Source organism: Chenopodium album, chromosome 19 (assembly GCF_948465745.1).
Source record: "Chenopodium album chromosome 19, dcCheAlbu1.1, whole genome shotgun sequence".
NCBI classification, from domain to species: domain Eukaryota; kingdom Viridiplantae; phylum Streptophyta; class Magnoliopsida; order Caryophyllales; family Amaranthaceae; genus Chenopodium; species Chenopodium album.
In genome coordinates this window covers 38,236,372-38,307,335 of record NC_137852.1, presented here as the reverse complement: position 1 = coordinate 38,307,335, position 70,964 = coordinate 38,236,372, and the positions used below count along the sequence as shown (strand labels likewise).

Below are 70,964 nucleotides of genomic sequence, written 5' to 3'. Positions count from 1 at the left end.
TTGAGGGAGCACCGGTACAAAGAATGAAATCAGGGAGATCTCAAACGAGGTAGAGGGAGACCGAAAATGACTTGGTTGGAAGGAGTTAGGAAAGGTATGAAGCAATGGGATTTGCAAGAGAATGAGGTTCTCGATCTTACGGGATGGAGGAGGAAAACCTTTGTGGATTACCACATGGAATGGTCAATTTTGTTTCATGTAGCCGACCCCAATTATGGGACTAAGGCTTTGATTGATTGAATCGTTGCTCAAGGCGAAAATCTTTCTATTTGGCGACTGGGAGTGGGGAAACGACATATAAATTGGTTAACTAGGATATAGTTCCACTACTTGAGGGGAAAACATATTTAAGAGTTCTGAAGTGGAATGCATGATAGCTACTCTCTTGAGTGTTCTAGCTATTTATTTATTACTGCATGATAGCGGCACTGAATCTACTGCATGATAGAGTTTCATGATGGGTCATTTATTTATTTATTGTCACCTGAGTCATGCACATTAACGTCTAATTGGCTTCATCTATCTAGGTAGTCTTCATGGAGATTTCTAGCACATGATATGACTTATTCACTTTACTTTTTTTAACTTCGCATAGTAATCTGCCAAAAAAGTACTGCCAAGTTTTTGTTGTTTTTTGTTTTGGTTTTACGACGACAGAAATAGGTCCTCATTGGTTACTTATGATGTTTTAATAGGTAATCTTTGTTGAACCAGCTGAAGCTCGTGCTGCTTTTAATTGCCTCCGTTACAAGCGTTACAAGTAAGTGCTTGTTTTTTTTTCCCCCCCTTTTATGCTTCATGTGCCTATCTCTAAAAGGGGGAGATGTTAGGTTATCTCGATCATATATTGCAATTAATGTCACCGCTTGTGGGGGGCCTGTGTAGATAGTAAAAATTGGGGCCTAAAAAATTACTATCTGGGTAACATTTTAGTTGCAACAATTGGACTTTGCAGTTTGCACTATTCATCCATATTGCTTTGATTGCCTATTATGATTTACTTATCTATTAACTATTACTAAAACAAAACATGCTAACATCATTAAGGGACACATGTCAACTTCTCATGAAATTTTTTCCCGCCAAAACTATTTTTGACATCATTATTTTTTTTCCTCTTAAGTTCTAAGACTAAATAAATGCAAGTACAAAATTTCTTTCAAAATTTATTAATTAGATAATGATTACATGTTTTTCAAATAATGAATAGTAACAACTATTCTAAACAAATAATAGATATTTAATCAGTGCAACGCACGGGACTAAACTAGTAAGGAATAATATAGTCAATATGGGTCTCTTTTGATTCATCTTGATGTGTAGTTTATTACGTAGTAATTTATGCCATGCTATTGACAAAACTATTATAAATACACTATATCGGATACATTAAATGCAGAATATGATTATTTCAATTTTTAAAATTCATGACTATGTTATGCTGTATAATTATAAATTGTTAGGATAGGTTGAATATAAACATGAAACTATATTGAAAGTATACTGTCAAAGGGAAATGAACTACGCTCAGGTATACTCAATTAAAATTAATTATACTCCCTCCGTTCCACATTTTTCTTTACATTTCACCTTTTTCACGTGTGCCAATCTCAATCTTCAAATGCTTATATTTATAATTTTGTTTTTGTGGAAATTATAAAACTTGCGTATAAATCGTAAACAATGGTCAAAGTGTGATTTATGAATGATTTTAATAGTCGAAGTGTAAAGAAAAATGTGGAAAGGAGGGAGTACTTGAAATGAAGATGGACGTTGGACGCGCTTGAGTATCTTCTCTTGTTTCTTTTGTGGAGCAGGCATGCCACACCAGTACCTTTTCAATTTCACTGCGCCCATAAACTTGTTACTTCTAATCTTTTGATTAATTCCTATTGTTTTTTAGGGATGAGAATGCCTTGTTTTGGGCCTTTAAATTGAAAATTAGTTTTGAAATATTAAAGTAAAAGTAAAAAAAATTGAAAAAATTTGCCTTGCATAAGAGCTTTGCTCGCCTTAGCATTAGAGAATTTTGATGGCTGATTGTAGGATTGGGTCCTTGTGCTGAATATTTTGGAGGGAAGATTAATTAGTGTTGGATGGAAAGCAATTATGCTAATACTATCATACTGTGAAACTTAATTGCATGATTTACATCCCCTTAGTATTACAACTAAATTCATGGGAACTCCACATGTCTAGGAGATAAAAGTTGAAAGTTGTTTGGTTGATATCATGACTTGAGCCATAGGAAATAAGTGGAAGTCCAACTTCCCACAAATTGGGGGAAGTTGCTTATTTAGAGCCACCCCCTTAGGAAGTGGAAATTTTCATAATATGGGGAGATTTTGCTTCTACTTTTGTAGATTATGAATACATATGCTTTGTATCATGTTGAATTTGCCTTGTTTCACCACGTTGAATTTGTTTGAGCTTGGTGCCATATCTTCTGACTCTTGATTGAGCAACAATTTGTTGTTTGACTCTTGTTTCTTCTGCCTAGAAAATGCTTCACTACGGAGGGTGATTGCGCAGCTGGACATACTTTTCATATCATCAACAGAGCCACCCCAATCACTAACTGTAATTCTGTAAACCCCAGATTTGACCTTTGAATATCCGGGTGGCCTGGATTTCATGTAACTTGTTTATTTGTGCTTTTGAGATACCTTGAAATTCTCGGAGCATCAGCTTTGTGAAGTGTGGTTGGCCAGCACTTTGCATGAACCTGAGAAGTGGGGTTCGCCTTTTTAGCTTCATCTTGGAAAGTTTCTTGTTCACAGCAAATGGTGCTGACAAAGCCTTGCTTGTTCTTGAATCTTTTAGACTGCATATATCTTTAGTGGAACAGAGATATTTTCTTTTCACTTCCAAGCTCAAGAATGAACTAATCAAGCCTAGGTTCCTAATTTCAATATATGTACTTTTTTTCTTTTGCAGCTTCTTTCTGTGTACCCAATTACTGTGTGCTATTGTCTTGCTTCTTGAATATTTTGGAGATAATTGCGGATTTTAAGTTTCTGCTTTTGTAGCTGGAAAGTAACATTTTTGTTCCTAATTAAGCATATGATACATTATCCACTGATACTTTGGGTTCAAGTATAGTTGTCTTGTGCATGAGACTCCTTTCCTAATCATTGTTTCCCACAGGCTTTACTGTGCTATTTTGTGGTCACTTTCTTCAACAGTGTTTCTGATATTTGATCATGCTTTTCCCTCAGGGATTCTTTATTATATTTGGAATGGGCTCCCAGCAATGCCCTTTGTCAAGATCTGGTGCCTGGTGCTGATTCAAAGAAGGATGTGGCCATTAAAATTCCAGAAGCTAAGGAAATCTTACTTGAGCAGCAACTTGAGGACATGAATCAAGTTGAAATTGATTCAGACGGGGCTGAGGTTTGATGCACTATATCTTTATGTTGTGCTTATGGAGAGAATCTTCTCTAATTACGTGGCTGAATATTTTAAATTTGTAATCCTGGTCTGTTTATATCTCAAGGACCAGATCGTATTTCTTCTTTACTTTCTACACTTGCTTGTGATTTATCAAATATATTTAACTTCTATGCTGCTGAAAGAAAAAATGCGCCTCTCTTTTTGTGCACCCAATAATTTCATGTGCATGGGAGGGTTCACCTAGTTTGATGTTTGTGTCAGGAGTACCATGCTCTGGCATGTTTATATACCAGATTGTGTTTCGATGATGCGGATTTTGTTGCTAAAAGGTCAAACTTAAAATAATCAGCTGGAATTTCTATTGAAGCAAAACTGACAAATGTCAAAAGATAAGATCTGAGTTCACCTTGAATTCTCAGATACAATGAACCCTCCAATCAACTAACACTTTGTTGCTAAGAATTAATAATTCTGCAACTAAAGGTCAAAAGGAAAATTTATGGTTGTGCTGCCAAATTAGCTGCATGACTTACTGCTACTATTGTGTTGATGGGATGAAATTTTCTTCTACTATTCTATTACTATCATGCATTCTTGTTTGTGACTTGGTTTTTAATCTTAATTGTTGGATTTCAGTTACGGACCCTCTTTGTGAAGAAGCTTAATTTTGGGACAACAGATGAGAAGCTGTGGAAATATTTTAGTGAAAATGTGATTGAAGGAAAGATTTTGAGCGCCAAGGTAAGTATTCAAGAGTTTAGATTCTCTCCCACATTTAAATTTGTGTTAATGGTGGCCTTTTTATAAGCTTCTGGTTGTTTTCAGGTTGTGAAGCACTTAAAAGATGGAAAGTCTGTCTCAAGTGGTTATGGGTTTGTGGAGTTCGATTCTATAAAGACGGCATGTAATGTTCTTAGGGTGTACAAGTAAGCTATTAGTATTTTGTTTCAGCTTTATATCTATTAGAAGGCGTTGTTTATTTTTGTAGCCTAATTATGTTATAATGCATCGTGTAGGGGACTATTTTGGATGGGCATGCGTTGGAGTTGCAACTTTCTCACCCTAAGAAAGATACTGGTGCTCTTCAGAAAATTCAGAAGGGTCAAAGTTCCACGAAATTAATAGTTAAAAACTTGCCGTTTGAGGCAACAGGGAAAGAAGTAAGACAATTGTTCAGTCCTTTTGGTCGGGTAAGTGCCACACTTATGTACACATGAGAAACATCTGGGAAAATTTATTAATCTTTTGCACAATTACCATTTCATTATCAAGGTAAATGTTATATCCATGTTCATGAGTGACTCCCAAACTCTCTGAAATATGCTTTTCCAAAAACTCGCAATACAATACATGCCTTCGAGGACGAGATGAGTTATCTCAAAAACTCGCAATACCGAATGTTGGGCTTTGAAGTATTATCATGTTTATAAGATGAATGTGCCATTGATGTGTAGGCTACGTTGGATGTGTGGGCATACAAGAAAGTATAACATAAGGAATGAGGCTATTAGGAAGAAAATGTGAGAAAATCTTCTAAGATGGTTTGGTCATATAAGACAGAGTGAGCAACACACCGGTAAGAAGGCTTGAAGAGTGGGAAAGGGATGGACATAGCGGTTGAGGTAGAGGACTCAGACTTTGAAGAGGGTGTTTGTTGCGATATGAGGGTATTGTAGCTTGAGGAGAATTTGACATTAAACAAGGAAGAATGGAGGGAGAGGATCTATGCAGATGACTTTTGTGATTTCTTTGATTGATCCAAATATTTTTGAGACTAAGGCTTTGTTGTTGTTGTTAATAGTGAGAGGAGCAATGATAGCTGCTTTTAATTGTTATGTTCTTTATTTTACCCCTTGAATCCTATAACAATATAACTTGCTCTGCACAAAAATCATGTATGTTGTCTGTGGCGAGGGACAAGGAGGGTTACTCTTATAGTTGGATTCAGGTTGGCTCGATTGGGTGGAGGGGGGTTAAGTGATGAGAATTAATCTCAGGTTTTCCTAGGATCAGGAGAGAAGCTTTAACCAATAGAATTGGTGTCTATGTTAATACGTAGTAGTGAAACCCAGGTTTTCCTAGGATCGAGAGAGAATCTTTTAACCAATAGAATTGGTGTCTATGTTAATACATAGTACTAAGTTTCACTTTATATTACTGATTATTACTATAGTCTACAGTTTAATTGTATTTACGCCAAAAAAAACAGTGTGATTGTATTTCCTTGAACACTCAAAAAGTTAGTATCATTTACACATGTTAAATATGATACAGGTGAAAGGTTTGAGGCTTCCGAATGATGTTGGGGGGAGAAAACACAAAGGGTTTGCATTTGTGGAGTATAACACAAAGCAAGAGGCCCAAAATGCATTGAAAGCGCTGTCAAGGATCCATCTTTATGGGCGACCAATGGTATGAATTGTGTTATTGTGGTCATTATAATGCTATATTATTCTTATGTTGCCTATGCCTTAGTTATATATCTGTGTTCACTTCACCCAATTTTTTTTTTTTTTTAAATTTTTATATTTTAAAGTTATACATCTGTAGTTATTGACTTACATTTGTTTTTTTGACGGAAGTTCTCTTTCAAATGATTTGTGATGTTTTCTTTAACTTTCAGGTTATAGAAAGAGCGAAGGAAGACAAAGCATTGGGGTAACTACGAGCAAGAATAGCAGCTCAATACGCTGATGATCGGGGCACAGTCCAGAACCCAAATCAGATTTATTAAGAAAAGAGAGATTATGTAGTTCCTTCAGTTTTAGTCCTCTGGTGATATTTAAATCCCATGCCCATGTTTTATCTTGCATGATCGGGTAATTTATTACCAAAGTGCTGGACTTGGGATTGTATTCTATCATCTTTGTGGTTCAGTTTGTTTGGTGGGGAACTTATACTAAATGTGAGGTTTGTGGTAAGAGCTAAAATAATATTTAAGCTCAAAAATTGAATGAAATTGAGTTGCTATTGAATGTAATATATTTATTTAAGGGGTGCTGAAATTTTCAACTAAGGGTCTGTTCACATTTACTTAATTTCAGTTGTTCAATTCAGCTCTAATCAATTCAGTTCAGTTTAGTTTAGCTCCAATCAGTTCAGTTCAGTTCAGCTCTTAATTTTCCTCTCTCATAAATTATTTATTTCAGCTCAATTCAGTTCAGTTTAGCTGTAATCAGTTCAGTTCAGCTCAGTTCAGTAAATGTGAACATGCCCTAACTTACTAGTTTAGCTTCTTTAAGCTACATTATTATTTTCAACTTATGTTCTTAAACATAGCTTAAATTTTGTTCTATTAAGTTTAGTTTTATTAAGCTCACTTTAACATACTTCATCCCATAAAAAATTAAAATAAATAAAAATGATAGACTTTTGAGTTGGTTCAGTTAGGAGAGCAAGGCCAAAATCTTACACAACATTTTGCTTGTATATTTAAGCTAGGATATATGAGAAATTACATTTGGATGAAGCTAACTTGTAGTAGTGGGTTATGACTTATGAGTTAGTATTGAAGGCTTTTGATTAATAAACTTATAAATAGAGAGCGAGGGATAACTCAGTTGGTTAAAAAGCTTTCCTCCTCTATAAGATACTTAGATCAATTTTTATCGCCTATCCTTCTGTCTCCCTCACAAAAAAAAAACAAAAAAAAAAAATAAAGAGTAAAAATTATAATCTTATAAATAAATGAGCTCCTCATCATCAGGCTGTTTAAAGTGGTGAATGGTTTATTTATCATTGGTTATTTGGTTCTTCAAAGAGAGAGTAGTAATTTAGCATATATGGATTCAAGACTTCAACTATTTGTAGATTTTCTTTAACTATTGTGTTTATTAATTTATTCAAAATAAATTTTTGTATAACTATCTAGAGTTGTAGTGTTTGGTAAATTAGCTGTTGGGTGCTAGCTGTTGTTAAACAATATCAACACTAATGAACTAATATAGCACTTTAATATTAATTAAAAAAATAAATTATTGGCAATAATAATTGTAAATTAATTATTAATTATTTACAATAAGTTTACAATAATTTTATAATAATTAGTTATAATTCAAATTAATAATTGGTTATTAATTAAAAATAATTGTATATAAGTTGTGAATTGATAATTATCAATAGTAATATACTATAAACTACTAATATTACTCCATTTTAATACTAATTATTAAAAACTAATTATTGAATAATAATAATTATTATTAATTATTAATTATTAAATACTAATTATTAATTATTAAATACAAATTATTAATTTTTAATTAAGTATTATTAATTATTAATTGTTAATTATTAATTGGTAATTGTTAATTGTTAATTGTTAATTGTTAATTGTTAATTGTTAATTGTTAATTGTTAATTGTTAATTGTAAATTACCAATTATTAATTGTAAATTACCAATTGTTAATTGTTAATTATTAATTATTAATTATTAATTATTAATTATTAATTATTAATTGTTAATTGTTAATTATTAATTATTAATTATTAATTATTAATTATTAATTATTAATTATTAATTATTAATTATTAATTATTAATTAATTATTATTAATTATTAATTATTAATTATTAATTATTAATTATTAATTATTAATTATTAATTATTAATTATTAATTATTAATTATTAATTATTAATTATTAATTATTAATTATTAATTATTAATTATTAATTATTAATTATTAATTATTAATTATTAATTATTAATTATTAATTATTAATTATTAATTATTAATTATTAATTATTAATTATTAATTATTAATTATTAATTATTAATTATTAATTATTAATTATTAATTATTAATTATTAATTATTAATTATTAATTATTAATTATTAATTATTAATTATTAATTATCAATTATGAATTATTAATTATTAATTATGAATTATTAATTATTAATTACTAATTATCGTATATTATGACTAATCTATTAACTATTATTAAAACAAAAAGTGATGATGTCATCAATCCCTTAAAGTGTCTTACGTGTAAAGCTCTCATTAAAATTTTTTCCCCCAAATTTACTTATGATGTCATCAATTTATTTAATTATATTTTTTTTCTCCTTCCTTTTACTTGCTAAATTTTAGGATTAAGTAGGTTTAAAACTAATATTTAACTATGAAACTTGACTTTGGCATCAATGTTGTTGTACACTCTATACTACTTTTGAATCTTTCCAATATACAACAATATTAGATATTGCTAGCTATTTAAATACACTTTTTAAGCTTCCACTCTAAATGTATAAGCTCAATAGATAACGAACTATTAAAAATATTTTGTCTAACTATCATTTAAAAAAAACAATAATTATTATAATGCAACATTAAATAATAACCATTCAAAAACAAAAGGACTATATACCTGTTTTTTAATATTAAAATGATATCAACAACAAATAAATAAAAGAAAGATGGAAAAATTATTTATCACAACCGTGCAACACGCGGGTACTATACTAGTTATTATTAATCAAAAGTTAATTATGTCAACAAGCCAAAAGCCATTAGCCAAAAGCTACTCCAACTAGCTTTTGGCTTAAAAGCTAGCTTTTCAGCCAGTTAAAAAAGCCACTAACCAAACATGTTTTTTGGCTGTTTAACCAACTAAACATTAGAATGTCAATTAAACATGATATTTCATGTTATGTCAAGTACTTCATTTTTGTCCATGACTAGTTGAGCCATCGCGCGCGTGGTGGCGCGCGATAGCCCAATAAACACGGAATGTGTGTGGTTAATGATATTGCTAAATTTATGTGTATAGTAGTAGATTTATTAAGTTAGTACATGTAGTGGCTAGTATAATGGTATTTGATTTTGTATCCGATACTAATTATTAGATTAAATTAGAATGGAGATTGTTAGGTATATTCAATTTGTTATGTGTTGTTCGCGCGATATGTACCTTTTGATAAATACGAGTTTAGTAATTTGGTTATATCTGTTTGACTAAAGATTATAAAATAGGAGGAAGTACTAATGTAGGTGCAAATACATATCAAACCTTAAAATATTGAAAAGTATTGTAAAGCACATGGGGGTGAGAGAAAGGAGGAGAGAGATGGGCACGTGGGACCAGTTTTTAAATGTACCACTGAAAGTTTATATAATATCATTGAATGTGTAGTGATACTATTTCTACACGTAGTTAGTCTCACTGAATGAATATACAGTACCATTGAATGAATATATAGTACCACTGAATGTTCAATGATACTATTTGATCATCTAGTGATACTATTAATCACCTAGTGGTACACTTAAATCCAGCACATGGGGGTGAGAAAAAGGAGGAGAGAGATGGGTAAATTACATGCGAAATGTCTCTTATGCCTATTGATATGTATGTTCAGGTACCTATCAAACCTCCCTTTGGAAGGCCTCATACACTTTAGAGCTCGGCCTTTTCAGAAACAATAAAACTCGCTATTTTATGAGCGCGCCACGGTGGCGGCACGTATGGCAAGGGGTCGTGGACTGGGTGACGGGTCATGGACACGGGCCAAAAGAAAATGGCCCAACTGAACCCAACTTGGGGCTCAAGGTTGGGTGACACATGGTTAGTTCACAATGCATGTGAAATGCCTTGGGGACCAAGTGAGAAAGTGGTCCTCACCTAACCATGGGACACTTGTTACTTGTTCCTTGTTTTATTTAACTAAGGATTGAATTCATCAATCTTACCACGTGGGATCTTTTTGTGAGAAGTCTCACATTGAAAGATGAGTGGAATTCACAAGGCATCCTTCCTTATAAATAGCCAAAGCATGGCTTGAGAATTCTTTGCTTGAGTAGGAGTTCAATGGGGCATTGCATTTGCAAAAACCCTTGAACTCATATAATACTCTGGTTTTGGTCGGGCCTCGCTAACAACAAGACAACAGACCTAAAAATCGAAAATCGTTTTTTGCGGGTGGGTTTCCGTTGGAGGCTCTCGTGTTTTCGGGTCTAAGCTTTCAAGTAAGAGCCCATTCAGTCGGGCGAAGCACGCATCAAAGGTATATTTCCTATTTTGCCCTTTGTGATTATTTTATGCTTTAGTGATATTAATTATTGCGAGCGTGATCCTTGGCTCGGGTTTATTTCTGCGGTGAGTCGGACTCACCAAACCCCAACATAATTAACATATAAAAATAGTAAAAAAAAAAAAACACTCCTCCACAATCTCACCAACAGCTCCCCTCCCCCACTTCCACCCCTGGCGGTTGGCGCCGCCTAGCCGGCCGAATCCCTGTCGTCGTGAAGGAATTGTGTCTTCGATAAGTGCAATTACTAGATATATCAAGGATCACTATTATGGAGATAATAAGTTCATTCTATTGGGGCGTCATCCTCTGTTTCTAGACTATGAAAGATGATCTTTGGGCTAGTCAAATAGCCCAAAGCCCTTTAGAATGGATCCTATATTGGTCACACACAAGGGTAATGGGTTAAGCAAGTTAGAGGCCCATTAATGGGCCTCATGAGCAATTAATTAGTCATAAGCATGGTTGGGCTAAGTGTAGTTTGAGTGGGATTAGGAATTGGGCTTGGATTTGGACTTGGACTATTATTTAGAGATATGATCTATAAATAATAGTCATGCCTAGGGTTGATGATGAAGACACAATTAACATACAGTGAATTGTGAATCTAAGCAACCAACATCCAAAAAAGCCCTCACCCACTCTCTCTCACACGCACGCCCCTCTCTTTCCCCTCTCACCCACGGCCGGCCACCCCTAGTGGCCACGTGGTGTTGCGCGGTGGTTCTTGGCTAGTTGATCGTTCGTTCATCTCCGTAGAAGGTCGATAGAAGGGTTCTTTCGCGACTAACTAGCATTAGTGGAGGTCTTAATCCGTGCCCGTGGACCAAGTAGAGGAATCACGTTTGAGGTTCTTTATCTCCCCATTGTTCTTGCTCGATCATCGTGGAATCACGCTTCAAAGGTATAATTCTTACTTCTTTATGTGTTATGCATGAGATCCTTGGTTTGGTGCTATATGAATATGATTCATGTTATTTCCGCATTTAGTACCTATAATCTCCTACAGTGGTATCAGTTAGCCTCTTGCATTTACATATATTGAGTAATAATTCTTTGATAATCCACAATTTTAATTCAATTAGGAGGGAGAATATTTAATCATGGGTCAATTGTTATTTTAAATGTGATTTAACAATATAGAATCATTAAAGGTGTTTAATTTGCTCCATACTAGCCATATTTTGATCCGTTTTTGCCCCATAAAAATCGAAAAATTCGAACCCCATAAACCCTAATTTCGAAAATTTCGAAATCTTAAGCCCTAATTTGTGAAATTTTATGTTTAATTTTGATTTATTTCGATGGTAATATGTTTAAGGAATTTAATCTATTTGATTACATGTTAAAATTATGAATTTTTCATGATCAAATTATTTGATTTAAGTGTTAAATTAAATTGGGGATTAATTTCATCAAGAACCCTAATTTCAAAATTGAATATGATTTAGTTTTGGAATTAATTGGACCACATAAAGTTTAATTTATTTTTACAAAATCTGTTTTGTTTTAATTAATTAAAATCAAAAATAAAAAAAAGGGAAAAAGGGTGAATTACAGCAGCAACCACCGCGGCTGGGTGGCGCTGCCACGGCGGTGCTGCTGCTGGTGGTCCAGGAGGGAGGGGCGGGGCTGGGATCAGTAGCAAAGGGGCAGCGCAGCAGTGCACCACCCCGTTGCGTGTGCTGCTGCTGTTGTCCTTGCGTCACTGCAGGGGCAGCGCACACCGCAAGGTGTGCGGCCATCGTGGCTGGCTTCGGCTGGCCACACCACGGTGGCTGACGCGGTTTTCAAAAAAAAAAATTATTTTATTTTATTTTAGATAAAATCAGATTTCAAATTTTAAAAGGATAAGTTTAAATTTTGAAAAGATAATTAACAAAATTAAAGTTATTATTTTTGTTAAGTTTGGATAATTATGGAGCAAAAGATTCTATTTGGATAATAATTGATTAAATAATGTGATTATCTCATAATTATTTATGGATAATAATTGATTTAAAATATGTGATTGGTTAGTAATTAGGATAGAATTCCTAAATTAGTTAGGATAATCATGGAAAATAAATATGATTTATCTTCCATTATACAAATAAGATTTGATTCTATCTCATACCTAAATTAAAATATATGATATTTTATGGTTGGTCATGAATAATATATGATATTATCTAATTACAGTAATTAATTAATCAAAATATGAGATATTTATAGCCATGTTTCCTTTATTATGATCATTTGATGTTATAGTTTAGGAAAGCATGATGAGTGATTTATTATATGGCACTTTATAATATATGATATTGTTTATTGCTATATATAGACTAGTATGGCCCATAGATTCTAAATACGATCTGCGCATCGTGATGTATTTTTGTAATCTAAATACGGTCTGCGTACCGTTGAGTATTTTTGTAATTTATTTTATTTTATTTAAGTAGTAGATATAGTAGAATAAAATTACAGGTTGCAGTTGATCCAAAAGCCAATGAAGTGAAGGCCCAATGGAGCAAGATGGATGAGATCCATGAAGGTTCAAGTGGGAGCATTTTGCTTTATTAGTTTTCTTAGGATTAAGGGGCCATACTATGTCATGTTTTATTGCATTAGTAGATTATGCATGTTTAGGTTTATTTATGTTGATTGATGATGCGCTAGAGTTCACTATATAATCACAACATAATAAATCTAGATCCCAGTAATATTGATGCAGCTTTTCCAATTAAAAACCCGACGAAAACCTTGAGCGTCTGTGATGGGTCGGCCTTAGCAGAGCGTCATAATATATCTTGGGGAAGTGGGGGTAGATCACGTTCTACACTTTTAATTGGTTATATTCAACAAGGTTACCTAAAGATCAGTTTAGAACCTTGAAGCTAGGGTAATAATTAAACATGTGATGGTTAATTATTCAACCAAGAATTACAAGAGTTGTAATCAGTAAAGAGTTTACTCACCTTGAAAATGTAATGGTTGATGGCAGGGCCAAAGTCTGTTTAATTATTGCACAAATAAAGGATCTTGGAATCATTTTGTTCAATAGGGATCATTTAATATTGAATAAGTGCTTTAAAGCTACCAATAAATTCTAAAATTACTAGTGGTACTTTAAATCTATTAAACATAATTATTGAATTTTGCCTCGTTTTGTTTTTGTTTGTAGATGAATAACTTATATGACAACACAGATTTACCAATGAAACTCAATTTAAGGCTTAATCTCAGAAACTACAGGCAATGGGAGGGCGAATTGAGAAATGTTCTCACAAGCTACAAGCTTGAAGCTCGTCTGTATGTACCCATTGAGAACAAGTGTGCTCCTGGTCAGGATCCTGAAATGCATGCAAAATTAGTTTTGGATGCACAAAAGGTCAAGTACCTAATACTGGAATCTATTCCAAACTGTTGGTATAATAGGTTCAGATGGTATGAGGTGACCAACTTGTATCAATGTCTTCGTGATATCTGTAGAGGTGGCATGGGGGCATTGGGTAGTGGAGGTGTCAACGATCCACATGTAAGAGAGATCGTTAACTCGATCCCTCAGATTTACTATTCCTGGGCTGACAGTTTAAGGTATGAGACTTACAGAATTCATGGTAAGATAATGGCAAAGAAACTCTTACCTGGTCAGTCAGTGAGGAACCATGTCAATGAATTGGTTGATATGATCAATCAAATGGATGTCCTCGGGAAACCGATCGATGATGATTCTGCGCGTGACATTATCTTGTTCTCGCTCCATGCTGGTTTTGACATTGTAAGACTCTCTCATAATGATGAGGGATCATCAGCAAATTTGATCAACATCTTACTTAACCATGCTGAGGAGTACCTGATAAGGAGAGATTGCCAGTGCTTCTTTTGTGGTGGATGGCAAGCCCATACACCAGGGTGTCCTCATTACACACCAGTGAAAACAGAAGGTAAGGAGTTACTTGATGTTTTTGTTGTAGAGATTAATCTTACTTCATCTTCCACTTGGGTTTTTGATACCGGTTGTGGTGCTCATATTGTCAATGACGTGCAGGGCTTGAAAGGAAGTAGGAAGCTAGTTCCAAGAGAAGTAACACTTCGAGTAGGAAATGGAGCAAAAGTTGCTGCACTTGCTATTGGGAGTTATCATTTGAAACTTCCTTCTGGACTTATTTTAATACTTAATAACTGTTATTTCGTACCTAGCATTACTAAAAACATTATTTCAGTTCCAGTTTTAGATACTGAAGGTTTTTCATTTGAAATAAGAGACAAACGTTGTTTTATTTCGAAAGAAAATATGTTATATGCTAATGCTAAGTTAATCAATGGCTTGTATGTTTTAGAATATGCAACTCATGTCTACAACATAGATCACAAAAAGCAGAAAACAGATGATTCAAACCCAACTTACCTATGACATTGTAGGCTTGGACATATTAACCAAAAGCGCATCCAGAAATTACATAAGGATGGACTCCTTTCTTCTTTTGATTATGAATCATTTGAAAACTGTGAGTCATGCTTGCTTGGAAAAATGACTAAGTCACCCTTTACGGGTGTAGGTGAAAGAGCTAGTGACCTTTTAGGACTCATACATACAGATGTATGTGGACCAATGAGTTCAAAAGCTAGGGGTGGGTTTAGCTACTTCATTACTTTTACTGATGATTTAAGTAGATATGGTTACATTTACTTAATGAAGAACAAGTCGGAAGCCTTTGAAAAGTTCAAAGAATTCCATAATGAAGTACAAAACCAACTTGGGAAAACAATTAAGGCATTGCGATCTGATCGTGGTGGCGAATACTTGACCCAAGAATTTGATGAACATCTGATTAATTGTGGAATACTTTCACAATTAACCCCTCCAGGGACACCTCAGTTAAATAGTGTGTCAGAAAGGAGAAATAGGACCTTACTAGATATGGTTCGGTCCATGATGAGCTTTACTGATCTTCACATATCATTTTGGGGATATGCATTGGATGCAGCTGCGAATATACTAAACAGAAGCCCGTCCAAAGCAGTTGAGAAGACACCATATGAGTTATGGACTGGAAGAGTTCCAAAATTGTCTTATCTCAAGATTTGGGGATGTGAGGTCTATGTAAAACGTTTGCAAAGCGACAAATTACACCCAAAATCAGACAAGTGTTTCTTTGTGGGTTATCCTAAAGAAACAGAGGGGTATTACTTCTACAATCGCGAAGATAACAAAGTGTTTGTTGCTCGCGATGGTGTCTTTCTAGAAAGGGAATTTCTATCTAGAAAGCCAAGTGGGAGTAAAGTGGTTCTCGAAGAAATTCGAGACGAGCAACAAATGGATGTGAATAACACCACGTCAGAGGCGAGGGCGCATGAAACGATTAATCATGCGTCGGAGCAAGCTAATTCCACCAGCGAGACTCCTATCGTCCCACTTGAATCTAATTCATGCGAAAATCTTCAAGGAGTTGGAGAGAAAATTTCTACTGTTGCCCCTACCCCACGTAGGTCTACCAGAATCAGAAACAAACAGTTTGTCGAGGTTCTATTAATTGAGGATTCTGAAATCTTCTTATTGGAGAATGAGGAACCCACAACCTACAAGCAAGCTTTGGTGAGCCCCAACTCAGATAAATGGCTTGAAGCCATGAAATCCGAAATGGAGTTGATGTCTGAAAATAAAGTGTGGACCCTAGTAGACTTGCCTAATGGGGTAAAACCCATTGGTTGCAAATGGGTCTACAAGATTAAAACAGACAAGGATGGAAATTCCCTACATCCATAAAGCAAGACTGGTTGCAAAAGGGTACAGACAGATTCATGGTATTGACTATGATGAAACTTTTTCCCCAGTAGCAATGCTTAAGTCCATTCGGATTCTTCTAGCGATTGCCGCATTTTTCGATTACGAAATTTGGCAGATGGATGTCAAAACCGCCTTCTTGAATGGGTTCTTGACGGAGGAAGTGTACATGACACAACCTGAGGGTTTTGAAGATCCAGAAAATCCTAGAAAGGTATGCAAGCTTGAGAAATCCATTTATGGATTGAAGCAGGCATCCAGGAGTTGGAATCTTCGTTTTGATGAAGCGATCAAAAGGTTTGATTTTGTCAAAAGCGAAGAGGAACCTTGTGTATACAAGAAGTCTAGTGGGAGCAGCGTAGTTTTCTTAGTCTTGTATGTGGATGACATACTTCTCATGGGAAATAACATACCAATGCTTGAGTCAGTCAAGGAATGGTTGAAGAGTTGTTTTTCCATGAAAGACTTAGGTGAAGCTGAGTACATTTTGGGAATCAAGATCCATAGAGACAAGTCTCGAAGGATGATTGGACTAAGTCAAGAGACTTATATTGATAAGGTTCTTGACAGGTTTGAGATGACAAACTCCAAGAGAGGTTTTCTCCTCATGTCCCATGGCATTACGCTCAGTAAATCTCAATGCCCGGTTATGCCAGATGAGATGAGACGTATGGCTATCATTCCTTATGCTTCTGCAATAGGATCGATTATGTATGCCATGATTTGTACAAGGCCGGATGTTGCATATGCTCTAAGCATGTGCAGCAGGTTTCAAGCAAATCCAGGTGAAGCACACTGGACAGCTGCCAAAAACATCCTTAAGTACTTGAGAAGGACGAAAGGAATGTTTCTAGTGTATGGTGGCGAAGATGAGTTGGTTGTCAAAGGTTATACGGATGCGAGTTTCCAAACAGACAGGGATGAGTTCAGATCTCAATCTGGATACATTTTCTGTCTGAATGGAGGAGCAGTGAGCTGGAAGAGTTCGAAGCAAAGCACTGTCGCAGACTCTACGACAGAATCAGAGTATTTGGCTACTGTTGAAGCAGCTAAGGAAGCTGTTTGGATAAAGAAGTTCCTGACTGAGCTGGATATCGTACCAAGTGCTCAAAAGGGAATCGAGATATACTGTGACAATAATGGAGCTATTGCTCAATCGAAGGAAGCTAGGTCACACTTCAAATCCAAACATGTTGAGAGGAAGTTTCACCTCATTCGAGAGATCGTTGACAGAGGAGATGTCAAGATGAGCAAAATTCACACGGATGAGAACATCGCTGATCCGCTTACTAAACCCCTTCCAATGCCTAAGCATGAGAAGCATACTAGTGCAACTGGATTGAAGCGAATGGTGTAATTAGAAGTTGTTATTTGTTTTGAGAAAATAAATTACATATGTAATACATTCATTTGCAGAATTATGTTTAATCAGAAATTATCATTTCTCATATTTAATTATGGTTTAATTATTAAATAAAATGTCCAAAATAATTATGAATTGATGGGCTTACTAGGTTAATGACCTTTTGAATGAAACCCCACAGGTGAACAAAATTCATATATTATTAAGTTCCTAGTTCGGAATCATTAAAGTGGACATAAATGATTTCTTAAACTGGACTAGCATGTTAAGATTGATTGGATAGCGCAGTTTCATGGGCTATAGGAACGTAGTGATGCTCGGTCAATCACATGGATATGCATGAATGATGCATGATCGAACTATAGACCAACTTTGAAGTTCAAGTATAGAGCTTCCGGATATATTAGTGGATTCCTTTGACATGAGTGGAACATTGATCTCATTCAATTGATGATATAACTGTGGTACATTCAAACGTCTTCCCGTAACTGGAGATTATAAAGGGTGTTTCCTGGTTATTTCAGAAGTTGAGTGGGAGCTATGGTTGCCACAAGATTGGATAGAGTCTTCCTAATTATTTAGGAATGTGTCATGTTTTGGCCTCTTGAAGAGGGAGAATTCAGAAAATGCATGGCCGTGCTCAAATGTGTTACATAGTAACCATTTGTTTTGTAATTCTAACTCAGATTTCAAGAAATGATTTGTAGATTAATATTGATTACATAAGATGCAATCATATTATCAAATCGACACAAAATGACTTAAGGAATTTGAATATTGCGTACTTGTCTCAGACAAGTGGGAGATTGAAGGAATTGTGTCTTCGATAAGTGCAATTACTAGTTATATCAAGGATCACTATTATGGAGATAATAAGTTCATTCTATTGGGGCGTCATCCTCTGTTGCTAGACTATGAAAGATGATCTTTGGGCTAGTCAAATAGCCCAAAGCCCTTTAGAATGGATCCTATATTGGTCACACACAAGGGTAATGGGTTAAGCAAGTTAGAGGCCCATTAATGGGCCTCATGAGCAATTAATTAGTCATAAGCATGGTTGGGCTAAGTGTAGTTTGAGTGGGATTAGGAATTGGGCTTGGATTTGGACTTGGACTATTATTTAGAGATATGATCTATAAATAATAGTCATGCCTAGGGTTGATGATGAAGACACAATTAACATACAGTGAATTGTGAATCTAAGCAACCAACATCCAAAAAAAGCCCTCACCCACTCTCTCTCACACGCACGCCCCTCTCTTTCCCCTCTCACCCACGGCCGGCCACCCCTAGTGGCCACGTGGTGTTGCGCGGTGGTTCTTGGCTAGTTGATCGTTCGTTCATCTCCGTAAAAGGTCGATAGAAGGGTTCTTTCGCGACTAACTAGCATTAGTGGAGGTCTTAATTCGTGCCTGTGGACCAAGTAGAGGAATCACGTTTGAGGTTCTTTATCTCCCTATTGTTCTTGGTCGATCATCGTGGAATCACGCTTCAAAGGTATAATTCTTACTTCTTTATGTGTTATGCATGAGATCCTTGGTTTGGTTCTATATGAATATGATTCATGTTATTTCCGCATTTAGTACCTATAATCTCCTACACGTCGCTCTCCCCCTCTCCCTCCTCCTCCCCCTCCCCCAAACCACCATCACCGAATCCCCTTCCCCTAAACCACAATTAACGAAATCCCCCTCACTACCTAAGAAAACCTACGAAATCCCGCTCCCCACCTCCAATTGCATGTTAGGGAGGGAGGTTTCACGGGTTTTTGTGGTGGGTGGGAGTCGGGGAAGGGAGTAGGACAGGTGGGGATGCCGGAAATAGAGTTGTCGTCGAGGGGGGACAGATTGGGGTGCTGTCAGGGCGGAGGGTCGGACGGGGGAAAGGGTAGCTAGTGGGGAGGGTTTTTTTTTTTAATAATAATAATAAAATTTAAATATTTTAGAAAATAAAATAATTAAATAAATAAAAAAAATCAATTTAAATTATTAATCCAATAAAACAATGACACGTGTCCCATATAGCTATTAATCAAGTCACTATCTGGTCATAACTTGTTTATAGCGAATACCCTTATAGTTTATATCATTGAGGAAAAAGTAAAAGTTTGACTTGTTTTTAATGAACTATTCAAAATTTGTATTATTTTTTGACAATTTTTCCTAAATTAAATGGTTGTAAATTAGACATGTTTAATCAAGTCAATGTAATGTAAATAAATAAATTTTAACTAAATATAACACAAAATAAAATCATATGTTAACATGATCATATGTCAAATACTTAGGAGGTAAGGCATGGCATGGCATGGCATGGCATGGCATATCAACTTGCAACTTCTCTCTTGTCGACTAAAATTTGTTTCATTTCAAGATCTTTTTTTTTTTATCATTTCAAGAAACCGAGTAAATATACATTGACTAAATTACCCTTTTGACAATAAACACTTCTTTCCTCCGTTCCTTCCAACCCACAAATAAAAGGACCTCACCCCACCTAAAAAATAGGGGGGAAAATTAATTCATATAAAAATCAACCTTCCATTATTTTCAATTCTACCCTCACATCCCCTTCAACAACACCAAGTAAACAACCAAAAAAACACAATGGAATTCTTCAAGAAAGCCAAAGTGGTTCGTCTCCGTAGCCCACACAACAAGTACTTGACGGCCTCCGAAGACGAGGAGGCCGTCAAGCAAACCCGTAGCGGCTCATCAAAGAACGCGCGTTGGACGGTAGAGCCAATCGAAGGAAAACCAAATGTAATACGTCTAAAAAATTGTTATAGTTGGAAATACTTATCCGCATCCGAGGAGCCGTTCCTCCTCGGATGGACTGGTAAGCGTGTCCTACAATCATCCCCTAGGCTCCGACTCGACTCAACCGTCGAGTGGGAGCCTATTAAGGAAGGTTCCGTTGTGAAGCTAAAAACTCGCAACGGAAACTTCCTTAGAGGTAACGGAGGGGTACCTCCATGGAATAATTCCGTTACACATGATGTTCCTTCTAGAAGTGCTACACAAGATTGGGTTTTTTGGACCGTTGATGTTGTTGAGGTTGACTATAAATCAATGGATGAGGGTGAAGATAAAAAGGGTGTAGTTGAAGATTTAGTAGGGTGCAATGTAGAGGATCATGGCTCTTTGTCAAGGAATTCTTCTTATGCTTCAACAACTATGATAATGGAGGAAAAGGTTAATAATGATGATTGTTATGAGGTTGGATCTCCTATGGCAAGTTCTACACCTAAGTCTGCTAGATCTGTTCGTTCTAATTCTGAGGTAAGTGGGTCCAATTAATTTGTCATTTTATTATAATAACTTTCATTTTCAATGGAAAATCATGTGTGCATTACCTCTAATTAGTAAAGTTAATTACATACAATATTACAGAAAATGTTGACTTTGCATATAATTTGAGTGTGACACAATTAAAGGGAATTAATTTAGCTCTATGACATTGTATTTAGATAATCAATTTGGACTTCCAAACAATACTGAAATTACTAAGCATAATCTTTACTATGGAATAAGGAGATTAACAAGGGATTATTATAACTGGTAAAGCACAAAGTCTAGTATGTGGCTGGCACGGTATGACACTATGACCATCCATCTTGAGGGTACTTTGTTAGTGTTATAGAGGTTACTCGTTCAGTTTTATAAGGGTTACCGTGCCAGTGTTATAGAGGTTACTTAGGGGTTACTTAGTTGGTATTACTGGGGTTACCGGGTCAGTGTTATAGGGATTACTTTATTCTTTTATAAGTGGTCACACGGTGTGGCCAGCCGCACACAAGACGCACTGTTAGGTAAGAAGATTGAAAATTTAGTCTTTCTGGCAAGAAGAAACTAGTACGTTTGGTCTGAAAGGTAGTTCAGAATAATGTGGAAGAAAATGCCAAGGGAGGGAGCAAAATTAGGTGTAGATAACCAAAGCATAAGATATAGTGGACTAATTAAGCTCTAGTTATTATGGTCTTTAATCATACTCATATTACTCACACCTAATTATTATTTCTCGTCTTTAAATTTTTTCCTATTTTAACTTATGTTACAAGACTATCACCATTTAAACAAGAAAATTATTTAACGATCAAGGAATTAGATTACAAAGTACTTCGTATTAATTAAATTAGAACTTGTCAAACTTAAAATAAGGAATAGATCAAAACATAAAATAAAAGCAACTAATTGTATGTGGGGCTCACTTGCTTATTATTGTCCCTAATTGTTTTCAATTGAAAATATCTCATGATGAATTATTCTTAATGGGATATTTTAATGAATTGACAATTGGGTGACTTGGTCAAATTATGTTTTCATTAAGTGCATGTAACTAACAGTGGTTGGTGAGTGGGACTAGAGGTGTCAAACCCGAACCGACCCGAAAAAAATTATCCGTTTAGAATTGTAACCGATCCGATTTGATCCGAGAAATTCAAGACCCAAACTCGAACTGTAACCGAACTGAACTCAACCCGAATCCGAACTTGACCCGATCTGAACTTAACCCGGTACCGATTTGATCCGACCTGAACTCAACCCGAATCCGATTTGACCCGACCTGAACTCAACCCGAACCGATTTGACCCGACCTGAGCTCAACCCGATCCGAAATTGACCCGACAAATAACCGATCAGATCCGATCTTTTTTGACCCGAACTGATATTAACCCGACCCGATCTTAACTCGATTTGATTTTTACCCGATCCGAATTTAACCCGACCATAATTGATTATTGACCTTTTTATTCAAGTTCTTATAAAATATATTTACTAATTATTAATAAGTTAACTTTTTTTACTACAAAAAAAATAGTCTGAAGTTTTAAGTTTACTACAAACCCATCACGTGAGACAACCTGACCAAAAAGTAGGTGGGGTTCATATAAAGAGCTCTCTCTTCCTAGCTCTCTCCCTTTTTCTCTCTCTACCATGTGTTTTTAGAACATTTTAATCATTGTTATGTATTTACAAATACATAACATTCTTTCATTACTACTTCCTCTACAACTATGCATTGTCCTAGAATTATAGGCATTATACATCGTACGGTTATATACACACTACATACATATGCAATAATTTATGCTCAAATAAAAAGAATGTACATAGTAACAATTAACTATCAATATGTATAATGTCAAGTTTTTAATATAAAAATTGAATTAGTAATATAGTAATTCTAACAACTCTAACAAATATCTTATACAAATTGAACTAGTGATAAACTAAACTAATAGTACAGTACTCATACCCTCGTAAGATTGTACAATTGATGAAGAGTTGTAACCTTGTAATAACCTTAAAAAATTGATATTCTTTTTTGTATATATCACCATATGTAACTATTACTCGTTAATATATCACTAGCTCGGTCTCACTTATATAGGTATGATAAGTTATCGATAATTATTCAATCTCAATTTTCCTTTAAGATAAAAATTATACATAACTTGATCAAATGAGAAAACTAAAACTTCGTGCTTCGTAATTAATAATCATATTGAACCAATAATAAGGTAAAAACTCAATAATATCTGTAGATTAAAAATAACCTTATTTGGATATGAATTTGGTCAGCTCGACCAAAATCCAGCCAAACACAAAAAGGAAATGAATTGAAACAGACCATTTAATGAATCAACGGATCAACCTTATCTTAATCAAACCGAACTTGACCGAACCGAAATCATCCAAACCGTAATCAACCCGACCCAAATTCATCCGACCCGAAGTTATCCGGTTAAACCCGTTTTAAACCCGATCCAAATTTATCCGAACTGAAAGTGAACCGATCTGGAGTTGACCCGACCCATATCCGACCCGGACTCGATAGACCATGACCCGAATTTGACCCGACCCGAATTTGACCCGATCCGAGTTAAAAGAATAATTTTGATCCGAACATATCCGACCCGAACAGATCCGACCCGAACAGACCCGACCCAAACTCCATCCGGTTATCCGAATTGACACCTCTAAGTGGGACGCTACTAATTAAAGTACGAAAAGAACATGATGTAAACCAAATTTGGATAATAATGTGACATAATAGTTGCTACTAGTTTCAGATTTAACTTGTTTATGTCATTATTTTGGATGTTAGAAGAGTTTTTATCTTTCAAGGTAGCAAATAACAAATGACCGTTAAATAAACACGAGAGCTTGATCTAGTGGTAGATGCTCTACCTTGCGCCCTTAACAACACATGTTTTAATTCTTCCGGTAGAGGTTCTTGCGGGTGGAGATTTACCTTATCCTTTACTGCTAAGTGTTAGTCGATAAATTTGGGTTGAGTTGATGATGAAGGGCTCGATTTTTGTAGGGTCCGTAATTACTATCCCTTAAACAATAACAAGATCTGAACGTGTCATTAAAAACGCTAAATCTAATTAATTGATGAAACTGGCTCAAGCCACTAAGCATTTTTTACTCCCCTGCAAGGCTGCATCAATATTGTACCACTGATTCACTATCATAACTCATAAACCACCTTATTATTTTTGCCTTTCCTGCTAATGTAAATATGTAATAACCTAAAGTTTTGAAAATTGATTATTGAGATTAATTTTTTCATATGCTAGCAGGTTTCTGCAACTCCTAGTCCAAGGGCAAGTCCTACAGCATCAGATACACATACACCCACCCGAGTATCGCCCCATGTCCAAAACATACGCAATGAGTCCAAGGTACTTATAACACTTTTCTTGTTACTAGTCTTACTAAGCATTACTACTACTCTGTCTCAATTCAAATCACACAACGAACAACTTATCCTGTCATTTCTTATGTTGGTGTTGTGTACAGCATTCCGGTTCTTTTAACAAGCTCAAATCCATGTTAGATGGCCTACAAGACTTACTTGATGGCACGGAAGAAGAAGAAGATGATACAAAAACAGATGCCGATTCAGAGAATTCAATAGAATATGCCTCTAATCACCACCCTCATCAACTAGAAGTTAAGATGGCAAAACAAACTCTTAAAGAGTTGAACAACATGGATTTTGAAACTGTGTTATCTTCAGGGAGAGACAAGAAAATGGATAAGTCCATCAGTATCCTTATTGCTGATGCTAAAGTGTCATACCGCGATCAAACCATCCTTAAGGACCTCACCAACCTCAGAGATAAGCTCAAGTCTATGAGAAATGACCGTGAATTAGCCTGCCAAGAATTGAATGAGTACACAAAGTTCTGCAGTATGAGATTAGAGGTCAAGGCCGAACTTAAGAAAGATGCTGCTAAGGCTCACGAGTTGGAGACCATAGAAGATGGGTTTAGCAAAATGCTCGCGACAGCAAGAGCCAAGAGGGAAAGCATACTGAAGCAACTCGAGGAAGTTGACAGTCGAATCAAGGCTGCAGAAAAAACTCAGGCTGATAACGCGGTTGATATTGAAGAACTCATTTCAAGAATAGGGGAAAAGAGTCAAAGTCTTAGGGAGATGGAAAAGAATGAGAAATCATGGCAAGCGAAGAAAGTTGAGGCCGAAAATAAGTTGGAGAGTATAGAGGAAGAATGGGAAAAAATGAAGAGTTTGCTCCAAGATGTTTGATTGTGCCTTTCATTTAGTGCCAAATTATGTGAATGATTAAAGTGATATCATTATAAATGCAATTTTGTCAAACCATGTATTATAAATTTTTGTACTAAGATATAATAATAGTCAGTAACATACATTTTCCTACCTCATCAATTTGTCTATTTTATAAAAGAGATCATGATTGCGAAGAATACAGCCATAATATCAGGGGCATGATCCTAGGAGGATATTATGCCATCAGTATCTTTATCTTCATGAAATACAGCATTACTTACATAATTAGCAACATCCAACAGTTATAATATTGTATTAAGGCTTATAAAATTCATATTCCGTACAATTAAGAGAAGTCGTAATCATGCTTGTTCCAAAAAATTAATTTATACATTGTTGCTAGGACAACCTAGACATGCTTGAAAATTTTAGTACAACAAAGTTACCATTCGTTGTCTATTGTAAGTCTGTAATTCTACCTTTGGTGCATAGGTAACCACAATAGTCGATGATGTCTATAGAATTTGATCTCAGGTCTTGGGTCCTACCTATCAGACTTTAACCAGCTAAGCTGCTCGGCATCCAATGACCAAATTGGAAAGTTTCACCTAATCACCTTTTGACAAAGTTCGGTTTTCCACAAAAACATGTGCAATCTGATGCAGCACAGAAATAATCTAGAATAATTAATTATTGCAGAAAGAGTCCTCAATTTTGACAATATGATCAACCAAATTAAGCACCACGGTCGTTTTCATGATTAGAACTTTCCCATAATTTTCCTCCCTTTTCCTTCTAAACTAAGTCTAAAAGCCATGATCAACACAAAAGACCTTTTCCTTAACCCCTTACACACCTCTCCGAAAAAATGGAGTTCTTCCAAAGAGCAAAGGTCTTCCGGCTAAAAGCCAGCAACCAGAGCAAGTACCTGATAGCCGATCAAGATGAAGATACAGTCAAGCAAACCCGCGACAGCTCCTCAACATACACACGCTGGTCATTCGAGCTTGTTGAGGGAAAGACTAATGTCATCCGCATCAGGAGCTGTAACAGCTGGAAATACTTAGCCGCGTCTGAAGAACCTTTCCTGCTAGGAATGACAGGAAAGCGAGTTGCACAGAGACCTTGGCTTGGTTCCACAGTCGAATGGGAGCCAATCAAAGAAGGGCCTTACATCAAACTTAGAAGTCATACAGGAACTTTCTTAAGGTCAAACAAAGGACTTCCCCCTTGGAGGAACACCATTACACATGATCTGCCTGGTCATTGGACAGCCTCTGAGAGCATGATCCTGTGGATTGTTGATATTATCGAAATCGATCATAAGTCAACTAATGGTGAGTCAAAATCCTTTAAGGATGTTAAGGTAAATGCTATTCCTTCTCGGTTAAGTAATGCAGTGGATCATAAATCCTTTTCAAGCTGCTCTACTTTGTCAGTTGAGGATGAGGTCCCTTCTACAAATTCGGCCTCCTCATTAGAGGTATGTTTAAAGGCCAAAACTCTGATTTTTCCTTCAATGTTTTGTTCTGCTATTTTACCTTTCATTTCTTTGAAATTATAATAGCTTCATTATTAGATCAGAAACATCTAATCTAGCTAAAATGCTACCAGCTTATATGAAATTTGATCTAGTTAAGCAAAAAAGGCCTAAAAATTATATAATCTGAACTTTATTTTACCACATTAATGTCTGCATTTGAGGGCTGGACTTCATGTTTTCTGATTTGGATCAATGCTTATACAAATTTAGAGTACTAATATGTTTTTTGGCCTTTTTTGGGTTTTGGGGTTCGGGTTTATGTTATGTTTTTCTAAACCCAGCATTCGGTCTCCTTCAGCAACTTAAGGTCTATGTTAGATGGCCTAGACGATAAAGTTTATGCTGTAACAGAACGAACAACATCAGATACAGGACGCGCTCTCAGATCAGAAGTTCATATGGCTAAGCAATCTCTCAAAGAATTGATGGACATGGATTATCATGGAATCTTGTCTTTAGGATTATACAAAGAGCTAGAGAAGGCGGTAAGTATGCTTGCTGCTGAAATAAGAACATCGCGTCAAAAAACTCTACAAGAACAACTTGAGGCCATGAAAAATGACCATGACTTGGCCACTCAGGATTTAGTTGAGTATGCTACATTTGACAGTAAAATATTGGAGATCAAAGCTGAGGTTGATAAGGATGTGGCCAAGGCTTGTGTGTTAGAGGCCACTCTTGACAAATGGTTTAGCGACGAGTATGTGAATGCAAGGGCTAACAAAGAGGAGTTGTTGATGGAATTAGAAGAAACAGAAAGCAGCATCAAGGCTGTGGAAGTGCTCAGATCACGAATAGCGAAGAAAAATGAGAGACTAGAGGAGATGGAGGCAAAGGAGGAATCATGGCAAGCAAGGAAACTTGAAGCTGAAAGAAAATTAGAAAGAGTTGAGAAAGAATGGGTTAAGATTAAGAGCTTGTTTAAAGATGTTAACTTAATTTAGAGGATTCATTTGGCACTTTCTTGCTTTAATGATTAAATTAATTACAATTTGAAAATATTGTAATACAACTTTATCTAGATTTCAGCATTAAGAGGCTCTAAGCTTACTTATTAAAATCTGATTAATGTTTTATACTGTATATGACTTTTGAAACTCATAACTCAGAGAAGTTGTGGTATTGTGTCAACTTGAATTAAACTTTCACATCTATAATTATATCAAAGTGATTAAACATAATGCCATATTCACATATTCAAATTATTGCAACTACCATATAACATTTCATTAAGCCGTTAACGGTTTATGATCACTACTTGCAACTTGTTAGCTATAGCTATGTGATTAAGGACATCCCAATCGTAAACAAAAACCTGTAATTGAACCTATATTTAGCATAGTAACCGTAACAGGATATGGGATCACACCTCGTCTACATCATCACTTATTTTACCTCCAACAACCCGAAAGAAAAAACATATGTTACAATATCACCCACTTGTAGCTGCTAATAGATTAACAAAACTCAATGTTTGTTTCTTTCCTGTAATTTTTTTCCCTCAGTAACAGGTACCTTATGATGGCCGTTGACAAAGACCATAAAGTCAAATTGACCAGATCATTTCCAATGCTTTACTTCCCTTCTCTTCTAATCAAAGCCCAAACTTAAGCCACCCCATCCTTACAGAAAATGGAATTCTTCCAGAGAGCAAAAGTGTTCCGGCTAAAGCGCAGTGGCCAAAGCAAGTACCTGATAGCTCACAAAGACGAGGAAACCATCAAGCAAAGTCGTGATAAATCCTCCAACAATGCTCGTTGGACCTACGAGCCTGTTGTGGGGAAGCCTAAACTCATCCGTCTCAGAAGCTGTTGCAGCTGGAGGTACTTAGCCGCCACTGAAGATCCATTTCTGTTAGGAATGACAGGGAAAAAGGTTGTACAGACGATCACTCAGGGTCCGGCTATAGAGTGGGAACCTATCAAAGAAGGCTCTTACATTAAACTTAAAAGTCATACAGGAAGTTTCTTAAGGGCTAACCGAGGTCCTCCCCCTTGGAGGAATTCGGTCACCCATGATGAGCCTGGTCATTGGACAGGCACTGAGAACATGACACTTTGGATTGTTGATATAGTCGAGATTGATTATCAATCATCAAGGATAGAAAACGGTGATTGTTCAACAACAGAAGAGGTTAAGGGGATTGATACTGCTTCAATTTCCAGCAATGTAGCGCGTCAGGAAGTCTCAAGTCCTGCTTATTTTTCACCTATGAATAGCTTTGATCAAGATGGAACTGCTGTTACAGATGTGAGTTCCTCTTCAGAGGTATTTCTCCTTTTTATTCCTTCAATTTTCTGCTCATCATTTCAGGTAAGCTCTTGTAGCGCGTTAGGACTTAGCTTATATTATTAGTTACACAACTAGTACAGCTTGCATTTTGTTCAGACTTCAGAGCTTGTAATACTCCGTGTTAGGTGATATTGAAGCCGATTAAATAATGACCAAACTTGATTATTTTAAAAAGTTAACTCTTAACAAAAAGCTAAATTTCATTGATGATGAACTTAATGTTAATTTTTAGAGGGATCATAAATGAAAATGATTTCTTCATCAGCTCCTTTTTAGTATTGTTGTTACTTGAATGTGGATCTTAAGTTTCCGGGATGGTTCAATTGGAGACTACTAACAGGTCTTACACTGCTATGTTTTTGGGTTTATGTTCGTCTCAGGATTCTGCCAAAGTCAGCTCAACAAATGGTGCAAAATCAAGCATTGTGTCCGAGTATTCTGCCCAATCTGCCTCTGAAGGTGTTCAGGCACTGGAAGTTAAGAGGGCTAAGAAAACCTTTCAGCAACTGAAGAATGCAGAATTTTGTACCATCTTGTCTTTGGGACAGGACAAGAAGCTTGAAAAGGCGGTTGATGTGCTCATTGCTGATGCAAAATCCATAGGCCGAGGTAAAATCCCTAGTAAAATTGTCAACATTCAAGAGCAACTCAAGTCCATGAAGAATGACCATGAATCGGCCTCTCAAGTATTGGTCGAGCATTCAACATTTTCTACAAAAAGATTAGAGATCAGAGATGAGCTAAAAAAGGATGCAGCTAAGGCTCGCGAGCTACAGGATTTGGAGGTCAATGTCAACAACACAATTGTATTTGCAATAGGCAAAAGAGAAGCATTGTTAAAGCAACTTGAGGAGACTGAAAATGCCATCAAAAAAGTTGAGAAAGCACGGTCTGACAGTATGGTAGAAGTCGAAGAGCTAATATCAAGAATAGAGCAGAAGAGCGAGGGGCTTAAGGAAATGGAAAGCAATGAGAAAATATGGCGAGTGAGGAAAATTGAGGCTGAGAGATTGCTGGAAAGAGTTGAGAAAGATTGGACAAAAGTTAAAAATTCGTTTCCTGATGTCTGATAACATGTAACTTGTGCATCAGTCAGCCTAGCTATATTCATAGATAATTATGCAGCTGTTTGAAAACATTACATTTGATTATACCATACATTTTGACATCAATCTACATTCACATTTTCTACATGAAAATTAAAAAAAAAAAAAAAAAAAAAAAGTATTACCGTTTTTTTAATCTTCCATAATCCATAGTTAAAATACGTGCTAAGTACAGTTTAGTACGACACAAACAATCCTTATCAAATTCTAATCTGCAAATCTGAAGCCAGAGAATAACTCCAATTGATCCTAATGTAACTTTATATATTTATAGAAATTAATTGTTTAATCCTGTCAGCTTACAATTATTATGTTTAATTATTACAACTGTCTCATTAAACTGTACAGCTAATTAAACGCGTACATTAGATAAAATGTTTAATCTTGCTTATTAAGAATAAGATCCACTAAACCAAGAAAAAGTCTATAAAAAGGGAAGAAAAAGTCTTAAGGTTTTGAAAGAAAAGTACCTTTTTTATTCAACAAAAACGTGTGTGGTACTCCATAATCTGAACACATTATATATTCACGCGTTAATAATTGTTGTAATGTTTGCTGACAAATTGTTAAATTTGACAAAGTCAGTCTGACCAAATCTTTCTGATGTTTCCTTCCCCCCTTCTCCAAATCATAGCTCAAAGTAATGAACAATAGAACACATCTTTCATGAAAAATGGATCTGTTACAGAGGGCAAAGGTGTTCCGGCTAAAATGCAGCCACCACAGCAAGTACTTGGTAGCCGATGAAGACGAGGAACGAGTCAGGCAAAGCCGTGATAAGTCCTCGAGCAGAGCCCGTTGGGTTTATGAGATTGTTGAAGGGAAGGAAAATGTGATCCGCATCAGAAGTGGCTGGAGTTACAGGTACATAACCGCGTCTGACGATCCATTTCTGCTGGGAATGACAGGAAAAAAGGTGTTACAGACAATCACCCAGGGTCCCAATATAGAGTGGGAGCCTATTAAAGAAGGGCCTTATATCAGACTTAAAAGTCATAAAGGGAGTTATCTAAGGGCTAATCCAAGGGTACCTCCTTGGAGGAATTCTGTAACTCATGATGAACCCGGAAATTGGGCTGTCACTGATAACATGATCCTGTGGATTGTCGATATTGTTGAGATCGATTATCAGTTTTCGGGAGTGGCTGATGATTGTTCTTCTGAATTTATGGAGGACAGTAGGCAAAGCAATGTTTCTTCCATGTCGAGTGATATGGGAGATCATAAATCTATGGTGAGTTTTTCTTCTTCTGTGTCAATGAAATATACAGTTTTTATAAACGGTAGGAAAACATCATTATTTCTGTAAATTTCTCAATTCCAAATATTATCTAACTAGTTTTTACTCTATAATCTGATAGAGTATCCCAAATGTGATATCATTATTGAAATGAGGGGTGGTTCAATTGGGCTAATTTTCTCTGCTAATTTTGTAATCATGTTTTGAATGAAACTGATCATGTTCGATTTCCTGAACACAGTATTCTGGCTTGGAAGATGAACTTGATGACACCAAAGGTGCAGGACGCATTCATCAAGTGGAAGTTGAATTGGCTAAGAAAACCATCAAAGAGCTAAAAGATCTGGATTTCCATACCATCCTGACTTCACAAAGAGGCGAAAAGCTGGAAAAGGTTGTGAAGTTGCTTATTGCTGATGCAAAATCTCAAGGCAGATTCCCTGGTGAATTAATCAATTTACAAGGGCAACTTAAGGTGATGCAGAATGAACATGCTTCAGCCTCCCAGGATTTGATCCAATACACTAGTTTCTCTACTAGAAAGGCGGAGATTATGGCTGAACTTAAGAGGGATGCTGCTCAAGCTCGTGAGCTAGAGACACTTCAAGGCGAGTTACAAACTGCAAGAAATGCAAAAGAGGAGTTGGTGAAGCAACTTGAAGAAGTTGAAAGTATCATTATGGACTTGGAGAAAGCCCAAGCTGACAATTCAGCTGATGCAGAAGAGCTGATATCGAGAATGGGACAGAAAAGCCAGAAACTCGAGGAGATGAAAAACAAGGAAGGAGCTTGGCAAAAGAGGAGAACTGAGGCCAACAGAATGCTGGAAAGAGTAGAGGAAGATTGGGTTAAGATTAAAACAATGTTTCTTGCTGACTGATCACGGTTCAATTTGGCCTATGCGTCTGTGCAGAAGGCAGTAGGAACCAATATTTTCTTGCTTCTGATGTTATTACACCATTCTTTGTTCCTACTTCTACATCATACTTTCATTTGTACATAATGATAGCAAAGACAGTAGTACTTTCCATCATTGTTCATTCTATTCTATTTTCCTATGCAAGTTTGTCCTTAAAACCCTTTGTAATACCAATACAATCATGATCGCATTGAAGCATACAAATCAGACAATAGTTCATTTCAGTTCAGCTCCTAATTTTCTTCTCTTATGAAATATTCATTTCAGTTCAGTTCAGTTCAGTTCAGCTCCTAATTTTCTTCTCTTATGAAATATTCATTTCAGTTCAGTTCAGTTCAGTTCAGCTCCTAATTTTCTTCTCTTATGAAAAATTCATTTCAGTTCAGTTCAATTCAATTCAGCTGAGTTCAGTCAATGAGAACAGGCCCTAAAACCGAATTAAAATGGCTAACTCATAACTCGGTAAAAAGACTGTAGAGGACAAATAGACAACACAATATCGTAAGCAACTGGGCAAATTCTGAAATTAGTAAATTGCTAATGCTATTAACCAGTACCAATACCATGCATGACTTGTCTAAATGATGTGGTTGACCTAATAAATTAGGAATTCACAATCCTTAATTTTAACAAAATTAATTGACACAGTCTTGAAATTGTAGTGCTAGAAGACTAATCCACCTATAGTTTGCTTAATCAAAAGTATAAAGCTTCTCAACAAGCCAACTTTATCCCAAGTGATATTTTTTTTTTTTTTTTTTGGACAAATTGATAGTAAGAATCATTCCATTTTTTTTTTCTAGTAACTGCTCCACCACTTATGGTAAGAAATCATAATATAAAAGAAGCTCATCAGCATTCAGCTTCAACTAGTTATGGAGTTTTTCATCAAAACAAAATTTATTAGGCTCAGAAGACATCACAATAGGTGCTTAATAGCAGGGTCAGATGGTGAATTTAATGACTTCCAAAAACGCCAGATAAATCGATAATGTACCGACAAAGTCACTACTGAGAGATGTTCACACCAGTGAGTAGGGCTGCAAACGATCCGAGTCGAGTTTCAATCTGTTCGAGCTAAGCTTGATAAAAATTCTCCGTGTTCGAACAATTTCGAGCTTGAACAAGCTTTTAAAAATTTTGTTCAAGCTTGGCTCGTTAAGAATTTGGCTTGTTTGGACTTTGTTCACGAATACACTCGTTTGCATTTCGAGTATAAATTCGAGCTTAAACAGGTTTAAGTCGTTGCTTGATTAAATAAACGAGCCTAAATTTATCATAAAAATTAATTTTTTTCAAGTTTTAATTAACGCATCCATTTAATTTTATATAAGATGTTTTCATCCATCTATAGAAAAAGATAATAGTTTTATTTAATCAAATTTATATGAGTCAAAGAATGATATATAAATTGACCGAGTTTTATTTAGACGTGAAAAAACTTATATATGAACTTAAACGAATTGTTCAAGAACACTATCAAGTTTAATATGATGTTCGAGCTTTGTTCTTCTATTTGACGAGCTTAAGACTTTTGTTCAAGCTTGTTTGTTAGCATAACAAACGAGTTTTCATCGAGCTTTGACCAAGCTTGTTCGCGAGTAGTTCACGAACGTATCAGCTCATTTACACCCCTACCAGTGAGACAAGTCTATCCTCCAGCTACTAAAAATATTGTTAATGTCAAACTCATTAAAGCACCTAAACCCAAACATAGTTGAGGATCCACTGCGTGACCATGTTATTGTCCAGTATTTGAGGATATATAACATAAACGTCGCTAAACCTGTGCTTCCTTAGGATCGGCTTGACAGTGATGGCAACTTTGTGTGAAAGTTTCACCATACACTCAGGTGTACCATGAGCATGGTACATCCGGTGACCCGGTAATAATACAAAGGTATTAAAGAGGCAGAAAGAACATTGCATACAAATTAAAGTACATGAGCCAAAAAAAAAAAAAATCAAAACCAATCCCACCTTGATTTAAGGGATTGATTTGTTATTTACATTCTTTGATTTATCAAATTGATTCAATCAACATGAAACAAATTATATTAACATGAAACAAATTATATTAAAATAATTCATACAATAACAAATAACGTAAAATATATGTATGATTCCAGTAAAACGAGACTCAACTTATAAGAACAAATTATGCCAGTTGTTTTAAAGTTGCATTCCTAACGTTTTGCAAATCATCCTATTCCGTCTACTAATTGTCCCTTCACGTCGGGACTGGCATCACAATGAGCGACATAGTTGATAGTTGGTTAGTACACCCAGATTTAAGCGAAAAAAACATAGCTTATAAATGTAAAGAACATCAATTAAATTATAAGAGAACATATCATTGAAATATAAAGTAAATTCCGAAAAACTAATGGTAAAAAAGGTAATAGATAGTTACTAATTGATTTTTACCATGCATTTAATGTCAAATTATTTAAAAATATTGATTTTATCAAAGGTTATTTTCTACCAAAAATAATTCAAGATTTCATTTTCAAATTTCAAAAATTCAAAATTAAAATATACAAACGAATAAATAAAATATAGTAACTTACATTCTTTCGGGTTTATCGATCTGTATGATACGATTATCCCCATCAGTCATATACATCTCAGCATATAATCAACTAAATCTTCTTCTTCGTCTAAAGTGGAATGAGTCATCCCATCATCCTTGTCATTTAAGTCTTGTGGCTTCTCTGCTTCTAACTGTTGATGATGTCCTGTTACAACAACACATTATTCCATGATATGACTCCTAAATAAGCATATAATAATTACCAAAAACAAGGAAAACACACTATCACCAGCATCATCATCGTATAAGGAATGTTTGACCTTCTCCTCAGATCCACTGTATTCATCAGAATGCCCAGAATGCCCTACATTAGCATCACGCGAAGTCATATATATCTGAGGGTATGTTCACTTAAGCTCAATATAGTTTACTTTTGTTCAGTTCAGCTCCTAATTTTCTTCTCTCATAAAATATTCATTTCAGCTTTATTCAGTTCAGTTCAGTAGATGTGAACAGGCCCTCAGCATCATCACCTAAATCTTCATCTTCGTCTTCGTCCATAATAGAATCAACCATGTCATCGTCCTCATCATTTAAGTGTTCTAACTCCTCTAAGATATCCTCAACAGGTCCTGTTATAAAAACACATTACTCCATGACTCCTCCAAAATAACTTCCACTAGCAATGCATATAACAATTACAATAAAATGTGCCCAACATCATCAGCATCACACAGAAAGCGTCTTTAACCTTTTGGTTTCCTGGTTAATAAAAGAAAACACATATTGCATTAGATATTTGAAATCCGAAAACCAACCCGAAATCAGAGAAGTACATTCCATATAACAAAACATCACACTCACTTTACGAGGAACTTTAATATTATTGTTATTTTCCGAAATAAACTCATCATCATCATCATCATCATCATCGAGTTCAAAGGATACCCGGAAAACATCGTGAGAGAAAAAAGTCAGTCATGGGTTTCTGTAGTGGCCAAATAAAAGAAATCATTCACAAAATAAGATGAACCTCTTCTTCTTCTTCTTCTTCTTCTTCTTCTTCTTCTTCTCCTTCTCCTTCTTATGAACCTCTTTCTCATTCAAACACATTACAAATCCTCATCTTCATCAAGTTCCTCAACGCCTTCCTCTTGTTCTCTCGGATTTCCCTACCTTCCCTACCTTATAAAAAGTGGGAAAATACTCTTATGAATAGTGTTAGGACATTTTTAACCCTGAAAATATTTAATTACCTTTATACCCCATTAATGTTGTATGAGTAGTTTATGAATAATCAATGTATTTATTTTATTGCTAATTTGTTATTATTGATCAATTTCAAAACATGGGTTTTATCGTTAATTTAATTGCTCACTTGTCAGTATAGTCAATTTAGGATTGCTTTAATTATTCTATCCTTCATAAGTATTTTTTTTTTTAAAACCTAACCTTCATAAGTATGATTATGAGAGGTTTTGATTTTACATTCTTTCCTATATGAAGCACAAGGAACTATTGAAGCAAGCATTTGTCCAATATAGTGCAAAAGCAACTGTGTTGAAACTGAAATTGATATATGAGAAATCAGGCTCAAGTGTGGGTTGGTGAATCGGTTATATTTCGGACAGTAAGAGAAAACCGATGTCCATGATTTTGATATAAGTTTACAAGGGTATTGGTTCATTTAAAAAAAGTTCATGAAAGTGAAATCCAAAAGATCATATGAGTAGTTCTAACAAAAAAAAAAAAAAAAAAAAAAAAAAAAAAAAAAACTAGAAGCTAAGACAAAGGTTGGTCAAATACAATAACCAGAAAGTTCAAGAGATTGCGGTATTAATGCCATTGAGATAGTTTAGTTAGTTTGGTGACTCTTAAGGTCCAAGCAATAATTGCCCAAGTTTTTACTCATTTGAACTGAAGACTAGCTTGGTAGAAATTTGAATTGGGAATGAACTTGATTGACAATTTCACACAGTCAATCACTCAACATCTACTGTTATTAATCCTTGGACCTTATTTCTCCACTTAACTTAGGGTCTATTCTCATTGAGTGAACTGAGCTGAACTGAATTGAACGAGAGTTTTGATTAGTTTAAGATTTCAATCTTTATCCAGGGCTCTTGGAGCCTTCTAATCTTGCTACCGACTTAGGACGCACTATGTTCGTTGATTCCGAAAGCATTAAGATATGTGAACTGAACTGAACTTATTAGAGCAGAACTAAACTAAATTGAAATGAATATTTTATGAGAGAAGAAAATTAGGAGCTAAACTGAATGAACTGAACTGAACTTATTAGAGCTGAACTGTACTGAACTGAAAATAATCGTATGTGAACAGACCCTTAGTTTTTGAGGTTACTTGGTCCATTTTGTCCACTGCATTTTTTACCGATTCAAGAAAATAACTTCATTATTTTTGTAACTTTAACAAAATAAATTAATGACTTATAATATTAATTTACTCTGTAAAATAAATTATTTACAAGGAAATCATTGTTAAATGACATTTACTGTAATTATTACGATCATAACTTTAACCGATTAAAACTTAAAGTGAGGTGTATTGGTATCTTATATGAATACAAGAAAAATATAGACAAGTGATGTCCTGCTAATTGAACCATTTCAATCTGTACTTTAAATATAGCAAACATTTCCATGTATAGAACTCAATACTTTATACAACTCCTTCACTAATTCTAGAGTAATTTGCTAAAGTTTTGAGCATTGCTAAGATACATGACATTCAACATATTAATCGCATATGTACAAATAGTTATAATAAAATATATGCAAACATGCATAAGGTATTAAGACTAACTGCAATTACTCAACATGAAACACTACCTATACCGCGAGCATCGCGCGCGTAGGATCCCCTAATTAAATAAAAAGTAGGAACAAGATCATTTAGTAGTAAATAAGGGTTTCAAGGGTTTTGTTACCTTTGTTGTCCGATTTACTTCCACCCATTGTTAAGCGAGCAACGAGAGAGAAAATTAACCTAGAATAATCAAAGGATTGAAAGGGGGGGGGGGGGGTTGGATCATTATTGTAATATCCCAAATTTTTATACGCACATCAATTTAAAACATTACTTTATGAAGTCTTAAAATAATTCAAATTGAATTATTGGTATTTTAATAATTTAAAAAGGTTTATTTTAATTAAAATTTCATTTTTATTTATTTAATTGTTCTAGAAAGATTTTATTTTATTATTCAGAAACTTTGGGACATAATTAATTTATAAAAGGAAGTTTAAAAGTCAATGGAACTTTAAAGAAAGTCAAATGTCAATTGGAATAGGAGAATGAATCATTAAGGGTAGAAAGAGAATTTAGAGTAGGAGGGTTTGAGAAATTGTATAAATACTCATCTTATGAGAAAATTAGACTTTGCCCAAGGTGGAGAATACCCAAATATAAACTCTCTTTCTCTCTCCTCGTATTTCTCTCTCTCAAACCCCTAAATTTTCCCTTCTCCCTTTTATTTTCTCACCTCCACGCCACACACCCACACGCCACACACACGTGGCCGACCACCACCACAGCCAGCCACCGGCCATCCACCGCCACCAGCGAGCGCCAACAACAGCACCGGCGGGCAGCGCGGGCAACAACCATGCCATGTGTGTTCGTGTACAACCCCAAAAAAAAACTCGCTCTCTTGTTTTAGTTTGATCCAACCTTGATTAATTATTGTTTTTGGATGTGTGTGATCACTAGTAGAAAAAAGTAAATGAAAAACGGTTCAAACCCCCTAATGGGAAGCGGTTTTGAACCGCATGCGCTTGGGAGGCTTCCCATTGGCCTTTTAAATGGGAAGGGGTTCCAACCGCTTTCCATTTGTAGTGAAAGGGAAGTGGTTTTGGTGCCAAACCGCTTCCCATATGCATTTCGCTGGTGTAATGTGAAGCATAATGGGGAGCGGTTAGGTAGTCCAAACCGCTGCCCATTAAGCCTAAAATTTTTTTTTGGATTTTTTTGTAAATAACCACCCCTCAATACACCCTATTTTGAAATAACCACCCATTTTTTTTCAATATTATAAAAAACCACCCTTTTTTTGCAAAAGCATTAACTTTCACCACCTCTTAACCAAAATTCCATATTTTAAAACAAAAACGGCGATTATTGAGCCAAAATTTGATCTAGTAGTGTTTTAGGGGGCACTTTAGTCCTCTGGGTTCGATTTGAGGTCAAAATTTTAAAAAATTTATCGAAAATGTCTCATGTAGAATGTGTCACGCAAACCGATGTTATTGTTAACACGCAAAACGAGACATTCTGGTAACTATTTTAAAATCCCGACTTCAAATCGAGAAAATCTCCCCTCAAAACCTAACAGAGCAAGCTTTGGCACAAAATTCGATGTTTTTATATTTAATATGAAACTTTTTGTTAAGAGGTGGTGAAAGCTAATGCTTTTGAAAAAAAAGGGTGGTTTATTTTAATATTGAAAAAAATGAGTGGTTATTTCTAAATACGGTGTATTGAGGGGTGGTTATTTACAAAATTCCCTTTTTTTTTTTTTGCATTTTTATTTTATTTTTATTTTATTTTATTTTATTTTATTTTTTTTTTTTTTTGCATTTTTTTTGCATTTTTTTCACCTAAATTGCAGTAGATGCATATATATGGTTACTAGTTTAGGACCCGTGCCATGCACGGTCTATTAAAAAAATTTTAAAAATTGACAAAACATACACATAATATAAAGCGTGAACAAACAAACAATTGACGTAATATAATGTTGCAATGACCATTTTATTATTGTTAATAATAAAGTATTTGTCAAGAAAAAATCATTAAAGAAATAAATTAAAATACAAAATAATAGAGATAAAGATTTAAACAAATATTTAATAGCACGGGATTGATATTTGCAAATATTGATAGACTTTGAAGTCACATCTATTTCTTCATGCTCCACAAACTATGTCAATAGAATATGGTAAATACATACTTCGTGTGTATATATATATATATATATATATATTGTAAATGAATAAAGTTTTTGTGCAATTAATAAGTACCTTATTCGAATTGTCTGCATCTTCGAATAGTTTTATGAGGTTCATATCATGAGACAATTTAGTCACTGTGAATAAAGGAGAATTTTGCTTAAGATTATAATTTGTAATTTTAACCTTAAACAAAAACTTTCTTTTCAAGAGTTCTTCTAAATCTTTAGGTATTGAATCACTATCTCCATCCTGTATCATGAAAAAAAATTAGATTATTAGAGTTATGATAATGCATGCATGTTTCATTCATACTTTTCAGAAATTTTATTTGATAAAAATTAGATCAAGTTATATACATCTATCGTATATTCATATGAAATATAGTAATAATTATGTACGAATTATGTATACCTTTAATTGACTTTCACTTATGTATAAAGCGGATTTTCCTAAAACTTGCACCACCTCTCGATTAAACATAACAAACGAAGCACTTCCCGATTCATCAACAACTCTTACTTGTAGTTTATACCTTGGAACAGGCTCTACATGATTATTGCACTTATCACACCAAAATTTTGTAAGTTCATTAATAACCGAACTCTGAACTTTCTTATAGTCCTTCTTACATGCGAGGTAGAACCAACCATTTTCGAGATCAATAGAGTCAATTGTAGCCAATGTCACACAGTTACAAACCTATGAGAAAATTTAAAAAAAAAAATTAAATACCGTAGTTATTTAAGCGATATATGATTAGATATATATAATATATAAGCATGTAATTGAAGTATTTGCTTACTTCTTGTATTTCATGTATCTCATCAATAAGTTTCCTCTCTGACTTGTTCAAAAACTCGCTTTCTTGTCCTTGAGAGATATGACTACTTATTTGTGCCACCATTTCTGAAGAAGTCTTTCCTCCACCATCAAAACTGAATGATAATTTATTCATATTATTTACATAAGCCATTTTATAATTGTACAAGAATATTATTATTTAATTTTGACATAGAAAAATTACATACCTCTGTTTGAAATTTTCTATCTCGGTAATGTTGGAATTTATATGAAGTTTAGTGACAAACAGTGAACTCGATATTCTAACAACACCTATATTGTATAGAAAGAATTCAAAACACACACATATAAAGTGAAAATAAATCACTGTAATGAATAAAAATTTAAAAAGTAAATATATCTTGAAAAGTCTTGATTTTTGCAAATTGAATGACAATAAAAACTTGTTGATTTGGATGCTCGGCTAAATAGACTCTTAGTTGGTCAGCATATGTATTCCACAATGTGCAATCCAAGACATTTTTTCTATAACAAAAAAATAAAAAATAAATAAAAAATTAGGTGTGTCATGAATTAAATAAAAAGCTTAATACTGCATGATAAGATATGACTAAAAACAATGTATTTATTAATGGAAAAAAATTATATTCTACTTACTGCAAATCCTCCAATTGGATGTTGATCATCTTTTGTTGATTACCATCTCTTAAAAATGTATTGGTTGAAATTCCGGAAAGATATCCAATGTAATCTTTTTTCACGATTAAAATCAAAAAATCAATTATGTGTAAAAATAAAGTAAGACAAACATATATTAAAAACTTAATTAATCATACCAACTAAAATATTGGTGTCCAGCTTGTTTGAAACTATTGAGTTGTAAGGTTTTAAATCAAAACCACGAATGGGAATGCTTGCTCCTTCCACTTGATTGACTGTAGTTAAGTGTTTAAAAAGAATTTTTTTATTCATGTCCCGTGGGTTTATACGACCCATTATTAAATCCAACTCCAAAATTTGAAATGTTATAAACTTGTCCCTCTGCTAGTTTAGTTTGAAATATCACAAGCAAGGACTTCTTTATGGAAGCCTGGATCTTTCCTCCCTAATTTAGATAAAAAAAAAACAATAAATTAAAAAAAAAAAACATAAATATTGAAACTCCGCAAGATGCTAGCACAACTTATACACATATATAAAAAATGATGACAAACATTAGATTACGTAGCTGTTCATCTAGTAAAACCATCTCTAGAGAATGTACATCGTTTGCATTATTAAAAGATGGAATAGTCCATAAGCAGATAACCCTAGCCTATATAGTAATATTTTCATTCGACGGATTGATATTTTGTATAAGCTTTAAAGTTTGGTGCCATTAGAAAAAAAATAACGTTTAAAGTTATTTAGTGGTTGTGATTCAAAAATTCACATTAATGTTTTTTTATAATGGCCGGTTAGGTAAGATGTTTTTGGAAAATGTGGGATAAAAATATAAAGGTAGAGAGAATTAGAGAATATTGCATGATTTAATCGTATAAGGAATGAATATCAACCGTATGTAATACGAAGTATATATTATAGTAAGAATATAGTCATGATTAGCTAAGATGTTTTTTAAGGGAATATTACATATCAACAATGGTTTACGATTTGCTAAGAATATTATTTTTTTTAATCATATTATTTTAAATTCTTACCATTGTTGATATAGTCATGATTTGCTAAGGATATAGTCATGATTTGCTAAGAATTATACATATCAACCGTAATACCTATAATATATTATATGAATATAATTAGCTAAGAATTTTATTTTTTTTAAGGGAAGATTGCATATCAATTAACAATAATAATATGATTTGCTAAGGTTTGTATTTTTTAAAGGGAAGTTTGCAAATCAACCTTAATATATATGAGTAGCTTGGATTTTGTTTTTTTAAGGGAAGATTAATATCAACCGTAGTATATATGTTAGGACAGTTATAATAAGATTTATTTGGTGATTATTTAAATATATTGTATCTTTTAATATATTTTTTTAGATTTTTTTTTTAAAAAAATTTTAAAAAATTAAAAAATAAAAATATACTAAGGACACACCAGGAGATGACACGTGTCATTGCTGGTGTGTCTTTTAGTATATATATATTATGATTGATTATTGATATTGATTGATTGATAATATACATAAATCTTATACATTTTCTTTAATAACTTGTAATTTTACATTTTAAAAAGGAAGAAAAAATACATTGACTTGTAACTTTCATTACTTGTGTCAAAAAAAAAAAAAAAAAAAAAAAAAAGCTTTCATTACTAACTAATAACAGAAGCATCAGAAGCATCAAAGACAGGAGGAGGTAGTGGCAGCAATTAAGATGTTGGCAATGAAAGATTGAAGGTCCCTTTGAGATTTGATGACTACAGAAGGAGGAGAAGGGAGCAATTGCAGAATGTAGTAATATTGAACTTCTTCTTTTAAGAGTCCTGGAACAGGGAAAGGAAAACCTAATCATAAGTCACATCTCTAAAGCAAGATCATATGCAGCAAAGCCAAGCCAGAAAAGTAGTCAACTAATGTAAAGGATACTGATATAAACAAGTCACACTCGAATCATAAAGACATGGGTTATTTTGGATCTTAACCAACAATGCTTGCAATCATGGTTGAAGAAACAACAAGACAAATTTAATTTAAATTCATCAACTGAAAACTAAAACAATTATTACACCTATATCACAATCTCCAAATAGTACAAGGCATAAACATCTAAATCAGCAATAGTCCATATCCCACAATCACAATAAAATGTACCATTGGAGACCCAAATTGAGTATCTATGCAACATCCTTAGCATATTCAATAATTTTTTAAATCAACATTGCAAACAACAGATTTGAAGAACATAATCAGTAACCCTTTATAACCAATTTTAGCATTGTATAATCAACAATTAATCAGAGCTTAATAATCCCAATCAACGCAAATATACAGAAAACAAGAATATAAACATTGCAAAACTCAATTTCAACTTCAGAGGAAACCACTGTTATATTCATTTCTCCACCAAAATGAAAACACAACATCAAAAATTTACATAAACATCCAATACTCTTACCGATCAAACTAACAAGAGAACAAGGTGATCTGACTAACTAATTTGACATTGGACTCAAACTCCAATAGGTATAGGTAGGGGTGCTAATTGAGTTGAGCAGCTCGCGAGCAACTCGTACTCGACTCGGTCAACGCTCGGTCAAAACTCGACTCGAGTTGGCTCGACTCGAATTCGACTCGACTCGATATGTTAACGAGCACGAGTTGAGCAAGCTCTAACTCGACTCGATAATATAATATTAATATAGAATTTGCAAACAACAAGTTACTATCTTTAAACAAATTTGACACTTATTAAGCCTTAATTTATATCATAAAAAAAGAAAGAGTAAATTTTTAATAAAATCTATATATAATAAGGAAAACAATATTAATTGAACAAAAAATAAATAAAGGCATATAATAATAGAAGGACCAAAATTTTAACGAGCAGAATGTGAGCTGCTCGACTCGACTCGAAACTTTAACGAGCACGAGTCGAGCAGGTTTTATTTGCTCGAAACTTTAGCGAGCACGAGTTGAGCACATGTAAAAAGTTTTTGAGTTGAGTCGAGCACCCCTCAGCTCGTGATCGACTCGCTCGATAAGCACCCCTAGGTATAGGTTTCTTGATATGGCTTCTCTGATTGGATTGATGTGAGGCAGAGAGGAGGGCGGCGAATGGTGGTTGGGGTGCTGCTGTTGGCGCGACTGGGTGTGGTTGGTGGTGGATGCAGGGGATGTGCAGTGCTTTAGGGTGGTGTAGGATAAGCAAGCAGGAAAGTGCGTGGACTGCAATGGTGGAGTTTGTGTGTGGTGGTAGGGAGGAAATGTGAGGTTTCTTGACATTGGACTCAGATAAACTGAAGAATGCAGAATTTCGTACCATCATATCTTTGGGACTGGACAAGAAGCTTGAAAAGACGGTTGATGTGCTCATTGCTGATGCAAAATCCATAGGCCGAGGTAAATTCCCTAGTAAAATTGTCAAAATTCATGAGCAACTCAAGTCTATGAAGAATAGAGATCAGGGATGAGCTAAAAAAGGATGCAGCTAAGGCTCGTGAGCGACAGAATTTAGAGGTAAATGTCAATAGCACAATTGTAGATGGAAGAGCCAAAAGAGAAGAGTGGTTGAAGCAACTCGAGGAGACTGAAAATACCATCAAAAAAGTTGAGAAAGCACGGTCTGACAGTATGGTAGAAGTCAAAGAGCTAATATCAAGAATAGAACAGAAGAGCGAGGGGCTTAAGGAAATGGAAAGCAATGAGAAATCATGGCTAGTGAGGAAAATCGAGGCTGAGAGATTGCTGAAAAGAGTTTGAGAAAGATTGGAGAAAGGTTAAAAATTCGTTTCCTGATGTCTGATAACATGTAACTATATAGAGTGGGAGCCTATCAAAGAAGGGCATTATATAAACTTAAAATTCATAAAGGGAGTTATCTAAGGGGTAACCCAAGGGTACCTCACTGTAGGAATTCTGTAACCCATGATGAACCCGGAAATTGGGCTGTCACTGATAACATGATCCTGTGGATTGTCGATATTGTTGAGATTGATTATCAGTTTTCGGGAGTGGCTGATGATTGTTCTTCTGAATTTATGGAGGACAGTAGGCAAAGAAATGTTTCTTCCATGTTGAGTGATATGGGAGATCATAAACCTATGGTGAGTTTTTCTTCTTCTGTGTCAATGAAATATACAGATTCAATAAGCAGTCAGTATCAGGAACACATTACTATTTCTTTAAATTTCTTAATTCCCAATATTACTAACTAATTTTCACTCCATAATCTGATAGAGTAACCCAAATGTGATATCATTATCGAAATGAGGGGTGGTTCTAATCATGCAATCATGTTTTAAATGAAACTGATCATGTTTGTTTTCCTGAACACAGTATTCTGGTTTGGAAGATGAACTTGATGACATTAAAGGCACAGGACTCATTCATCAAGTGGGTAGAAATGGCTAAGAAAACCCTCAAAGATTATGGCTGAACTTAAGAGGGATGCTGCTCAAGCTCGTGAGCTAGAGACACTTCAAGGCGAGTTACAAACTGCAAGGAATGCAAAAGAGGAGTTGGTGAAGCAACTTGAAGAAGTTGAAAATATCATCAAGAGGACTTGGAGAAAGCACAAGCTGACAATTCGGCTGATGCTGAAGAGCTGATATCGAGAATGGGACAGAAAAGCCAGAAATTTGAGGTGATGAAAAACAAGGAAGGAGCTAGGCAAGTGATGAGAACTGAGGCCAACAGAATGCTGGAAAGAGTAGAGGAAGCTTGGTTGAAGATTAAAGAATGTTTCTTGCTGACTAACGGTTTAATTTGGCCTATCCGTCTGTGCAGAAGGGAGTAGGAACCAATATTTTCTTGCTTTTGATGTTATTACACCATTCTTTGTTCCTACTTCTACATCATACCTTCATTTGTACATACTGATAGCAAAGAAAGTAGTACTTTCCATCATTGTTCATTCCATTATATTTTCCTATGCAAGTTTGTCTTTTAAACCTACACAAGTACATTGTAATACCAATACAATCATGTTCACATTGAAGCATACTAATCAGACAATAAGAACGAATAAACATGGCTAAGTTATAACCCTGTAAAAAGACTGTAGGCGACAAATAGCCAACACAATATCGTAAGCAACTGGGCAAATTCTGAAATTAGCAAATTGCTAATGCTATTTACCAGTACCAATACCATGAATGACTTTTCTAAATGATGTGGTTGACCTAATAAATTAGGAGTTCATAGTCCTTAATTTTAACAATATTTGCTGACACGGTCTTGAAATGGTAGTGCTAGAAGACTAATTCACCTTTAGTTTGCTTAATCAAAAGTACAAAACTTCTCAAAGCCAACTTTATTCCAAGTGACAATTCTTTTTACTTTTACAAATTGAAAGTAGGCAAGAAACATTCCATTTTTTTTCTAGTAACTGCTCCACCACTTAATTAAGAAAGCATAATATAAAAGAAGCCCATCAGCATTCAGCTCCAACTAGTTATGGAGTTTTTCATCAAAACAAAATTCGTTAAGCTCAGAAGCCATCACAACAAGTATTTAGTAGCAGGGTCAGACGGTGAGTCAGTCAAGCAGAGCAAACATGGAAACACTAAGCAGGCCTGTTGGATTGTCGAGGTAGTCCAAGACAAGCCCAACACTATCCGCCTTCGGAGCTGCTATGACAAGTTCCTGACAGCCTCAGAGGAGCCCTTCCTGTTGGGCTGGACAGGAAAGAAGGCACTGCAGACCGTGCAGGCTGACAGTAGTCTGTCAGTACAATGGCAGCCCATAGGTGAAGATTTTTATGTCAAGCTGCAGGCTCCATTAACGGGGAAGTTCCTCAGGGCCAACGCGGGGACTCCACCTTGGAGGAACACGGTGACAGTGGATGTACCCGAGAGGAAAGCCACACAGGATTGGGTGCATTGGGTTGTGGAAATTCTAGATGATGATGCAGCAATGGTTGATTATGGTCAATGTTCCTGGCCAAGGAATTCCAAGACCTTATCCCATACTACTAAGGCTATTGGATATTTCAGGCCTTCTTATTCACTGGCTGAAAATACAACTCAGTATAGCAGTTCTATATCATCTTTTGAGGACGAAAGTGATCAGTCACGACAGTCATCAGTATCATCAGGCTCATCTACATCTTCTGTTTCTGTTGCGGGTGCTTACAAGGTACGCTTTTGTTTGGTTTTTGTTTCAAATCCAAATATTTTGTCCATGTCTCATCTTTATTTGGGTCATTTTTATTTGTTCATTCTACAGCCTGCTACTATCTATATGGCTCAACATATCACCTGACCTCAAAATCATTGACTAATGCATATATTATAATCTTCCATGATTTTTTTAGTTATTCTACTAGAACATATGAAAAAATACTAATATGATTGAATCTGAATCAAATTACACTTCATCCAGATAACATCTACAATACAGTAAGATCTCGAAAGTGAAAAAGCTTGTTAATACTCGTTTTCAGAAATTTAGATCGACAAATCCTAACTACAACCACAGCTTCAGAATTAGATTTTTTTTTTCCCCTTAGGCTAATTCCTGTTTAGGTGATCCAATAATTGACAATAATACGCGTTTACGTGTTGTCAACTAAGAAGAAAAAAATAAAAATAAAAAACAGAAATTGCCAGCAAATGCATATGAAATTCCCTTTCAATTACGGCAAAGTAATCGTTACATCCACTTCTAACTGTCACTAAAAAGTAATATGAAATATGATAATATCCCCTTTGTCTAAATCTACCCCAACCAATTTTCTTTTGACCGTTAAAACACCAGATCATATTCTCACATCCCACACAATTCTTTTACTCAAAACCCAATCTATCCAATCCAAAAAAAAAAGAAAAAAAAAAAAAAACCAAACCCGATTAGATTGAATTTTGCAGTTTATTGTATAAAATTAGATTAAAAAAAAACCCATTTCACCTGATAAATTTGTTGTGCACGAACTGTTGCTGTTGATTAATTCGAGGTTTATGCAGTCTTCTGACCGTTGAAAAATCACATCCCAACAACCATAATCAAATCTCCAAATTTCAACTCAATTTCCCAGAAAATTCTATTCAATCTGCAAAAAAAAAAAACCCATTTCAAGTCAATAAAAAAATCACAAATTGAATCAAATTTTGCAGTTGATTCACAAATTACCAAAATCCCATTTCATCACCTTCAGCAATAATTGAATAAAATTCTTGGTTGTTTATGCAACTAATCCTCTATCAATAAATTTGGTGACATTGTTGTTTTGATTCATCTTTATTATTGTGTGGAATAACAGAGTAGTACTGGAATGGAGTTATTTCAAAATGCAAAAACAGTCCGTCTACGCAGCCACAACGACAAGTATTTAATCGCCGAAGACGACGGGGAGTCCGTCTGCCAAGACCGTCACGGGGGATCAAAGTACGCACGATGGACAGTCGAGTACGTAAAGTCCGTAGAAGGTGTCGATTTAGTAAGGTTCAAAAGTTGTTACGATAAATATTTAACCGCAACAGATGACGAGTTTTTGTTAGGTGTTACGGGTAAGAAGGTAAAACAAACGTTACCAAGACGGCTCGATTCGTCTATCGAATGGGAGCCTATGAGGGATGGAATGCAGGTTAAGTTAAAGACGAGGTACGGTAATTTTTTAAGGGCGAATGGGGGGTTACCGCCGTGGCGAAATTCGATAACACATGATGTTCCTAGTAGGAGTCATACCCAGGATTGGATATTGTGGGAGATTGAGGTTTTAGAGGTTTATGATGTTGTGCAACAAGTTGTGAAAGAAGTTGAGGATGTTGATTGTAAGTTGGAGAGGTGTGAGTCTGAGTTTGATGCTTCTACTTTTCTCACTTCTTTTCCTGAGGTAAGTTTTATTTTCTTTTCTTTCCATTTATTGAAATGTGTTTTATGATTCTTTTATCTACCGTTAAATGTTAGAGATATTGGGTGCATTTTTGTGACATAAGGGTCTGTCACACCTATTGATTGATTGATTTATTTTATTTTATATTTTGGTGTAGAGAGAACTGCAAGAGTAATGATGTAGACAAGATTCGATTTTAAATCTTAGTTAACATCCACAAAAATCTCTTTTTATTTAGCTCGTCTTGTGTGTGTGTGGCTAGTCACACTGTATGACCATTTATAAAAGAATAAAGTAATTCATATAACACCGACCAAGTAACCCCTGTAATACGTACTGAATGAGTAACTGCAATAACCCTAATCGAGTAACCCTATAACACTGGCGGAGTAACCCTTAAACATTGGCGGAGTAACCCCTATTACACTAATGAAGTAACCCTTGTCACATGGTGTGGCCTGGCCACATATAAGACTGTATTTTCTTTATGGTTTGGGTTCTTATGTGTTTATGTGACATGGGCTTGATTAAATGTCTCACTAGATTGCCTTTTCCTTTTATTTTCGTTCTATTATCTACCACCCTTTCAATATTCTTAACATGATAATTTTCTCCTTCGTTTCATATACTCCCTCCGTGTTTTTTTAAGTGATACATTTTTCATTTCCGGCCGTGTTTTTTAAGTGATACATTTCCTTTTTTGGCAAAACAATACATTAAAATATTATATCGCTCTTCTCTCATGGTCCCCACCCAAACCCACTACTACTTTTTTATTATACCTTTCCTCTCACATATATTACTTTTCAATAAACTATTAACCCCACTATCTTTCTTTAACAATTTTTTAATACTCCACTACCCCACTTACCTCTTATTTTATTTAAGTCAATTAAATTGCCTAAAACTATGTGCCGGTCAATATGTATCACTTAAAAAAACACGGAGGGAGTAATACAAAGTGGTCATTAAGGTAATGCATATTTTTTTAAGATTAAGAGGCATTAAGTCATTGCATAATTATTGAAAGGTACTCCATAACAACTAACAAGTGGTATTGTATCCGAAATTAAGTATTGAGTATTGACATTGACAGTACAAGTGGCGGGTGTTTTGGAATGATAAATGTTAATTAAGTGATTAGGTTGTTTGGATTAGAGTGAGTAGCGTGGAATTATTGAATTTCTCTTTAAGTTACATGGCTTAATCATCATTTTTATGAAAAAGCAAACTTTATTAAGAAAAAAATTAGTGCATTCAATCATCTTTACCTTTATCTATGAGTCAAATTGAAAATGGACAATGGAGTAATGTCAAAAAAAAGGTGTGATGTAATCAATTCTATACTCACTGACCTTAATATATGAGTCAAGTTGAAAATGGACAATGTATATATAGAGTAATTGTCAACAAAAAGGTGTGATGTGAATCATGTGATACATTCTATACTAATTGTGCAAAAATTGGTTGTTTCGTGCTTTTGTAAAACTGGATAAAACATTGGTTGAATTTGAATATATCTGAGTTTGTAATCGTGAACTTGATTGATATTACATGGCCTGAACAATGTTTAAGGGTTTTTTTTTCGTCCCTTTGCAGGCTGGTGAATTTAGTACTTCTGGTGTGATAAATGAAGGCCGTATTATACACTATAATGTTGTGGATGATGATGGAAATATTGTTGATGAAGAGGGAGAACGCTCAGTAGATTTCAAAGGGAGTGGAGTTCAGGAGCTCACTCAGATGTTAGAGGAAGAGACAGGGTTAACAGAGGTTACATTATGCTCGCGCAGTCCTTTGAATGGAAAGCTTTATCCAATGCGGCTAGCTCTTCCTCCTAATCATGTGAAATTGCACGTTTTTGTTGTACCATCATCTTCCAAAGGTTAGTTAAGGGTTTTATATTTATATTTTGTCACTTTCATCAGGTTTTGCATTTGTTACCCTGTTAATGACCATTCTTGCAAAATTCTTTGCTCGAATAACAATGTGTTGATATTCCACGAGTAGATTATTGCTTAATCATTATATGAAATAGCCTTAGCTTAGAGAGATCTGATAATTACATCTTGAAGCTGATTGTTTTCGGTGCATGGTGTATTTCCCCTATCCAGCTTTTTGAGTCCAATTACTTTGTACAAGTTATATGTAATACATTTCTAGCTGTGAAGTAGTTACTAATGATAAAAGGTAGAACTGATCAATATTCAATGTGCTTGATGAATTTCATGCTTAACGGATGTTTTGCCAAGATTTCGTTTGGATCACCTAACATGAGTCACATCAATATGTTTAGAGTTGAGTTGTGCTTACTTTTCATCTGTTTTCTTTCATGTTGTGCTTAGTGATTAGGAATTTGAGACTTAGGAGCTATAACATGATCAACAGGATTGTATGAGAGCAGTGGAACATATTGAACTGAAAACGGAACATAGATTTTTCAAATATGGGGCTGCATTTGCTTAAACTAAGAGTGAGATTATTATTCCTTGGTCCTTAGATGAAATAGCCTTTCAGAGAGATGTGATAAGTACAGCTTAAAGCTAATTGTTCTCAGTGCATGGTGTATTTCCCCTATCCAGCTTTTTGGTGCATTGACTTTCATGTATAAGTTCTTCTATATAATATTTTGGCTCTGCTTGAAAAAAAAACTAACAGATGTGTATCATAAAATTCAAAATCAGTGAATGCATTCTGATGCCAATAATAGAGCAAGCATTGAGTTTCATCTCAACACGTTCATAGTGCTTTACTCTTTATGTCTAATCTGAGCTGAGTCAAATTACTTTGTACGAGTTATATGTAAAACATTGCTAGTATTCCGACTAATCCCCCCCTCCCTTTTTGTACCAATTCATTGTCGTAATCACAGCCTTTGTGCTGTTCTAGGGAGAGTACCTTCCTGCCTCTGCCTTTGCATCACATCAACACGACTTCAGTGGCTTTTTTGTTCAATTTAACTCTTTCATCAAACTTTCCTTTTGAACTGTGTTTGCTTTCTTTTTTGGCTTGTAGAGTTGTGAAGAATTGGTTGGTTTAACATTTTGTTTATTTGCTTGTCGTCTGAATTAAATTTCATTGGCAATAAGAATGATGCTTAGAAAATTTTCTGTTCACAAAAATAATAAATCAAATTTGGCTTCTATGTCTGAAATGGAGCAATTAACGTATGTCTCATATTGAATCAAAAGTCATAAATATACCAAAGGACTAAAGACATTGATGTTGGTTTCGATTTTCAGCTGCAGCAGATTTCGACTTGAGTTGAGTGGCCGGGCCATTGTGGCAAGAATTCAGTAACCAACATTATGCTGTCAATATGTGTTCTGAGTCTAGCGTATACAGACGCGTTTAAAGAACAGGATGATTATTTGTACATAGCTCAAAATATAATGGAAGTAGCCTTTTGGTCTACCAAGATCAAGTTCTTGGGAGCTTAATGCAATTTACTTTGGAAGGCAGCTTGTTTGCATTTCTTCAACTTAATGGTCGTGACTTCAAATTGCTATGTATATTGAATGCTTTGCCTTAAATGCCTAAGAGATATGTGCGTCAGAAATTTGGTTTATAAACTAGTTTATCAGTCAGTTAATGTACCTCCAACCATTGTAAACGAATTATAGATCATGTTTTACCATTATCATTGTACTTAAATTTTGTAGTCGGTGTTTATCAGTTAATGTTAGTGTATAATTGTATTAGTAGTAGTACTAACTAGGGGTGCTAATTGAGTTGAGCAACTCGCGAGCAACTCGTACTCGACTCGGTCAACACTCGGTCAAAACTCGACTCGAGTTAGCTCGACTCGAATTCGACTCGACTCGAGATGTTAACGAGCACGAGTTGAGCAAGCTCTAACTCGACTCGATAAGCTCGTGAGCAACTCGATAATATATTATTAATATAGAATTTGCAAACAAAGTTACTATCTTTAAACAAATTTGACACTTATTAAGTCTTAATTTATATCATGAAAAAAGAAAGAGTTAATTTTTAATAATATCTATATATAATTAGGAAAATAGTATAAATTGAACAAAAAATAAATAAAGGCATATGATTATAGAAGGACCAAAATTTTAACGAGCAGATCGTGAGCTACTCGACTCGACTCGAAACTTTAACAAGCACGAGTCGAGCAGGTTTTATTTGCTCGAAACTTTAGCGAGCACGAGTTGAGCACATGTAAAAAGTTTTCGAGTTGAGTCGAGCACCCCTCAACTCGTGATCGACTCGCTCGATAAGCACCCCTGGTACTAACAAAGCAAAGCTTGGTGTAGTTGGTTGGAAATTCACCTTGAGTGTAATTTTAGGTTACTATTAGGAATAAAGCAGAAAATTAATGTTCTCTCCATTTTTTAAAGTAAGATACATATAATAGAGAGTTTAACGCGCTAAATTTTTAGGAGACCTAAGGTGAATAAGTAGGGTATTTGTTGGAGAATAAATATTGAGATGTAAGAGTAGAGAAATAATAAAGATGTAAGAGTGGAGACCATGAGGATAGAGTAGTGATTTAAAATGTACTAATGTGGACCTAAGAAGAGATAAATATATTACTAAAATGTTTCCAAAAAAAGAAAGTGCGCCACTTAAAAAAAGTGAAATTTATGATAAGTGAGTTATTAAAAATAACGGATGGACTAAAGTACGAAATGACAAAATTACTTTGTAACAAACAAGATTCTTAGGAAACAGTGTGTCTTGTGTGCGGCTGGCCACATAGTGTGGCCACTTGTACAAAAACAAAGTAACCCCTATAACACTAACTCGGTAACCCCTGTTATACTGACCAAGTAACCCCTACAACACTAACAAAATAGCCCTTGTAAAATTGAACGAGGGAACCCCCCCCCCCCCCCTATAACACTAACGAACTAATCCACATATAAGACTTTGTGCTTAGGAAAACAATAACAACAATCACCACTTAGCTGCTGATTCATGATATAACCGGTTGTGCCTAATAAGATAAAATCTAAGCATTTTTGTAAATATCTACAAGTTTAAGGCTAAATTGCTGACCCCAAACAAGCCCAAAAGGCCAAAACATACAAGTATATCTTCCCACTGCTCCAATTTTTTCGCTACTGAATATCATTCATCAAAAGTTTGCCTTATGTATTCATCAAATAACTTTTGATTTCGAATTGAAATATACAAATTCATCAAAAATTATAACAATACAAGCTCGGGCTTTAAAGTTTGGCAGCTTCTATACGTTGGCCAACCCACTCCCCTCTGCTAATAGCTTATTCAAAATAAAGTTAATTCATCCCCACACAATGACACCAACTAGAAATTTTTAGTACAAACATATTTGTTTTGATTCAATTTCATTTGATTGGGAAACATATTAGAGGTGTCTAAAATTGATCGAACCAAGATAACCAACTGATCTAATTTAAATTGACTCAATATAAAATTTAGGGCCTGTTCTCTTACGTTGAAATTCAGTTCAGTTCAGTTCAGCTCAATTCAGTTCAGTTCAGTTCAGTTCAGCTCCTAATTTCCTTCTCTTATAAAATATTCATTTCAGTTCAGTTCAGTTCAGCTGAGTTCAGTTCAGTTCAGTTTAGTTCAGCTGAGTTCAGTTCAGTTCAGTTCAGTTCAGTTCAGCTAAGTTCAGTCAATGAGAACAGGCCCTTAATTTAAATGAACAAAATACGCTAACATGACTCAAATTCAAAGTGACATGACCTGAACCTGAACAAAAACTTGAATTAACACCTTTATTTTGAATTTATTGACAAGGTAGAGTGCAATATGTAAAAGTATAGTACTTTATACTAACCATAATTATGTGCACTAGTACATACTTCGTATATATCTTAAGTTCCCAACTCAATGTGAGCTTTTAAAGTCGTTCACCATATAAAAACTAGTTAGACAAATAACTTCATTATTGGGACTGGAAACTCACCGCTCATAACTGATCCCAAAATCCGGATTAGCTCAAAGGGTGAATCGGGTAGGAAAAAAAAAAAAAAAAAAACCTTCATTGTAATGTATCACGAGACTAATTCCTTATCCAAATAAATCCACTACAATCCAAAATCCAACACAGCATCCCTGCCGACATATTTAAAAAAATAAAGCAACCAATTCAAGTTACCTCAACCCTCAGCTATGTACACTCTGGCAAGTTGGCCAATATGGTTATGAATCACAAGTTTTCAACACCCTTTTTTAAACCCTTAATGATCCAGGCGTGTGCAACAAATTTTAAACGTGTAGGTGACTAGGTGTAGGTCCACAACCACAAATACTACTCCCATACAGCCATGCTGCCTAGGGAGCATTTTTGTTTTAAGCTAAGCGGCATAAATACTAACGCGAAACTTTAACTAATAATATCTTTGATTAAGTATTAGCGATAATAACATAAATAAATAAATAAAAGTTGATATTCGAAAACTATACATTGACGTGATTCTAATGAGTATCATATATTGCATAATTATGTTTAATTTTATCTACATTGTACCAATATATATGAAAATGTAGTACATAAATAGTGCAAAAGTTCTGACGTTCCATTCAAAATAAATAAAAAGTTATAACGTGACAATTAAAAAAAAAATGGAAGGAATATTACGTAACAAAAAAAAGCAGATAACGCCCCACTGCTTTAATGCTACTAACACATCCATCCAGCTAAACTTGCAGCTGTTTCACCTTCATCCTCCACAACTTCAGACCATGACTTTCCTCTGTAATCCTTCTTTCTACCAGCTGTTTCGCCTTCGTCGTCCTCCTTTTATTTACCTATATATACATATCACGCCATTCGAACCAAACATATCAATTTTCACTAATCATTTCTTAGTCCACTTTTTTCTTATACAAATATACATAATGGCTGCTACTAAAACACATGTTAGTCTTTTGTTGTGTACACTCTTGGTCATTGCTTCTTCATTTGTCGTAGTCTCGGCGGCTGGGAACTTCCACCGAGACTTCGACATAACCTGGGGTGATGGTAGAGGTAAAATTCTTAAGAATGGCCAACAACTTACTCTTTCACTTGATAAGACCTCTGGTTCTGGATTTCAGTCCAAAAACGAGTATTTGTTCGGTAAGATTGATATGCAACTTAAACTCGTCCCTGGTAACTCTGCTGGTACTGTCACTGCTTATTACGTAAGTCTCATACTATATATTATCATTATTGTAATTAAGGTCATTTAGTTCTATATGATCAGTTGACTAAATTTGGTTGTTTATTTGGTATGCAGTTATCATCACAAGGACCAACTCATGATGAGATTGACTTCGAGTTCTTGGGAAATGTCTCTGGTCAACCCTATACTCTCCACACCAATGTCTTTAGCCAGGGTAAAGGAGGAAGGGAACAACAATTTCACCTTTGGTTTGATCCTACTGCGGATTTCCACACATACTCTATCCTCTGGAATCCCCGAAGAATCATGTAAGTTTACGTTCATTCATGTAATTACTTAACTAGTCCGCCCTCCCCTGTTCCCTTCTTCTAAAATTAATAATCACATATATTATTTAAGGTCATATAAAGAAATAGGAAATTTGACTTTTACCACAAAAAAAAATCAAAAAATTATTTTTTACCACCAAAACTTCTAAAACTTTTATTATACCATCAAAAAAATTTCTAAAAATTGTTTTTACCACCAAACGTCAAGAAAGCCGTTAACTCTAACGGCTTAAAAAAATTTCCTTCGAATTTCGTGCGCAAAATATGTTTTTTCAGAGGTATATGGGGGGCACTTTGGCCCTATGGATCCAATTTGAGGTCAAAATTGACCAAAAAATCAGAAATGCCTCGTTTTGCGTGTTCACGCAAATCGAGATTTTTTTAAACACGCAAAACGAGGCATTTTCGATCATTTTTTGTCAATTCTAACCTCAAATTGAGCCCAAAGGGCCAAAGTACCCCCCAAAACCCCTAAAGAGCATGTGTTTGACACGAAAATAAAAGAATTTAAAAAATTCCGTTAGGTTTTTGACGACAGGTGGTAAAAAACAACTTTTAATTTTTTATTTGGTGGTAAAATAAAAGTTAAGTTTTGGTGGTAAAAAACATTTTTTTGATTTTTTTTTGTGGTAAAAGTCAAAAAATCCAAAGAAATATTGTCCAAGAAAATAATTTTTTTTTTATTTCTTACAAAATTGTACCTTATAATCATTATAAAACTTTTAAGGGGAAAAAATGCTGATGATGTTTACACATGTACAGAAATTAATAGTCACATATACTATTTAAGGTCAGATATAGAAATTTTATCAAAGAAAATAGTTTTTTTCTTACAAAATCGTACCTCCTTATAATCATTATAAGACTTCTGAGGGGAAAAAATGCTGATGGTGTTTACACATTTACAGATTCTCAGTCGACGGAACAGCCATCAGAGAATTCAAAAACTCTGAATCAATCGGAGTTCCATTCCCAAAGAGGCAACCAATGAGACTATACTCGAGTTTATGGAACGCAGATGACTGGGCTACACAAGGCGGGAGGGTGAAGGCAGATTGGTCAAAGGCACCATTCACTGCATCATACAGGAACTTCAATGCCAATGCTTGTGTTATGGGAAGGGGTAGATCAACCTGCAGCACGCGTTCAACCACCGCGACTAGTGGTAACGCGTGGTTGACGCAGGAGCTTGATAACGCGAGTCATGCTAGGATGAAATGGGTGCAGAAGAACTACATGGTTTACAATTACTGCACTGACTTGAAGAGGTTTCCTCAAGGCCTTCCTAAGGAGTGTACCACAACTTCTTAGACTGCTTAAAATAAACTATATAGCTTATATATCATTCAATTAATTATATTCTTTGATTCGATTTTATTTGTATGTAGCAAGTATTATAAGCTAGAATATTCTACTTTTAAGTTGTAATATAGCATTATCAAATTATATTATGATTAATAGAAGCAAAAATCTTTGGTTTCATCAAACTTGTTGATTCTGAATTCTGATATGTTTTCTTACAAATTAATAGCCCTATTCTCTCCATTATGATGTGACACAAACAGACGAAGTATTTCAATTTTACTATCTACAACTCTTGTCGTGTTTTTTTTTAAACAAAAGTTTTTTGGCATGAGATGAAAGCATATGCACTTCACTGGGGTATTAAACAAAAACATATAATCGCAATACAGATGAATGAGAATGGTGAATTCGCAAATACACTTCATCGGGTATTTATAGTAAAAGCATATTATTACTTCTAGCTATACATAAGTCATACATATGTTACTAGACTTAGAAAATATTGCCAAGTATTTAATGGTGATGACCAAAAGACCAATAATTGTGGCATTCACACTAGTTACTTCATAACACAGCTAAGAGGATTAGGATATGATGTGTTCAGTTGTTCACCATATTATTATCTACCTTTTACAAATGCACCACATATAACACATGTTCATATACTCTAAATTATCATTAGTAGTATGAGAAAGCCCTATAAATAACCGTTTTTTGTGAAATAAACTATCTTATACGAAGTACTTCGTAAAACATTTTTTGTTGTATTATGGCACATTGGCACCTTAGTTGGATTTCGATCGTTGACCAAAATTTTTCTGCATTGACCCAACCATGACCTTAAACTGCACCAAATTTGACCCAACTCAAACCTAAAGGCTAAATCCAACTTGGAGGTTAAATTGACCTATGCCTAGACTACAAACTGAATTGTCTGAATCCAACCCAAATATGGAGCACTTGAATTCGAAATTGCACTACAATAAACTTAAATTCTCTCTTAATATCTTAGGGGTGATCGAGTCGGGCCTTTACACAATTCCTCGTGTCCAAACCCGTAAAAAAAGTAACAGCCTTATCGGGCTAAAACGGGTTTTTCGGGCTCTGCAGGCTAGGTTCAGGCTTTTTAACTAAAAATGTGTTTTTAAGTTTGCCCAAACCCGTCCTATTTTCGTACGAGATAATGTTGATTACCTCTAGAATATCTGCCACTGTCCCACCTCTCCACCTTTTTATCTTGTATGCTTGCAGAATAATTGGGAAATTACAGTAAACTAGTACTCCATATCCATAACTAGCTAGATACCCAATGACCTTAAACTTAGCTCTTGAATCCAGCTTTCTTCATCGAAACTGCAATTTTCCTGTACCCTTTACCACTAATTCAAACAAAAATTGCAGAAAATCAAATTTCCCAATAATCTTTGCCCAATTTCCCAATCCAAAGGTATCACCTTTCTTTCTATCTCCTTCGCAATTACAATTTTATCCCTGTTTTATGTGTATGATTTTCAAATTTTGGCAGTGTAATCAAGAATTGTTGGTGGTTGTGGGTGGTGGAGCTGCCGGAATTTATGGCGCAATTTGGGCAAAAACTGTCGCACCCAAACTCAATGTTATTGTCATTGAGAAAGGGCAGCCATTATCTAAGGTAATACCACTTTTAACTCTCTTTCCTTTTTTGCATGAGTTTGTTTTGTTGATAAATTTTCTGGGTTTTCTATGAATGATACACATGTTTGCAAATGGATTTGATTTACCGTAATTAATTAGAATTTTAAGGGTATTCCGTTTGTATTGTAATCTTTCAGTGCATGAATATTTGTAACAATTTGACTTTAGATTATTCATGCATCAACTTTGATCACATTTTCTTACTAATATGTACTGTGTAATGTGTTGTTGGATTAGTTGATGTAGTTTTGAATCAATAGTTAAAGATGGGTTTTGTAATTGAGTTTCTTTTAGGAAGAACAAGTAGGAATGGAGGGAGTACATGCTCTTGAGAAACACGGTACTGTCCTTTTGATTTGCTCAAGTAATTTCAATGGTCTAACTTAGCTAGAGCCTTAAAGGTTAGTTGTCAAAGTAGGATTTTAATCCATTTTGTATCCTGGAAACTAATTATGTTAGATTTTGTGAAACGTTACCTCTATTTGTAGTTTGGGTTGTGTAGAGATAAAATAATTAGCCTACCATTGTAATCGTGCATAGGAATGGCAATGTTAGAAATTGTAAATTAGCTTGCTTGATTAGGGGTACGATAGGGAAAAAGTAGAGTTGCTAACAAGTCCTTAAAGGAATTTTAAACTATTGTTGGGTTCTGTGAATGGGACAACTAAAAGGACTAATAGGTGCTAATCCGAATTGCATCGTGATCTAAGAGAATTAAAACTCAATATGATATTGAACCAATTTGGATTCGAGAATGAAGGTATAGATTTGACCAAGAGCCATAATTCCATGTTGGCCTCTACTCGATTATCTTCAGACAAGTGAAATTAGCTATGAAATAGCACACACACACATATGACTAATACATGGTGACGATTTGAGTTAAGTAATCCAAATTGCACGACATCTGACCGTTTGTTCATATCTTCATAATCATCTTGTTAGGAACGATAACATTAAAATAGTTCATAATTAGCAATAAATAGGTGACAACGCATCATAACTCCAAGCAAATATTACAAGCCAATATACAATAAATTTGCGTAGTAATACAAGCATGATACCAGAAACACCTTACATCATGAAACTTAGGTTGCTCAGTATCAATCAATCAATCAAAGCCTTAATCCCATAAGCGGGCAGGTTGCTCAATAACAATTATACTTCTGGAAATAAATACTGATGAGTGATGACCCTTATAAATAATACCTTTCTTGTTTAGAATCCTTAGGTGAAATCTCAAACTTTTGAATGGAATTTGAAATTGTCTGAGTACAGTAAATGATTCATGAAGTGATTTGGGTATTATGAGAGCATAGAGCTTTTTTGTTTTGGAAATCAAACCACATGACCATAGATTGAGCCCTGTAAATAAGTTTAAGTGAGAAAATGATCTGGCCATTGAAATAAGCTTAGACCAGCACTACAAAGGCATTTTACAGACTGCGTTGAGGAGGCAGTCTGTAGATCCTGCCAGCACCTTGAGCCCTTAAGCTTGCACTGGAGCTAGGTGCCCAGCTGATGCCTTTTGGTAATATTTCTGGTTGTCTGTTAACTACTTAACTGAAGGGCTTGTGGACCTGATTGTATTTGGGTTATCTAAAGTTGTGGGCTTATTTTCTTTCTGATCACGAATGGGTTTTAGGCAATCTTCTGGTCTATTTTTCAGATCACTTGCAACGTCCATAATAGGGACCTAGGGTGCTATAATCGGGAATTATGTATCTTCGGGTAGCTTTTGTGAACAACTACCCCAAAAGCTAATAGCTGGTGTTCATCACTACTTTGCTGAAACTTGTTTTTTGAATTAGTTCATTGAGAATATAATGCTACCTTCGGGTAGCTTTTGTGAACAACTACCCCAAAAGCTAATAGCTGGTGTTCATCCCTACTTTGCTGAAACTTGTTTTTTGAATTAGTTCATTGAGAATATAATGCTACCTTCTTAATATATCTGAGCAGTTGTCAATATATCTTTCCTTTCTCTCAACATTATATGTCTCTAATCTTTTGTTAATTTTACAATTTCTTATTTCTTGTCTATGGTGAATTAGTGATGTTGATCTTGGCTTATGTAATCTATGCATGATGCAGGTAAAAATATCTGGAGGAGGTAGATGCAATGTGACCAATGGACATTGCCCTGATAATGTGGTAAGTGCAGCATAAGAGCTTTGGCATTATGGTAGCCTACTTGTGGTAAATCTCAATCATAATTTCACTCAAACAAATTATGATATTTTTAGAGTTTGTTGTGTCTCACCATGCTTTCGTAGTGGCTTCTTTCAAAAAGGATAAATGTAATTTGTACTAAAATTATGAAATATTATTTGAATTGGTATTCATTTGTACTACCATTTAAATTACTGCTACTGCTACTACTACAGCCAAAAAATCTACTTGTAGTTTATGAAAAAATAATGGCCATTCAATCTTCTTGCTAACACTTGTTAAAATTATTTTTTCATTGTCGTGGATCACTTAAATTTCTTGCAGATTATGGCGGAACATTACCCTAGGGGAAACAAAGAGTTAAAGGGATCTTTCTTTAGCATGCATAGTCCACTTGATACTATGTCCTGGTTTACTAATCGTGGAGTCAAACTCAAGGTCATCTATATTTTCTAAAGCCTTCATTGTTCTTTCGTCATCTTTTTTTGTCTTCTATAACAAAAGTAATGTATTTTATTCTGTGGTCTTTCTGTGCATATGTACGGTACTGAAATCTTTTACATTTGTATTACTATCAGACGGAAAGTGATGGTCGGGTATTTCCGGTCAGTAATAGCTCAACTTCAATTATTGATTGCCTAATGACTGAAGCAAGAAAAACAGGAGGTATTTAATTATTTATCAACTTTTTGTTATCAATTTCTTAATAGTTTATGTAAAAGAACTTTGAAATGGTGCAGTGATACATGTTTTAAGAGCAGGTGCGCCATGTAAAGAAAAAATTTAATAAAGCAGTGGTTTATATTCAGTTATCTGACTTGTCTCAGATTCTCATAGCATGGTTGGAGAAATAGTGCATTTTTACCCCTGTGTTCTACTCATAATTACATGTATATTGGGAATTTATAGAATACTGATACCTCAAATTTATCACTCCATCGTCCCTAAATAGAAGCCCTTTTTTTCCTAGGAGCATAGGAGAGGTATTGTAGCAGGGTATAGTTGATTAAAGTTGAATATGAAGGTAGTGAGAATAGTTTATTGTATAGGATGGAATCGCCTTTTCCTTCTTGAGAAAAAATATAGTGGGGTTAGAGGGGTTTTGTTGATCAAATATATATAGAAAAAGTAGTGTTGATTAAATTTTTTTTTTTTTTTTTTTTTTTTTTTTTTTTTTTTTGGGACAAGAATTTTGTGAGATATGAAGCTTTAATATAGACGGAGGGAGTAGTATTTTCTCAAGCGGGATGTAAAACTTACTCTGTTGATCAATTCACTAGAAAGAACTTAAATGATGTCAGATGACTAAATAACTATGAAATTACTCTGTGGCATTGTAATAGAATTACTAAGATTTGGGAAGTCACTTGTGATTCGTTTGCTGCTATAAAAGACTTGAAATGCTTTAGAATTTTGAGATGGCAATTAGGGGTCCGATCACTTGGTCAGTAATTTAGCACTTGATTGTTATTTGATTCTCAGCTAAAAGTGTAATGGGAAGGTTCATACTTGACTCCTTAAGGTGTGTGCTTCAGTGATTAGTTCTTCTTTGCCTTTCCTTGGTTGAGTGTCCGAAAAACCTGGATAAAGTATTGCAAGTATTATCTCCTTTCAGAATACTCTATGATTCACAAACAACAATCTTCTCCTTCATCTATTCTTCATGTTGTTTACATAGTCTAAGTGCACCCTTTGAGTTTCTCCATAACACTGAATGCTTTTGTTATACTGCAAATTGTTTTAATGCTTCACTCTTTGCAGTATCGGTGCAGACAGGAAAAACTGTGACTACTGCGACTCCCAAATCTACTGGGAAGTTTGTTCTCAGTATTGAGATGCGTACTTCTCCAACCGCTGATCTTGTTGAAGCTGATTATCTGTTAATTGCCACTGGAAGCAGCAAGCAGGTTGTTTGAGCTTTAAGATTGTTTTATTCATGAACCTGTTATTATAATTATGCAATGTTACAACAATTTTTCACAGGGTTATGGTCTTGCAGGTCAGCTTGGCCATACGATTATAGATCCTGTCCCTAGTCTCTTCACCTTCAAGATCAAAGACTCTAATTTGGCTGAACTGTCGGGTGTATGACATCTCTACCATCCTCCTTTTTGATTCACAACCATTCTCAGTTACTCATATGACTCAACCTGTTTTAGTGATGCTGTTATCTGTCATCATCACTCACTTTTTGTATTCTGTTTCTTATAAACCTTCCCTACATTAATATTCTACAAATTATATAACACTCACTTTCTTGTGTCTGTCTGTCTTGTGGATGTTTAGGTTGCTTTCTCCAAGGTAAAAGCAAGATTGAAACTGGATAACAGCCGACGAAATATACCACAGCTTACACAGGCATGCATGACTATATTTTGATGACGTCCTTCAATATTCTTAATACATATAGATTTAACTCATCATGTTGACTACAGGTTGGACCAATGCTTGTTACTCACTGGGGGCTCAGTGGTCCTGCGATTCTTCGGTTGTCCGCCTGGTCAGCTCGTGATCTATACAGCTCAAACTACAAAGGTAATAATATCTTTGAACATTCTGCTTGAACACACTGACTACATTATCTGTGTCTGACATAATCTTACCTATCCAGGGACACTTATCTTGGACTTTGCACCAGACCTTCATAAAGAAGAAGTGAAGTCAATCCTCTTAAAGCAGAAGAAGAATTTTGCAGTAATTAACTTTCCTTCTTAGAGTTTCATTAGGATAGTGATCTCTTGCTGTTGTGAATTTTGATTCCGTGATATGCCTAAGCTATAAGCACCCTTTCTACCTCAAAAGTAAGGTAGGGAGGAAGGGAACTTCAGAACATGATATACTTGCCCAGTTGCCCTAGAAATGAAATAAAATTTTCAATTTTGACTTAAGATACTTGTAACTTCTAAGGTAAGAGAAAGCATGACTGTAATCGTGAAACTATTTCCTCTAATACTATAGAAAGCTCTTTCATGATGCCATTTTACGAATGTAGTGTTTATTTGGCTTACAAGCAATAAAATATTCTTAATTATTGTTCTTTTTTTTACTAGTGATGGCTCATTATATTGAGTGATTTGACCAATTTGTTATATACATGTTGCAATTTCTATGAGCATGATTTCATTGTTCTGTTGACATGTTTATTGATATAGAAGCAAAAAGTGGTCAATGCAAGCCCTTCAGAGTTTAATCTTGTCAAGAGATTTTGGAGATATTTGCTTAAACGTGAGGTAGACAGTAGTTCTTTTGTTCTACCACTATTACATATTTTTTAACTTTTGTTTGTTAAACTACTTCATAGTTCATTCTATCCAGGGTTTAATTGAAGATAGCTTATGGGCTTCCATTTCTAGTGATGCGTTGCTTTCGATTACCTCCCTACTAAAACAGTGTCCATTTGAAGTGACAGGAAAGGTATGAGCACCCTCCTCCTGCTTCGCCCTCTCTAAAAATTTTTAATTCTGTATTTGTCTATTTATGGGGTGTCAAGATTTGTGACATGGTTTTTGCTTAAGGGCCAATTTAAAGATGAATTTGTCACTGCTGGAGGTATTCCCTTAAGTGAGGTACTCGCTTCTCCCTTTATTTCCTTCCCTATCTCATAATATTGAAATTAACCTGCACTATCCCCCGTTTGAAGATTTCATTGAAGACGATGGAGAGCAAAATACTTTCCAACTTATTTTTTGCAGGAGAGGTAATCACTGATCATGCTTTTGTAAATTTTTTTCTCAGGCATACCCTAGAAACATATGGGCCTTATGCCATGAACTTTAAAAAGAATTATATGTTTGAATTTTGCATTTTCAGTAGTTGGCTCTATTTCCTTATTAGGAAAGTGGATAAATTAAGTAACCCAATGTTTTTGTCAATATCTTTTTAAGAGAAGTTGGAAATGTGTGTTGAGGTTTGAGGTCATTGACGGCAGGGGCAGATTCATTCTTAAGGAGTTCTAAATTTCTTCTGTTTTGCAGATATTGAACGTTGATGGAATAACTGGTGGATTTAATTTTCAGGTATCCATCTAAATTCTAATTTTCTTTCTCTGTCATTCTGGTGGAAAATTCTTAGTATAATTATCCAGCAATGCTCCCCTAAAGCATCAACCTAACAAAGACTAAGCAAAAAATTTCAAGTATAAAACCTGCAAGTCAATGACATTTTACCAAAAGTCACTATCCGGTATCTGGTCTCTGATATTTATAAAAGTTGTATTTTTTTCTTTATAGGATCGGTTGATGACTTGATTAGTTGCTAAATATGTGATTAATTCTTGTTTTGATATGTATGCCTATATAAAGGGCCACTATATATGTTGGTTTCAATTTATTTGAGTAAAAGGTGGTACTTCCTCAGCCAAATAACCATAGTTTTCCTTTTAATTTGTCACTTTATGAGATAATCTAAATTGTTTTTGGTACGGTCTAATTTCAAACACATTCACAAGTTCACAAGTCAATATAAACTGAAGAGAGAATGTGTGTTGGTTGAATCTTTGTTCTTTTCACTACTTATGCTGCTCATTGTCTTTAACTTTTTGCCTCACTATTTTACATTTTGGAGGTCAAATACAAAGGTCTACTACTAACTTATCTTCAACAATTTACTCTTTGTTTTCTTTTTGTTACTGTTGCAAGGCCGTTTGATTGATGCTCATGCAATTGGATAATTATCATAGTTTTAGCAAGTACTCGCTTTTCTGTTTAGGCTCCCTGTATACCTCCATCAGTTACTTGGATGCAGGCTTGTATGCTTATAGATTGAATGACAACTTTTGCAGAATGCGTGGACGGGGGCCTACATTGCCGGTACAAGCATTGGGGATTTAGCAGCAGCCAGCAGACAGAGCGCTTAAGGTGCAGATATTATTATGACATAGTCCCTTCATCATGACCTTTCACTACACAGCTTGACTCTCTTATACTGTTGCAAGGCCGTTTGGTTGATGCTCGTGTGTATGCCAACTAGAATGCACAAAAGTTAAAACTGAGGGTGTTTGAGTTTGTCCACCTATTATGTATGGGCCTCAAAGTGTTATGCAGATTGTTGTGATTTGTGAACTTAAAGGGATATAGAATTAGAGAGGGTAGGATTAGACATGAGCATCCGGTAAAAAAAAAAAAAAATCGTGATTGGAATCAAATCTTGTATACTTGTACAACATTACTCTTTGTGGCTCTTTACATGCCAAAATAATACGAGTACGGATTAATGCTATTCTATCACAAATACAGCATAGCTCCATTTGACCGGTGGATGCTCGAACCCACTACCCCACCAGCATCAATGAAATCTAACCCCTAATTTTAGGGTTTATGTGGACATTAAGGGATAAGGAGACATCAACATAAGGGGCGGGTGGGAGCTTTGGACCTCCTTAAATTTAAAACATGTACTATACAAAATTCAAAGTGTTGCCTTCACATATGTTGGTAGTGTGGAAATCAAGATTGACAAGAAATAATGTGACATAAAGAATCTGGGGCATGTTAGCATGTAGGGCGTGTTCGGCACTAGCTTTTGGGTAGCTTTTAGGTAGCTTTTAGTGGTTTGACTTATTCAAACCACTACATAGAAAAAATTATGAGTGCTTGGGAATGTAGTGGTGGGGGTAGAGTTTAGTGGTTGAAGTAGCTTTTGTGAAAAGTTAACATTATTAACTTTTGTGAAAAGCTAGGTAGCTGTTGAATTTTCTTCTATTTTTTTTAGAATTTTACAGTTCACAGCTAGTTTACCAAACACTCATACTAAATTATTTATTTTCACACTTAACAGCTAGTTGACAACTAACAGCTTCATATACAGCTAACAGCCACCAGCACAGCTAACAGCTACCTCTACAGCTATATTTTGCCGAACACGCCCGTAGGCTTTAGTTGATTTTAAGGTCCATCCTGAGATTGTTGACCCTAATATTGCTGCTTTTTGTAAGGGGGTTTTAAGCAAGGTCCTTCCTTGCTAAGATAGCTAAGAGGTTTCAGTCATGTGCATGTCCATATCTTGTTAAGCTACAAATTCGAGAGTTAATTGATTTCGATTGGAACTAGACTTGGCAAAACTAAATCATACACAATTAGCCAATGTAATATCAAACTCTACCTGAAAACAATTGACCCGATTTGAAGGGATCTGATCAAATCGGACTTGAATTTAGCTAAACTGATAATCAATATCTATAACAATGATTATTTTATTAAAATATATAAATCGACAATAAAATCAAACCGAAATGACTCGACTCGGCCCAAACTTGAACCTCAACCCAAATAAGTCTTATCCGAAGATGAACCAACCCTTTGCCAGCAGGTCACCTAGCTCTCATGGAGTCATGGTACGTAAAATGGGTTGTATTCATTCTAGGCATAGGAGTGTACGTAAGGCTCAAGGCAATGTGCCGTCAATTGTAAGACAAATATTCTATCAATGAAAGAAAATTGACATATTAAGGCAAGTATGAAATTGCATTGACTAACAGTTAAACAGAAGATACAAATGCATGAATAAACACTCAATGAAGCTATTTAAAACTGTTAATTTAGGTGGTCCATCCACATCATTAAGCACAAAGATTATGAATGGGACCATATGCTTACTAATTACTTAGCACTAATTATATGATTTCTATCTAATTAGCTGACTCATTCCCCTTAAAATAATACTTACCTACTCATCTACTCCGTACAATAATTGGACCACTTTCTTATGCAAAGTTTATCAATTCATTTGCAAAGATAATGTTATTTATAAACGTGGTGCACTTGTACTTTGCTAGATTTTGTACATTAAGAAAAGAAAATGTAAAAAGTGGTTGCTTGATCTTTCTATGGTAGCCAAAGCTAGAAAAACCCTTATTTTTATCACAAATTTTCATATGTGGCTGGTCACACCGTGAGGTTGGGGTTACTTTAATTATTCGATTAGGGGTTATACTCGAGTCATTACTAGATCAGGGATTACTTAAGGGATTCGGTCAGGGGTTACTCGAGTTTCTCGGTCAGGGGTTACTCGAGTTACTCGATCAAGGGTTACTTGAAGGGTTCGATCGAGGGTTACTCGTCAAGGGTTACTTGAGGTTCGGTCGGGGATTACTTGAGAGATTACTCGGTCAGGGGTTACTTGAGGGGTTTGGTCAAGGATTACTCAAGGGGTTACTCGGTCAAGGGTTATTTGAGGGGTTAATTACTCGGTCAGGAGTAATTCGAGTAACCCCAGCCACACAGAAAATCCCCCTATTTTTATTGAATTTGTTTTCGCACAAAGAGAAATTAAACTTCTTTTATATAGAGTTAGCTTGATAGAATTTTGACTACATTTGTACACTAATATGATGTGAAGGGAAAAAAATATGTAGATATTTAAATGTAATATTAAGTACGAAGTAGAAAATATGGTTTGTTCAAGTATGATTTCTTACGTTAGCGTGACCAGGTATGATTTTTCTAATATTAAATCAAACATAACCTAAAAGGACTTACTTTGAGCATGCACTTTAAACTAGTAAACTACTCTATACATGTCTATCAATCTATGGCTTCCATATTCCCATGAAAAACTTTATTTCTATGTGGATGTTCATAATGTTTGGGAAAGAGGTTTTAAACTTTGAAGTAAAATGAAAGATTTGGCTTGACTAAACCTCTAGTAACAAGAATAATATGCTTGAGACTTGTGATAGGATTAAATGAAATAATGTTATGCACAAAAAGACTAATTTACTAATTTAGAAACAAGATGATTAAAAGAGCTTTTTTGCTAGAGGTGTAATCAAATTTACTACCTTTATTATTAATAAAGGTTTTGCCTTACTTGCAATAATAATTATAAACACTACCACATAAACGAACAAATGCAACGGTCTAATGCAACAGTTATATCTACTGCAATGGTCTAATGCAACATTTACATCTACTGCAACGGTCTAATGCAACATTTATATCTAATGCAACGGTCTAGCGCAACGGCTTTAAAGAACCGTTGCATTAGAATGTCAGATGCAACACACTTTTTAGCTATTGCAACGGTGTAGTATTGCTGTTGCATTTGGTCTTAACACGTGATTCGTATATATTCAAGTGGGCGCCTAATTATTTTACCTCCAAATTTTCCCCAATTTTGAAACCCTTGTAATTTCCGCCACCAAAATTTTCTTTTCTCTCTCCTTCCTCTCTATCTCTCTCTCTCTCAACTTTCTTTCTTCCTTTCTTTCTCTAGGATCTAAAACAAGATCTACCATATAAAACAAGATCTACATACCATCAAACATTAAGTAAATATTCATCTACTTGTTCCTTCAAAAAAAATTTCATCTACTTGTGACAAAGATGGTAATGGTGACTGGGATAGTGGACTTGAATTGGTGGTTGTGATTGGTGATGATGACGACGACGGCGGTTGGTGAAGAGCTTCACTTCTAGGGTTTTTGCAGTTTTCTATTGCAGCATTTTCCTCCTTCCATTGATGATGAAGGTAATACTCGATCTCTGTTTCTCTCATATTGTTTTTCAGGTATGTATTTATATTTTTAATTTTCCCAACTGCAGTCGAGTATCTCCCTAATTTTGATGTAATTTTTTTTAATTGATGAATTATTAATATAATGATTGTGATGTATATTGTAATTTAACAATACAATTTGTTATCTATCAAATTTATTGTTAGTGTAATTATATTAGAATTGTTATGTATATACATGTTTGTCACTTTCAGTTCTTTATGTACAATTTTTATTGTTTTTTAATATGCAATTTTTTTCATATAAGATTTGTGATGTTTTAGTTTGATTCTTAACTGTACAAGCTTATAAAATCTATAAATATTGCTCAGATTATGTGAAAGTGTAGAATTCAAACTAGTGGATATTAAATTTTTAACGACAATTGTAGTGGTGGTGTTTAAGCTAAAATTGTATGATTGGAGCACAATTTTATGATACTCATACATTCATATTACTTTAGTATTGTACATGTGTATTTTTTGTATGAACATAGTATTTTGGTGGTTAAAGAGGTGAGGAAAATGATGAAAATATAGGACATTGCGATTTAGAAGTTTATCCCTTGTATGTTGTATTGGAGTGATAAGAGCTGAAATTACAGATCGTATGAAATGAGTTCAGTGTAAATGGAAATTAATCCTTTATTGGCTTGGCTTGGCTTCACATGAATACAAGATAGTTGAGTACTTGAATGAAGTAGTGGACAAGGATGATTTAGTTTTACATTTTTAATTGATTTTTTAAAAGTGGATCTAGAACTCTTTTTGGTGACTTTCTTGTTATTGTTGCAAGTCTGTTTTATGCATTGAGTAATGTTGGTGAGGTAATTCAATGCTTGATGTTTTTCTAATGTTGGT

At 34.8% G+C, this 70,964-nt stretch overlaps 7 protein-coding genes across 14 annotated transcripts in view; all 7 read left to right on the top strand.

The window, feature by feature from the left end:
• The window catches only part of LOC145595442 (multiple RNA-binding domain-containing protein 1-like), a 16,118-nt gene extending 9,713 nt beyond the window's left edge, over positions 1-6,405 (top strand). For 2 of the 5 annotated variants that reach the window (XM_081651854.1, XM_081651855.1), the window contains 7 exons: positions 696-760; positions 3,219-3,393; positions 4,030-4,134; positions 4,219-4,319; positions 4,410-4,583; positions 5,668-5,805; positions 6,017-6,405. In XM_081651854.1, the coding sequence (XP_081507980.1) occupies positions 696-760; positions 3,219-3,393; positions 4,030-4,134; positions 4,219-4,319; positions 4,410-4,515 (552 nt within the window). In that variant the 3' untranslated portion in view covers positions 4,516-4,583; positions 5,668-5,805; positions 6,017-6,405. Of the gene's footprint in view, positions 1-695; positions 761-2,500; positions 2,787-3,218; positions 3,394-4,029; positions 4,135-4,218; positions 4,320-4,409; positions 4,584-5,667; positions 5,806-6,016 lie in introns of those variants that run through there. The other 3 variants (XM_081651856.1, XM_081651859.1, XM_081651858.1) reach the window with 3 other exon arrangements.
• Positions 6,406-20,166: 13,761 nt separating this feature from the next.
• On the top strand, positions 20,167-25,259 carry LOC145595438 (uncharacterized). Its single transcript, XM_081651852.1, has 3 exons — positions 20,167-20,841; positions 24,153-24,254; positions 24,373-25,259. Exons 1-3 carry the CDS (start codon positions 20,167-20,169, stop codon positions 25,120-25,122), a joined length of 1,527 nt encoding a protein of 508 aa, XP_081507978.1. The 3' UTR covers positions 25,123-25,259.
• Positions 25,260-25,972: 713 nt separating this feature from the next.
• Positions 25,973-27,707, top strand: LOC145595929 (uncharacterized). Its single transcript, XM_081652360.1, has 2 exons — positions 25,973-26,587; positions 26,929-27,707. Exons 1-2 carry the CDS (start codon positions 25,973-25,975, stop codon positions 27,589-27,591), a joined length of 1,278 nt encoding a protein of 425 aa, XP_081508486.1. The 3' UTR covers positions 27,592-27,707.
• Positions 27,708-30,587: 2,880 nt separating this feature from the next.
• LOC145595437 (uncharacterized) lies at positions 30,588-32,427 on the top strand. Its single transcript, XM_081651851.1, has 2 exons — positions 30,588-31,279; positions 31,527-32,427. The coding sequence occupies exons 1-2, from the start codon at positions 30,719-30,721 to the stop codon at positions 32,163-32,165; spliced, it is 1,200 nt and encodes a 399-aa protein (XP_081507977.1). The 5' UTR covers positions 30,588-30,718; the 3' UTR covers positions 32,166-32,427.
• A 14,190-nt stretch (positions 32,428-46,617) lies between these two features.
• On the top strand, positions 46,618-52,732 carry LOC145593631 (uncharacterized). Its single transcript, XM_081649922.1, has 4 exons — positions 46,618-47,313; positions 48,437-49,009; positions 50,609-50,894; positions 52,252-52,732. Exons 1-4 carry the CDS (start codon positions 46,633-46,635, stop codon positions 52,275-52,277), a joined length of 1,566 nt encoding a protein of 521 aa, XP_081506048.1. The 5' UTR covers positions 46,618-46,632; the 3' UTR covers positions 52,278-52,732.
• A 3,021-nt stretch (positions 52,733-55,753) lies between these two features.
• On the top strand, positions 55,754-57,932 carry LOC145593633 (putative xyloglucan endotransglucosylase/hydrolase protein 23). Its single transcript, XM_081649923.1, has 3 exons — positions 55,754-56,152; positions 56,248-56,441; positions 57,371-57,932. Exons 1-3 carry the CDS (start codon positions 55,868-55,870, stop codon positions 57,771-57,773), a joined length of 882 nt encoding a protein of 293 aa, XP_081506049.1. The 5' UTR covers positions 55,754-55,867; the 3' UTR covers positions 57,774-57,932.
• A 921-nt stretch (positions 57,933-58,853) lies between these two features.
• Positions 58,854-66,836, top strand: LOC145595436 (uncharacterized). Of its 4 annotated transcripts, none has more exons than XR_014102948.1 (16): positions 58,855-59,214; positions 59,293-59,418; positions 61,536-61,595; positions 61,938-62,051; positions 62,192-62,279; positions 63,375-63,520; positions 63,597-63,698; positions 63,900-63,971; positions 64,049-64,148; positions 64,225-64,307; positions 64,766-64,843; positions 64,929-65,027; positions 65,142-65,179; positions 65,254-65,310; positions 65,588-65,629; positions 66,394-66,429. XR_014102948.1 is itself a non-coding variant. In XM_081651848.1 (16 exons), the coding sequence occupies exons 1-16, from the start codon at positions 59,077-59,079 to the stop codon at positions 66,466-66,468; spliced, it is 1,431 nt and encodes a 476-aa protein (XP_081507974.1). In that variant the 5' UTR covers positions 58,857-59,076; the 3' UTR covers positions 66,469-66,836. The 4 variants fall into 4 exon arrangements, 3 of the variants coding, with proteins under 3 accessions (XP_081507975.1, XP_081507976.1, XP_081507974.1); XM_081651848.1 differs by having other exon boundaries at positions 58,857-59,214; positions 65,129-65,179; positions 66,394-66,836; XM_081651849.1 differs by lacking the exons at positions 65,254-65,310; positions 65,588-65,629 and having other exon boundaries at positions 58,854-59,214; positions 65,129-65,179; positions 66,394-66,836.
• The last annotated feature ends 4,128 nt before the right edge of the window (positions 66,837-70,964 follow it).

Excerpts from the sequence above, each read along its gene's own strand:
- LOC145593631 (XM_081649922.1), top strand. The coding sequence starts at position 46,633 with ATGGAGTTTTTCATCAAAACAAAATTCGTTAAGCTCAGAAGCCATCAC. Across the intron at positions 49,010-50,608 it reads TTCTCACTTCTTTTCCTGAG|GCTGGTGAATTTAGTACTTC; the intron begins GTAAGTTTTATT and ends GTCCCTTTGCAG. Across the intron at positions 50,895-52,251 it reads TGTACCATCATCTTCCAAAG|CTGCAGCAGATTTCGACTTG; the intron begins GTTAGTTAAGGG and ends TTCGATTTTCAG.
- LOC145595929 (XM_081652360.1), top strand. The coding sequence starts at position 25,973 with ATGGAGTTCTTCCAAAGAGCAAAGGTCTTCCGGCTAAAAGCCAGCAAC. Across the intron at positions 26,588-26,928 it reads ATTCGGCCTCCTCATTAGAG|CATTCGGTCTCCTTCAGCAA; the intron begins GTATGTTTAAAG and ends TTCTAAACCCAG.
- LOC145595438 (XM_081651852.1), top strand. The coding sequence starts at position 20,167 with ATGGAATTCTTCAAGAAAGCCAAAGTGGTTCGTCTCCGTAGCCCACAC. Across the intron at positions 20,842-24,152 it reads CTGTTCGTTCTAATTCTGAG|GTTTCTGCAACTCCTAGTCC; the intron begins GTAAGTGGGTCC and ends ATATGCTAGCAG. Across the intron at positions 24,255-24,372 it reads ACATACGCAATGAGTCCAAG|CATTCCGGTTCTTTTAACAA; the intron begins GTACTTATAACA and ends TGTTGTGTACAG.
- LOC145595437 (XM_081651851.1), top strand. The coding sequence starts at position 30,719 with ATGGATCTGTTACAGAGGGCAAAGGTGTTCCGGCTAAAATGCAGCCAC. Across the intron at positions 31,280-31,526 it reads TGGGAGATCATAAATCTATG|TATTCTGGCTTGGAAGATGA; the intron begins GTGAGTTTTTCT and ends TCCTGAACACAG.
- LOC145595436 (XM_081651848.1), top strand. The coding sequence starts at position 59,077 with ATGACCTTAAACTTAGCTCTTGAATCCAGCTTTCTTCATCGAAACTGC. Across the intron at positions 63,972-64,048 it reads ATATACCACAGCTTACACAG|GTTGGACCAATGCTTGTTAC; the intron begins GCATGCATGACT and ends TGTTGACTACAG. Across the intron at positions 64,844-64,928 it reads GATATTTGCTTAAACGTGAG|GGTTTAATTGAAGATAGCTT; the intron begins GTAGACAGTAGT and ends CATTCTATCCAG.
- LOC145593633 (XM_081649923.1), top strand. The coding sequence starts at position 55,868 with ATGGCTGCTACTAAAACACATGTTAGTCTTTTGTTGTGTACACTCTTG. Across the intron at positions 56,153-56,247 it reads GTACTGTCACTGCTTATTAC|TTATCATCACAAGGACCAAC; the intron begins GTAAGTCTCATA and ends TTTGGTATGCAG. Across the intron at positions 56,442-57,370 it reads TGGAATCCCCGAAGAATCAT|ATTCTCAGTCGACGGAACAG; the intron begins GTAAGTTTACGT and ends ACACATTTACAG.